The sequence below is a fragment of the Humulus lupulus genome, chromosome 5, assembly GCF_963169125.1.
Source record: "Humulus lupulus chromosome 5, drHumLupu1.1, whole genome shotgun sequence".
NCBI classification, from domain to species: Eukaryota; Viridiplantae; Streptophyta; class Magnoliopsida; order Rosales; family Cannabaceae; genus Humulus; species Humulus lupulus.
In genome coordinates this window covers 97,367,308-97,439,396 of record NC_084797.1, presented here as the reverse complement: position 1 = coordinate 97,439,396, position 72,089 = coordinate 97,367,308, and the positions used below count along the sequence as shown (strand labels likewise).

General features: G+C 37.3%; 3 protein-coding genes across 5 annotated transcripts; 2 read left to right on the top strand and 1 right to left on the bottom strand.

Annotated features, from left to right (window-relative positions):
• The first annotated feature begins 28,306 nt into the window (after nucleotides 1-28,306).
• LOC133777537 (uncharacterized) lies at nucleotides 28,307-44,114 on the top strand. 3 transcript variants are annotated; one of them, XM_062217198.1, is made up of 12 exons: nucleotides 28,307-28,487; nucleotides 28,598-28,684; nucleotides 29,067-29,200; nucleotides 29,395-29,453; nucleotides 29,529-29,583; nucleotides 29,666-29,716; nucleotides 30,291-30,330; nucleotides 42,413-42,453; nucleotides 42,530-42,634; nucleotides 42,733-42,780; nucleotides 43,027-43,162; nucleotides 43,660-43,871. In XM_062217198.1, the coding sequence occupies exons 1-11, from the start codon at nucleotides 28,439-28,441 to the stop codon at nucleotides 43,159-43,161; spliced, it is 804 nt and encodes a 267-aa protein (XP_062073182.1). In that variant the 5' UTR covers nucleotides 28,307-28,438; the 3' UTR covers nucleotide 43,162; nucleotides 43,660-43,871. The 3 variants fall into 3 exon arrangements, with proteins under 3 accessions (XP_062073182.1, XP_062073181.1, XP_062073180.1); XM_062217196.1 differs by having other exon boundaries at nucleotides 28,311-28,487; nucleotides 43,027-43,146; nucleotides 43,660-44,114; XM_062217197.1 differs by lacking the exon at nucleotides 29,666-29,716 and having other exon boundaries at nucleotides 28,310-28,487; nucleotides 43,027-43,146; nucleotides 43,660-44,114.
• On the bottom strand, nucleotides 44,082-51,443 carry LOC133777536 (sucrose-phosphate synthase 4). The gene is made up of 9 exons (XM_062217195.1): nucleotides 50,937-51,443; nucleotides 49,860-49,949; nucleotides 48,109-49,389; nucleotides 47,837-48,013; nucleotides 47,674-47,727; nucleotides 47,499-47,561; nucleotides 46,555-47,412; nucleotides 46,191-46,318; nucleotides 44,082-44,661 (listed from the first exon to the last, which is right to left on the bottom strand). The coding sequence occupies exons 2-9, from the start codon at nucleotides 49,899-49,901 to the stop codon at nucleotides 44,388-44,390; spliced, it is 2,877 nt and encodes a 958-aa protein (XP_062073179.1). The 5' UTR covers nucleotides 49,902-49,949; nucleotides 50,937-51,443; the 3' UTR covers nucleotides 44,082-44,387.
• Nucleotides 51,444-58,429: 6,986 nt separating this feature from the next.
• LOC133779319 (secreted RxLR effector protein 161-like) lies at nucleotides 58,430-58,996 on the top strand. The gene has a single exon (XM_062219294.1). It carries the CDS (start codon nucleotides 58,430-58,432, stop codon nucleotides 58,994-58,996), a length of 567 nt encoding a protein of 188 aa, XP_062075278.1.
• The last annotated feature ends 13,093 nt before the right edge of the window (nucleotides 58,997-72,089 follow it).

Here is a 72,089-nt window from a genome sequence, read left to right as displayed (position 1 = left end):
TAACCAAACTAGTATTAGGTTCAATAGGTAATAACAAGCCAATCAAGTGAATAGTAGTAATACTCATATTTTGTCCTGTCTGCGATATGAGTACTAGTGTGTTACCAAAATAAGGGTTAAAACCGAAAGGTTTTTTTAATAGAACTCAGTCTTGAAAAGACAAGTATTTTAGGGTAACAAAATTCTGTAAGAGTTCTACTTATATAGACCTAGGGGTGGTGCCGCCCCTCATGAGAATTGGGAGTCATTCTCAAGAAAAGTCTATGAATGGAATGTGCACATGGCCATTAACGGTACAAAAGTGAGACATTGAGGTCTCAAGTGAACATAGCAAAGGTGTGTGCGTTATCACCGGTTTGTTATCAAGGGATAGTGGTTCAATGCTTCGGCAACAAAAATTTCAACAAACTTTGTGATAATTACACTAAGGTAAAATTCAAGTCGAAAGACATTTTACTTTATGCACCAATGCAAAGGTTTGTATAGAGAGTGATTAATTAATCAAGTGGAGGAATATTATATTTTAATATAATGCTTGATTGATTAAATAAGTGTTACAAAAGTGATTATTTAATCTAGTGGGGGAATGTTATATTATTTCATATAATATAATGTTAGATTAAATAATGTGACAAAATGTGATTTGTCACACAAATGTGATTTATCACACCTTGTAACATATTACTGAGAGTCACAAAATTAGACACATGTGTGTGCCCAAATGTGACATATTTTGGAGTTACAAAATCAGTTACAAATTTGTAACTCCCAAATATTATCCAACAATGTGTATATTATATGTTACACATTTGAGATTGGATTTCACAAAGTCATAATGAAATATGGCTGTTGGAGACATATTTTTAACTCTCAATAGGTGTTTGGAGGTTACAAAATCATGTGGGAAATGATTTGGGACGTTTTGGAACGTTTTGGAAAAATGACTTTTTTGTGCTGAAAATGGCCTGTGGCCGCGGCCACTGACTTTCCCTAGCCGCGGCCTGGGGACAAAGGCCAGTGACCGCGGCCAGTGAGGCTGACAGCCAACTTGGTTTTTCAGTTTTTTCCAAATTGAACAGTTCTAACATCTCAAATAACTCCCAAATCTCCATTTTAATTCCATAAACATCCAATTAAACATTGGTAATAGCCATGGGGGTTGGTGGAATTTGAAATTCAAATGGTATCTCAAACTCTATAAATAGGAGTCTAATTCTCACTTGTAAGACACACCATTTTCCATCCACAAAGCACTTGGTTGGAAAATACATCATAGATGTTTGATAATTCCAGAGTGGTATTTCCTTGAAAGATCCCTTAGTGCTTAGAGAATAGGGGGAAATACGTTTTTGGACAAAGGTTTTGAACCTTGTTCAAGTTGGTGATCCCCACTACTCTACACTTTGGTTGTGTGAGAGTTTGTTCCTTTTATTGGTTTTATTTTCCTTCTTTTGATCTTGTTGATCTTATTTACTTGTCTTATTATTGTTTTGAGTTTGTAATCTTCTTCTTCTACATCTTTCTATTTACTTGTATTTTGAGCAATTGAGTTGTAATATTTCTTTAATCAGTATTATCTTGTCTATTGTATATTTGCATAGAGTTGTATTTGGTTTTACCATTTCCATTGAGTATAAAAATATATTCTCTAATAGATATATTCTAGAGACATACTACCTAAACCGCATGTGGCATTTTTTAAATGTTGTGTCGTCTCAAAACTGTCTCCAAGACACCACTAGAATTATGGAATGGTCGTGAACTTAGTTTACGTCATTATGGAATCTGCGGGTGTTCTGCTTATGTCTTGAGGAAAGAGGTAGGAAAACTAGAAAAGCAAACTGAGATTTGCTTGTTTGTTGGTTGTCCTAAAGGTACCCAGGTTGGTATGTTTTATAGTCTAGTAGACAAGAGTGTGTTTGGCTCTACAAACGCTACTTTTCTAGATAACGACTACATAATGAATTTCAAGCCTTGTAACAAAATAGTATTAGATAGAAAAATGATAAACTATTGTTCCATCCTCACCGGCGTAAGTCGATGAAAACAAGGTAGATTTAGAAACCACTAATCCAAGTTAGGAGCTTACGGTGCCTCGTCATAGTGGGAGGGTTTCTCGGAACCTGGTACCTATGAGATGGATAGTGAAACCCACAAGATGGTTGGAGACACAAGTAATAATGATCTGTTGGCCTTTAAACAGACAATGGGTAAATTTGAAAGGGATCTTTGACTCGAAGCCAAGTACCAGGAAATAGAGTCTAAATACTCTAAATTTATCTGTGAGCTTGTAGATGCGCCATTGGACTTCAAGCCCATGGGGTGCAAGTGGATCTATAAGAAGAAGAGGGGAGCTAATGGAAAGGCCGAGACATTTAAGGCTCAACTCATGGAAGAGAGAGAAAGTTGACTTAGAGAAAAAAATTCTCTGATAGTCATGTTAAAATTCATTTAGTATACTCTTATCCATAGCCACAACTCTTGATTAAGAGATAAGGCAAATGGACATCAAAGAAGCATTTTTAATGGCTAACTTGATGAGACCATTTGTTAGGAAAACTTATACAGGATCTTTATTTATTCTCATGTATATCTAATATTAAAAAAATTAATATGAGACAACCTAGAACATGTTTCTAAAATTTAATTCAAAGAGAAACAAAGATAAGAATATACGCAGCGGAATGAAAGAATCCTTCCTTCAGATTCTCTAACTCTTGTATTCTTTCTGTCACAGAGTATTATCAAGAAACTGAACCGTTCTTCTAATTTCTTCACAGTCTTCCATTGTATCCTTAGAATCACCTAGACTAGTGTGGGCAATTCTCAACACATGAGATAGATACAGAGAGAAGAAGAGAAAATAACAAAGAGGCTTAGAAAATGACTTGTGTTTAGAGAGAATCTAAAACCTATCAGAAAATCTGACTTGTGACTTGTCAAACTTGTGTTTTGACTTCTCTCTAAGCACTCCTTTTATAGACTTAATTAGACTATATAATTTAATTAAAAAAATCAATAAAATAATAGTCAATTAACAGCCCTAGGTTGAAATTATCATGGGCTTTAGGCCCGTGAAATTTCCCATTTGATTTTAAGCCCATTGGACTTAAAATCAAAGCCTGCATTATTTTCTATTTATTTAATTAATTAAATAATTATTTAAATCATTTATCAAATTAATTATTTATATTTGAACCTTGATTTAAACTTATTTATTAATTTAGATACCAAATTATCTTAATTAACAAATCTGCCCTAATTTCTCTTTTCTTCTCAAAATTACATAACTCTGTGAAGCTATCCAAAATTGACCTAGTTAACTTTGATAATTCTAATTGATAATTAAATCAATTAATTGAGACTATCTAGATGATTTTATCCAAGGTACAATGGGGACCATGGGCCTATGAAATCAAGCTCCAATAAGTTATCATAAATCTAACAAATAAATATACTAACTTATTAATTCCTCGTGACTCCACTATAGACTCGGAATTTCACTCTTGAATTCATAGAACGCTCTATAACAAATATAGATATGCTATTAATTATCTATTGTTACAACCACAATTGTCACTCAATCCTCTATAGATGATCTACAATGAGATAGGACTAAAATACCGTTTTACCCCTCATTATATTTTATCCTTAAAACACTTAGTTACTTGTAAATGATATTTCAGTAAACTAATTTAATTACTGAAATGAGATCTCTATCATTTAACACCTTGAACCAAACTAAAAGGAAATCATCATTTCACTTCTTCATCAGGAGCTATAGATGTTCATATCTATGATTAACACTCCCACTCAATTGTACTACCGAGTTCCCAAGATGTAAGTATGGGCTAGTCCGTAGGGTAAGCTGGTAACGAACAAGTCAAAGAACTAAAATAATACAATCATTTAGAATACTAACCACTTAGAATTGAGATTGAATTGACCTATGGTCAACTATATGATATGACTAGAATAGATAATAACAGTATGCTTACTTATCTTATCAACTGTCAATATCGGTCTAGTTCGATGTAACAAATACATCCGATCTTATCTACTTTGCTAATTTTCTGGAAAGAACATAACATTGTAATGTGTAAGTAGATCATATCGTAGATTGGCAAGTCAGTGTAAATCATGTGCACTGACTAATCTTATGACTAACTTATTTTGAACATATAATCATATTTATATTCCACTGTGATTACGTCACTATAAATAAGATTAGTTATATGCTCGGGATTTAATAGAAGTTTATATTAAACAAATAATCACGAAAATAAAACATGTGAGCAAAGTGATTGACCAAGTCAAAAAATGATTTCTATTCTTTTATTGATAATAAAATGAGATTACAAAGAAATTGGGTTTTAATTAGGGAATAAAACCTCAACACCATTAACATGGATTAATTAAAAGGATTTAAAGTAGTTGGACAAGAAAGTTAGCAAGCTGAGTAGGTCAATCTATGGACTTAAACAAGCTTCGTGCTCCTGGAACTTAAGGTTAAATGGAAGCATTAAGACTTGTGGTTTTGAACAAAATGTAGCTGACCCTTGAGTTTAACCAACTCAGAAAAAAAAGACATTGTGGTGTTCTTAATACTTTATGTGGATGATATCTTACTCATCGGAAACAATGTCAAGAAATTATCAGACATAAAGAACTAGCTGGAAACAAAATTCTAGATTTCATTATAGCAAGTCGTGTTCTTGGTATCCAGATCATCATGGTTAGAAATAATTGAATTTTGGATCTAACTCAAGCAACCTACTTAGGAGAGGTGCTTGGGTGTTACTCTGTAATAAATTATGAGAAAGGATGTTTAGTGTAACAACCCAAAATTACTAATAAGGCTTAAGGGCCTTGATTAGTATGACGGGAGAGAATAACTGGATTACGTGTGATTTAAATGATTAAATGCATGCTTATATGATTATTTGGATATATGTGATGCATGACTATGTGTACTAGTATGCATGTAGGCCCTGACTAGGCTATAAGGGTATATTCGTAATTTTGGCCCGTTGAGGGCATAAATGTAAATATTTGTGATAAATTGTTGAGACCGCATTATTATGTGGATATATATTTGTAGCTTGTGACTCAAGGCGATCCTAGTGAGCGGTTTAGTAGAAAAGTCACGGCGGGGATTTATACCTGGCTCGGGGTGAGTCTGGGGGTAATTCTGGGAATTTAGGAAATATATTGGATTCTATTTGATATTGATAAATATAATTGGTGATTAGTTAGGTGTCGGGAAGTAAGCGGTAAATATTAGAGACATTTGAGGAATTAGCGGGAATTGGGAGCAAATGACCAAAATGCCCCTAGATTGATTTAAAGGCTTAGGAATTATGGGAGGGCAAATTGGTCATTTTGTTTAAAAATCAGAGATAAGTATTACTTTTTCTTTATTGCTTTAGTGGAATGTGTAGAAAACTTTAGAAGTCTGAAGGAAGGAAAGAGACGAAAGGGAAAGAAAAGGAAAGAAGGAAAAATAGAAGTCTTGCTTTCTCTCTCACCGTTTAGGTTTCTCTTACCCTTTATGCTGGAATTTGAGACTGAAATTCTGAGGAACTTTAGGCTAAGACTTCACACTTGGCCCCTTGATTTTTCTTGAGGAGTTAGCAAGAGTAATTCAGTCCATTTGAGGTAAGTTTCAAAGTGTTTTTCAGTTCTGGTTTTTGGTGTTGAAATGGTTGTTCTAAGTTAAGTTTTGATGGGAATTCTAGGGAGTTAAGCCTGAGGATTTGAGGGGTTGAAAGGTGAGGAGGTATGGAAGATAACCTGGGTCGAAATTCTCCATTGAAGGTATGAAATTCTAGCTTTAAAGTTCTGAGATTTCTGTTGTTTTGTTGAGTTTGAGCTTCAAGCTCAATCATGGCATTTTCTTCATTTTGGGGTGCGTGTGCTTAAGTTTTGTATGGTTGGGTCATATGGGGTGAGTTATATATGATGGTAGGCTTGTTTTGGTGTTTGGTTGAAGTTTGGAAGGATTTTGTAGAGGTTGGGCTCGGGCAAAATCGAAGGAAGAAAAAGCAGGGTTTGGTTGTGCTGTGACTAGCGTTGTAGTGCTAGCGTTTGGGCGCTACAACGCTAGGCCTTGTGGTCAGAGAGCTTTTTGGCTCTGTTTGTAGTGCTATAGTGCCCTCCTTATGGCGTTGTAGTGCTACCCTGTTTCCAGAAGGGGGTTTTTGGGATATTTCTTAGGGTTTTTGCCCAGGGGCTCGAGGTTTGATCCCACCACCCCATTTAGTGGAATTAGGGCTTCCCGAGGGCTTGGGATTGGTCTCGAGGCTAGGTTTTGGAATTGAAGTTTGGTGATGATTCTGATCTATGTCTGTGACTAGGTGTACACTAGGGCTCGGAAGGGATCGTGCTTGAGGGTCAGTTTCATTGATCAAAGCTAACGGAATCGAAGGTAAGAAAACTGCACCTGGTTATGTGATTGTATTGGGACTAAGAGCTCCCTAAATCTGTATGATGTCATAAATGGTATTATGCCATGGGACATGTGATAAACAGCCTAAGAGTGCCGGAATCAATATTTGCGCACAGGGCACAACTCGGCCACTGGTAGCTGAGGACAACTTGATATTCACTGGGCTCGGTTTAAGCGGGTCGGAGTCAGTGGGATAAATAGGGGGTGCGACCTAAGGGCGTCGACCCTGGTTATTATATGTGAATTGGTTATTAATGTTAATTGATAAGCTTAGTATGCTGAATGCCTAATTATATGGATGTTCTGGACTGTTGAGTATATTGATATACTGTATGAATTATCTGATTGTTTGATTGATGATTGTGCTCAATTATTGCGCTTTCTTGCTGGGCCTTGGCTCACGGGTGCTACGTGGTGTAGGTAAAGGCAAGGGTAAAGTGGACCAGTCCTGAGTGGGAGAGCTTTGAGGCTGAATGTACATAGTCAGCTGATCGGCCGCCACGGCCGAGGAGTGGTACAGGACGGGAAAAGCCTAAATGTCTGTTTTGCCCTTAGAGTGGCTAATAGCTGTACTTTTATCCTGAAATTTTGTAAACTGTCTTTCAACGTTATTACTTTTGGGATCCCATGCATAGAAAAATGTTTGATTATATGAAATGTAACTTTTGTGACCGAAATCTTTTAACCCTAGTTCAATTATAGCTTCAGTAACACAGTTCTAACTAAATGACTTGATTAGCAAGTCTTGCACCTTTATAAACACACAATGTAACGGCCTTGGCTATCCAAGGCATTACATTTAGAGTCTTGACATGGAATTTATTTTTCTAAGTAGCAGTCTCCACAAACTCCTTAAGAGAAAGAAAAGATGTAACAAATTCCTTATGCATTTGTAATTAGAAGTCTAATGCATGCTATGTTGTGTGTTGTGACTAGAGATCTACTATGTAGTGGTAGTGGTAAGTAAGTGTCAGTAAAACCTTGGAAATGAACAATAGATAGCGGTCAGTATCTTTGATGGACTAGAGACAATATGTTAGTCTTTTCACATGGATCTTTGAATCTGTTAGGCTACAAAGATTCAAATTTTAGATTGATGTTGATGACAGGAAGTCTACTTTTGAAAAAGGTGTTTGCTCTTGGGGGTGGAGCTATGATTTGGGGAAGCGATAAGTTGTCTGCCATCTTAGTAGCTGTGATCTAGAGAAGCGTTAGGCTATCTACCATTTCAGATTACACCTTGGAGGCTGAGTACATAGTTGCGTCTATGGCAGCTAAGGAAATAGTATGGTTGAAGAATTTCTACACGAATCTCGGTGTTATTCCAAGAATGGATAAACCACTCATATTGTAATGGGGCTATAACGAATTCAAAAGAACCTCGAAGTCATAAAAGAGCAAAGCACATAGAGAGAAAGTACCACATTATCGAGGATGTGTGGCGAAGGCGTAAAGTGAAGGTGATAAAGATAGCATTGGAAGGCAATCTTTCGTATCCCTTTACAAAGATATAAGCAGACAGCATAATCCCGAAGCATGTAGAATGAATGATTTTTGAGAAACATGTCTGTAACGTCCCAAAATTTCCTAATAAGGCTTAGGGCCTTGATTAGGGGGCCAAGATGGTAATATATGAAATTATATGTTTATTTGATATATTTGATTGTGAGTATGTGAGTTATATGATAATATAACTAGTTATGCATGTTTAGGAGTATTAAATATGCATGTGGGCCCGTTTCTTATTAGAAGGACAACTTTCATAATTTGGCCCGTTATGGGCATAATTGTATATGTGTGCATATATCTGATATATGTGAGAAACCACATTATTATGTGGGTTTATTTAGGTTACTCAAAATGAGACGGTCCTAGGGAACAAGTTAGCTGGAAAGTCACAACGGGAGCCAATACCCGACTTGGGGCAAGTCAAGGGGTATTTTAGGTATTTAGCATTAAATCGAGTTATCAGGTAATGGGAATGAATAATTGAGGATATATTCGGAGTTAGTGAGTTTAGGAGGGAATACTGGGGATTTTGACCATTTTTCCCTCGGGGACGTTTTTGGTACCCCGAGCCCTGGGATTAGCTTAAGTCGTTTAAGCCTCAAGGAAACAAAACACTCAAACACCTCACACACTCAAACCGACTCTCTCTTTCTCTCTCCCTCTCTTTGTTTTTCTCTCAACTCTTTTAAGGGGAACTTTTTGAGAATTAAGGGGAAATTGTTGGCTGAAGCATGAGAGATTGAAGCCTTAAGCTTGGGATTGGATTAGTTACAACTAAGGAGATTTTAATCACAGTTGAGGTAAGCTTTGGACCTTGATTTCCATTGATTTTCCTATTTAGTTTGGCTATTCTTGAGGTGTTCTTGAGCCTTAAAGCTCAAGAGTTAAATTGCGAGTTTTGATGAGTTTTACATCTAGGTTCTAGTTGGGTTTTGTTGCTAGGAAGATATTAAAACTATTATATGGATTGAATGATTGTTTTAGGGTGAAATTGGGATAGTTTTGGTTGGATTTGGCTGATGAAAAAAGGAGGAAATCTCGGTTCGTAGGGCCAAGTCGCGACCCTGTTCTTGAGGGGCTGCGACCCAATCGAACCTAGGGCCTTGGGAGGCATGTCGCGACCCTCAAGGGGCAAGTCGCGGCCCATGTCCATTATCAAGGGAAAAGGGCCTCTGACTTGAGGGGTGCACCGTGACCCTCAAGGGCTGGTCGTGGTTCGCCTGGGCTGTTTTGACCATGGTGAGTTTTAGTGACGGGAATCTTTTCCTTAGGGCTCGAGATCGATTCTACTACCCGGTTTAGTAGAGTTCGAGGTCCTAGAGGCTAGGACTTGGTTCGGAAGCCTTTATTTGCTCATTATTGATTGAATCCTATATTATGTTTGTGACTAGGTTATTGCTAGGGGCTCGGAATCGGGATCATGCTCGAGGGTCGTTCTTATTTTACGCTATACTCAGACTTGAGGTAACAAAACTGCACCCAATACGTGTTATATGTGATCAGGTCTTGGCCCGGCTCGGAACCAGGGACCGTTACGGTGTGCCTTGTAAACAGTGCTAAACTCGCTAATCGAGTCATTTAACCAAAATCGTGTAACTAAGTATGATTAGCGGTTTAGGGATTAAACATTTTGGTTAAGATGAACGTTTCATTAGAACGTTTACTGTATACATTGGGATCCCAAAAATATAATTTAAGAGTCTATTACAAGAAAATATTTACAACTGGCCGATCTAAGCGGCAAAACAGGGTTTAGCCCTAGTTCATCTCCTTCAAACCTCGGCCGTGGCGGTCGAGCAGGTGCATATGTACACATCGTCACCTAAGCTCTCCAACTCAAGGATGGTCTAGATTTCTTTTGCCTTTACCTGCACCACATAGCACCCGTGAGCCGAAGCCTAGCAAGAAAACTCAATGTGCTCATGAACAGTCATATCATGATATCAAATCATATCTGGCATGCCTAGCAAACATAGCCTTATTCAAGCATGCAAATCAATTCAAACAATGCTGGGGAATCGAGGATCAGAAATCCTGCCTTCCTGATTGGATGACTATCAAGTCAATCCTAATCAGATGAGTGATTTAACACTAGAGGTTCTGGTAAACCATACTGAGTGACCGACAAACAAGTCACTACGGGGCTCAGCTCCCAAAGCCATGCAAATGATGATCAGAATGATTATACAGAGCTTATAGCTCTGAACAGATGAGTGAATATCACTTTGAGGTTCTGTTAACCATACTGAGTGACTGACAAGCAAGTCACTATGGGGCTCGGTGCCCATAGCCGTGTAACGAAACCGTTACCTGGGCTTTCCTGCAATGGCTCTAAACAGATGAGTGACTAATGGGTAGTCACTAGCTTAACAGATGAGAGACTGATGGGTAAGTCTCACGGGCTCAACACCCACAACCATGTGACTAAATAGTCATTGTAGCTCTAAGTGACTAGCCTTTGGCTAGACAAGCGCTTATAATATTCATCGAACTTGAGGTCAGTCCGGCATTAATGCTCTTTTGAGTCATTCAATGCAGATGTCGATTAGATCTAATCTTTATTGGCTTGCGCTGAACACGCTAAGGCCGTTCCTGACTTTTGAGTTAGCACTGTGTGACCAGTGCCCAGTACCACTGCCGAACTTGACTAATGAGTCACAGCTTCACAGTTGATACTGACACCTTTGCCAATTCTGACTAATTAGTCAGTACCATGCACAAATAAGCATTGCTATCAGTATATCATATGTCAAATATCCAAGAATAGGGCATTCAGCACGCTTACTTAACAATTGCTAGCATAATTATGATCGTGCACAAACACAGAGACTCAAGCTCTGATCAGTCTCATACTCAATATTCATGGCATGCCCTAAATACATGTTTCTCGTGCATCACATATGTCACAGCTAAACATCCAACATGCATCAAGAATAACCATGCATGTCACATATGGGGTGCAGTTTTCTTACCTCTGGTTCGAGCGAGAATTAGAACAAGAACGACCCTTGAGAACGATCGATCCTTTAATCCTTTAGCGGTCACCTAGTCATAACCAAACATAACCTCCGATTAATGAAAATCAACAAAGATAGGGTCTTGATCTAAACCCCACTCTCAGGACCTCGAAACATGCCCACACGGTGAGTAGATTCGATCCCGGGCCTTAAGGATTGAAACCCCGAGCCAAAAATCCTTAAAAACACTTAAAACGGGGTTCTGAAGAAACAAGGTAGTGCTACAACGCTACCCTCCTAGCACCCCAGTGCTTTTCTCAGAACCAAACCGCCCCAGCAGAAATCCTGGGCGCTGTAGCGCTACCCCCAGACAGATGCTCCCCTGAAATATCTTCCTTCGACTCCTTCAATTCCAACTCGATTCCAATGCTTCCAAACCCCATTTTTAATGCCAAATGAACCCAAAAACCATCCTCACATGCCCCCAAGCATCATAACCCCAAGAACCCTAGCCAAAACTCCAACCGATTCCCAACTTTCCAACTCAAAAACCAGTTGAAACTTAACTAAGAAAACATAGCAAAAGCAAGAGTTCTAACGGCTAAAAACTCACCTCAATCTCAGCAACACACCCTCTTCAATGGTGGACCATAACCCTAGCTTATCCCAGCTTGGTTCCTTGGCTTGATTCCTCAAAAAGAGCTTGAAAATTCAGAGAGAAATGGAGGAAAAATGATGTACGGGAGAAGGTGATTTTGGTGCTCTGTTTTGAGAAGGTTTCTACATCTTTCTAAGCTTAAATGGTTGAACAAATCCTTTAGGGTGAAAAGACCTAAATGCCCTCAAGTCTAAAATAAACCTTAACAGCCACCAAGGGCAAAACCGTCCTTTTGCACCTATTTCGTTAATCATAATTAACACCCTCCAATTCCCGCTATTCTCAATATTCTCACATACCAATAAATCATATCTCATTACCCTTTAATTCCCAGTAATGTTCTAATCATTAAAATCACCCTGAGACTCACCCCGAGCCCCGAACTTAATCCCGTTATGACCAGACCGAACACTTGCATTTCATGATCGTCTCATGCCGAAAGGCTCGAACAAATCCACATATAATGTGGTACCATTCATAACTCACCCACATGCACAAAAATATACAATTACGCCCTCAACGGGCCAAATTACCAAAATACCCTTATAATTATAAATACACCCATATGCATGTATTTATTATCATATAATAATATAATTCACATAAACATGCATATAATCATTTAATATCATAATAAATCAATTATGGCATTCCCGGCCTCCTAATCAAGGTCCTAAACCTTACTAGGAATTTTGGGGCATTACAATCATGTTGCTTGCTTGTTTTATTACATGATTATTGAAATAATACAAACATTTATAAAATCCTAAACATATGGATAATTACAATTATAGTAACTTGGTCATAGTGGATTATAGTTATAATTATATGTTCAAAAGAATGAGTCATAAGATTAGATCAATGCATTGGATTTTCATTAATTAGGTAATCTATGATATGATCTACTTACACATTTGGGGTGTGATGTATTTTCCAAGGCATTGACCAAGTAGATAAGATCAGATGTATTTGGTTACATCGGACTAAGACATATATTGATTATTGATAGATAAATAAGTATCGTTGTTATCGAATCTAATCAATGTCACAATGTTGACCATAGGTCAAGTCGATCTTAATTCTGAGTGATAATATTATGCTAATTATATTATTTAAATATTTTGACTTGTTTGTTACTAGCGTACCCTACGGTCTAGCCCATACTTACATCTTGGAGATTTAGTAGTGTAATTGAGTGAGAGTATTATTCATAGATATGAAATCTATAACTTCTATATGAGAAGTGAAAATATGGTTTTCTTAATTGTTTTGTTCAAAAGGTTAAATGATTGAGATCTCATTCTGTGATTAAGTTCACAGAAATATCATTTATAAGGAACTTAGTGGGAGTTAATGATAAAATACTAATGAGGGGTAAAACGGTAATTTGCAACTAGCTCATTAGTAAGTCATCGATAGAGGATTGAATGACTGTAATAGTTATAACAATGAATAATGTATTTATGGTTTGGAAAATACTTTCTATGAATTCAAGAGTTCAATTCCGAGTCTATAGTCGAGTCATGAGGAATTAATAAAGCAGTGAAATTATTCGTAAATACATTCACGGTAACTTATTGGAGCTTGATTTCATGGATCCCTGGTCCCCGCATTACCTTTGAGTAAATCATCTAGAATGTCTCAATTAATTGATTTAATTATCAATAAGAATTTTTAAAGTTAACTAGGTCAATTTTGAAAAATTTACAATGATATGAGATTTAAAGAATAAAAGAGAATCTTTGGGTAAGTTTATTAATATTGATAAATTGGTGTCGATCTAAATAAATAATATTAACTCAACTTTCAAATTATAATTAGTTAATTTGAATAAGGATTTAATTAATTAATTAAAAAAATTAATAAAAAAGTTTTCAATTTAGGCACAATTGGGATTTAAATTCAAAACAAAGAGATTGGGTTCAAGTCAGCCCAAGGCTTTTATCTTTTTGTTTATTATTTTAATTAATTTAAATAAAGCCCATTAAGTTGCCTATATAAGGAATATGATATTTAGACTTTTCACAGGTTAGTCTCAGTTGATTCATTGGGTAAGTGAAAACCTAGACAATCTAATCCTTTCTTGGCCATTCACTTTCTTCTTATTCTCTTCTAGATCTCTATCTCATGTGATGAGAACCAGCTCACACTAGTTCTAGGTTGATCAAAGGCTTGGTGAGGAAGACTGTGTTGCTAATCTAGTTCAATCTCTTGATAATACTCTAATATAGAAAGGAATCAAGGGTTAGAGAGATTGAAGGAAAGAGTTGTTCCCGTTCCGCTGCGTCATGTAAGTTTTTACTTTACTTTGTATTTGTATCAATTTCATAGGAGCATGTTCTAGGAAATTGCATGTGTTTTTTTTTTTTTTATAATATGTAAATTGTATGAAAATAAACAAAGATCATGTAAGATGTATTTCCTACAAATAACATCACTCTCCATATCTGTAACGCCCTGGATAGCCAAGACCGTTACACTGTGTGTTTATAAAAGTGTCAGACTTGCTAATCAAGTCATTTAATTAAAAACGTGTTACTGAAACTATAATAGAACTAGGGTTAAAAGATTTTGGTCTCAAAAGTCGCATTTCTTATAAATAAACATTTTCTGTTTACACGGGATCCCAAAAATATAACGATTAAAGTCATTTACAAAGATCCAAGATTTAAATACAGTAATTAGCCACTCTAAGGCAAAACAGACTGATCCACTCCTGTCTTGATCTTTGTAAATGATCCACTCTAAGGCATTCCTTGTCCTGATCCACTCCTCAGCCATGGCGGCCGAACAGCTGACTATGTACATTCAGCCCCACACCTCTCCATCTCAGGATTGGTCCAGCTTGCCTTTGTCTTTACCTGCACCACGTAGCACCCGCGAGCCAAGGCCTAGCAAGAAAACACAATAACAGAGCATAAACAATCAACAGACAATCTAATATCTCATATCACATAAACATGTTCTCAACAGTTTAAGCATTCATTATAACCAAGTATTCAACATACCAAACATATCATCTCATATCAATAACCAATTCACAAATGATAACTAGGGTTAGCGCCCTTAGGCCGCACCCTCTGTTTATCCCACTGACTCCGGCCCGCTTAAACCGAGCTCAGTGAATATTAAGCTGTCCTCGACTACCAGTGGCCAAGCCGTGCCCTGTGCGCAAATATTGTATACGGCACCCTTAGGCCGTTTATCACATGTACCATGGCATAATACCATCATTGACATTATACAGATATCGGGAGCACTTAGTCCCGTCACAAACATATAACCGGGTGTAGTTTTCTTACCTTTAAACTCGCTAGCTTCGTTCACTTTGATCCCTGAGCACGATCCCTCTTGAGCCCTAGCGCACACCTAGTCACAACCATAGGTCAGAATCATCACCAACCCTCAAGTCCAAAACCTAACCTCGGGACTAATCCCGAGCCCTCGGGAAGCTCTAATTCCACCAAACGGGGTGGTGGAATCGAACCCCCGGGCAAAAACCCTTGAAAATAACTCAAAAACTCCTTTCTGGAAACAGGGTAGCGCTACAGCGCACTAAGGAGGGCGCTACAGCGCTACAAGCAAAGCCCAAACTCGCCCAAAACACTTGGCCTAGCGCTACAGCGCCCAAAGGCTAGCGCTGTAGCACTAGTCACAGAACAGCAAATGCTGTTTTTCCCTCCTTCGACTTCCCCCGAGCCAAACCTTATCAAAACTTCTCCAAACTTCCACCAAACCTAGAATCAAGCTTACTAACATGTCTAACTCATCCCTAGCATCCCAACCACATAAAACTTTAACACATGCACTCTCAATCTCAAAATTCACCATGGTTGAACCTCAAACTCAAAAACTTCAGCACAACAATCAAAACCTCATAATTTAGAGCTTAGAATTTCATACCTTCAATGGGGATTCGACCTTAAGTCAGCCTCTACACCTCCTTGGCTTACTTCTCCTCAAACCCTTGGCTTGAATTCCCTACAATTCCCATCAAATTCAACTTAGACATCATAGTTCAACACCAAAACCAGAAACTGAAGAAAGCTTCAAAGTCTTACCTCAACTGAATGAGTTGCTCTGCCAATTCCTCAAGCTAGAACAGGGATCCTAGCCTCTAGCCCTTGCCCAAACTCTTCCTGAGTTTCTGCTCCAAAAGACCTCAAGAGCTGATGGAGAAAAAGCCTAAATCGACCTTGATAAAATACCTTGTTTTCCTTTCCCTCTTTCCTTCTCTTCTTTTCTTTCTCTCCTTTCCTTTCTCTCCTTTCCTTTCTTTCTTCAGACTTCTATTTCTTTCTACAAATTCCACTAAACATAAAGCCTCATTTATGCCTATCCTTTATAAGCCCAAATGACCACAATACCCTCCCCTTTAATTCTAACTCCTTTAATCCACCTAGGGGTATTTTGGTCATTTCACCCAATTCCCGCTAATTCCTCGAGTGTCTCTAATATTTTCTGCTTACTTCCCAATACCTAATTAATCACCAATTATATTCCTCAATATCAAAATAACCCCAATATATTCTCTAAATTCTTATTTATACCCCTAGGCTCGCCCCGAGCAGGGTATAAATCCCCGTCGTGACTTTTTTGCTAACTTGCTCACTAGGATCGTCTCGAATCACAGATCACAAATATATCCACATAATAATGTGGTCTCAACAGTTATCACATATACATACAGTTATGCCCTCAACGGGCCAAAATTACAATTATGTCATTTCTAACCTAATCAGGGCCTGCATGCATACTAATACACATAGTCATGCATCTCAGATATTCAAATAGTCATATAGCATACTTTTAATCATTAAATCACATATATTCCAATTATGCCCTCTCGACACACTAATCAAGGCCCTTAAGCCTTATTAGTAAATTTGGGTCGTTACAACTATCCCTTCCTAATGAGAATTTCGTCCTCGAAATTTACCTGAATAACTCGGGATACTGATCCCGCACCGCTGTTTCAAGCTCCCAGGTCGTCTCCTCGACCTTACTATTCCTCCACAACACTTTAACAAGAGGAACCGTCTTATTCCGCAATACTTTATCTTTTCGATCCAAGATATGAACCAGTTGCTCTTCATAAGCCAAATCTGTTTGTAACTCCAAATCTTCATACCTCAATACATGAGTTACATCCGAGACGTCTCCGAAACATAGAAACATGGAATATGTCATGGACTCCTGACAATGATGGCGGTAAGGCTAACCTGTAAGCCACCTGATCAATCCTTTCCAGGATCTCAAATGGTCCAATGAATCTAGGGCTTAGCTTGCCCTTCTTTCCAAACCTCCTCACTCCCCGCAATGGCGAAACTCGGAGAAACACATGGTCCCCAACCTGGAATTCCACGTCCCTACGCTTAGGATCAGCGTAGCTTTTCTGTCTGCTCTGAGAGGCGAGCATCCTAGCTCAGATCTTTTCTATAGCTTCACTTGTTCTCTGAACCATGTCTGGTCCCAAATACTTCCTCTCACCCATCTCATCCAATGAATGGGTGATCTACACTTCCTCCCATACAACATCTCATAAGGAGCCACTCCAATTGTTGACTGGTAACTATTGTTATACGAGAATTCAATCAACAGAAGATACTTACTCCATGAACCCTCAAAGTCAATCACACACGCTCTGAGCATATCCTCCAACACCTGAATCGTCCTCTCAGACTGTCTGTCAGTCTGAGGATGAAAGGCTGTACTGAACTTCAGCTGAGTCCCCAAAGTTTTCTGCAAACCACTCCAAAACGTGGAAGTGAAGATAGGATCCCGGTCTGACACTATAGACTTAGGAACCCCATGGAGACGTACGATCTCCCTCACATATAACTTAGCATATTGATCCACAGTATATGTCGATCTTACTGGAAGAAAATGGGCTGACTTGGTGTATCTGTCCACTATCACCCAAACCGAGTCATGAAGCCCCACTGTTCTGGGTAAACCTCCCAAAAAATCCATAGTAATGTCCTCCCATTTCCACTCGGGAATACCCAAAGGCTGAAGCAACCCAGCTGGTCGCTGATGCTCAGCTTTCACCTGTTGACAGGTTAAGCATCTGGCTACGTACTCCACCACATCCTTTTTCATCCCGGGCCACCAATATAACATTCGTAGATCCTGGTACACCTTCATGGTACCCGGATGAAGTGAGTACGGCGTCGTATGAGACTCATCTATTTTCTCTCATCTGATCCCTTCATCAACTGAAACACATATTCATCCCTGATACCAAAGCAAACCAACCTCAGATATAGAATAGTCCTTAGCAACTCCCGCTAAGACATTCTCTCTAATCCCTTGTAACTGAGCGTCTGCCAACTGTCCTTCTCTGACCTGCTCTAGCAGGGTCGACTGCAGAGTAATATTGGCCAACCGGCCTACCACCAAATCTATCCACGCTCTGACCATCTCATCAGCTAACTCCCTTGAGATCTGAATGGAACTGTATAACTGACCTGGGCCTCTCCAGCTCAATGCATCTGCCACCACATTGGCTTTCCCCGGATGGTAAAGAATATCACAATCATAGTCCTTTACCAACTCAAGCCAACGCCTCTGTCTCATGTTCAGGTCCTTCTGTGTAAAGAAATACTTCAGACTCTTATGGTCAGTGTATACCTCGCACTTCTCCCCATATAGATAATGTCGCCAAATCTTCAATGCGAATACCACTGCTGCTAACTCCAAGTCATGGGTAGGATACCGCTGTTCATATTCCTTCAGCTGTCGTGATGCATAAGCTATAACCTTCACATTTTGCATCAACACACAGCCTAAACCCAACCTCGATGCATCGCAGTAAACAACAAACTTCCCTTCCTCCGAAGGAAGACTCAACACAGGCGCTGTAATAGTCGTCGCTTCAACTCTTGAAAACTGCCTTCGCACTTGTCTGACCGGATAAACTTCAAATTCTTCCGTGTCAATTCTGTCATCGGTGCCGCTATCTTTGAGAAGCCCTCTACAACCCGTCTGTATTAACCTGCCAAACCAAGAAAACTCTGCACCTCCGAGGCATTCCTTGGCCTCGCCCAATCCCTAACCGCCTCTACCTTAGATGGATCCACCTTAATCCCATCTGCACCCACGATATGTCCAAGGAATGTCACTTCTGGTATCCAAAATTCACATTTCTTAAACTTGACATACAACTGATGCTCCCTCAACCTCTGAAGAACCTGTCGAAGATGAAGCTCGTGCTCTGCCTCTGAACCGAAATACACTAAGATGTCGTCGATGAAGACAATAACGAACTGATCCAGAAATTTTTTGAACACCCTGTTCATTATATCCATAAAGGTTGCTGGGGCATTGGTCAAACCAAATGACATGACCAGAAACTCATAGTGCATGTACCGCATTCGGAAGGCCGTCTTCGGTATGTCCTCATCCTTGATCCTCAGCTGGTGATAACCAGATCGAAGATCAATCTTTGAGAACACCGTCTTACCCTGTAGCTGATCGAACAAGTCATCAATCCTTGGTAGGGGATACTTATTCTTGATAGTCAACTTGTTCAATTCCTGGTAATCTATACACATTCTCAAAGTCCCATCCTTCTTCTTCACAAATAAGACTGGAGCACCCCATGGCAAGTAACTAGGCCTGATAAACCCCAAATCCAGAAGCTCTTGCAGCTGTATCTTCAATTCTTTCAGTTCCACCGGTGCCATCCTATATGGTGCCCTCGACACTGGCTCTGTCCCTGGCGCCAACTCAATAACAAACTGAATTTCTCTACGTGGCAGCAACCCTGGCAAGTCCTCAGGAAACACATCTAAGAACTCGCAAACCAATCTGGTCTCCTTCGGTCCTACTGGTGAAACCTTGGTGGTATCCACCACACTAGCTAGAAAGCCTATGCATCCACCCTGTAACAAGTCTCTGGCTCTCAACGCCGATATCCTGGGTACGCGGGGTCCATGCACCACTCCCACAAAAACAAAGGGATCCTCACCCTCTGGCTCAAAAGTCACCATCTTCTTCCTGCAGTCAATGGTAGCTCCATATCTAACCAACCAATCCATACCTAGAATCATATCAAAGTCCTCCATACTCAACTCAATTAAGTCTACTGATAACTCCCTACCATCAACTATCACTGGCAGTGCTCTAATCCACTTCCTAGATACTACCAGTTCCCCTGTAGGCAAAATAGTCCCAAACCCTGAAACACAATACTCACTAGGTCTACACAGTCTATCAATCACCTTACTAGAAACAAACGAGTGTGTAGCACCAAAGTCAATCAATACAGTAAAAGGAGTGCCAGCACTAGAAAGATGACTTGTCACTACCGAGGGACTAGCCTCAGCCTCTGCTTGTGTCAGGGTGAACACTCGAGCTGGAGTCAAGCTGTCCACCTTCCCCGTATCTCCCTTCTTCACTGTCGGGCAATCTTTCTTGAGGTGTCCCACCACCCCACACACATAACAGGCCTTAGCCCAACACTCGCCCGGATGGCGTCTTCTGCACCTTGTACACTCAGGATAAGTCCTCCATGCATCACCGCCTCCCTGACGGCCACCCTGAGTACCCCGACCTCTCCTATCAAGACCAGGAGCGATCGAAGCATCAGGGGTCTTCCTCTTCAAATCACTGGGGCCTCCGCCCCTACCAGAACCAGCATATGGAGGCACCTCCCTGTGGCCCTCCCATCTCATTGCACTATCTCTCCAAATCTTATTCTCCGCTTCCTCAGCGGTAAGAGCCTTTTCTACAGCCTGGGCATAAGTTGTCCCTCCAGGAACTGTCGTAATCCTCACATCTCGGGCAATCATAGCATTAAGCCCTCTAATGAATCTGTCCTGCCTAACTGCATCAGTAGGCACAAGATCTGGTGCGAACTTTGCAAGTCTGTCAAACTTTAGAGCATACTCTGTAACTGTCATACTGCCCTGAACTAGCCCCATGAACTCATTTACTTTCGCTGCCCTGATGGCAACATTATAGTACTTTTGACTGAATAGGTCCTTAAATCCTTCCCAAGTCAAAGCAGTAACATATCTGTTCTGTGATGCCACCTCCCACCAGATTCAGGCATCCTCTCTCAGCATATATGTGGCACAGGCCACTCTGTCATGTCCCTCTACCCTCATAAAATCAAGAATAGTAGTAATCATAGTCATCCACTATTCAGCCTTCAGTGGATTAGGTCCTCCCTCAAAGATCGAGGGCTGTTGCTTCCTGAACCGTTCATACAACGGTTCCCACTTGTTCCCAACCTCAGCTAGCTGCACAACAGGTACCACTGCAGGTGGCACAATGGGGGCAACACTCCCAGATGGAGCCTGCTGCCGCAAAATTCGGATCTGTTCATCTTGGCTCTGTAGCCGAGCCTGCATGTCTGCCATCAGTTGCTGCCAGTTCTCAGGGACTGGCGGAGGGGTTTGGTATTGATCATCATCTCTAGTCCCGGACCTGCCGACTAGTCGCGTAGATTTTCTTGGACGCATAATTATCCAAGTCAATCTGCAATCAACGACTCAGCAATCAGACTATGATGACAGGGTAATAATCCTTTCATGATCCATCACTGGAACTCCAATCATTCACAAGCAATCAATTTCATAGCAATTTATCCAAATATTCATTCACATGCATAACATTGCTGATAAGCACGCCTCAATATCATCATGCAATAGTCAAAGGCCATGCCCTATAAATATCTCATGCTCCCTATTAACCAAACAGATATCAACAGTCATATCTCATCCAAATCATTTAAGCACATAATCATGTGTACACAATTACCAAACCCTGAGTCGAGCATGTCTTTCACGGCGAATGTACATGTCCAGCCAGTCTTCAGGAACCCATAAACCTAGGACGCTCTAATACTAAGTTGTAACGCCCTGGATAGCCAAGACCGTTACACTGTGTGTTTATAAAAGTGATAGACTTGCTAATCAAGTCATTTAATTAAAAATGTGTTACTGAAACTATAATGGAACTAGGGTTAAAATATTTTGGTCTCAAAAGCCGCATTTCTTATAAATAAACATTTTCTGTTTACACAGGATCCCAAAAATATAACGATTAAAGTCATTTACAAAGATCCAAGATTTAAATACAGTAATTAGCCACTCTAAGGCAAAACAGACTGATAGGCATTCCTTGTCCTGATCCACTCCTTAGCCATGGCGGTCGAACAACTGACTATGTACATTTAGCCCCGCAGCTCTCCATCTAAGGATTGGTCCAGCTTGCCTTTGCCTTTACCTGCACCACGTAGCACCCGTGAGCCAAGGCCCAGCAAGAAAACACAATAACAGAGCATAAACAATCAACAGACAATCCAATATCTCATATCACATAAACATGTTCTCAACAGTTTAAGCATTCATGATAACTAAGTATTCAGCATACCAAACATATCATCTCATATCAATAACCAATTCACAAATGATAACTAGGGTTAGAGCCCTTAGGCCGCACCCTCTGTTTATCCCACTGACTCCGGCCTGCTTAAACCGAGCTCAGTGAATATTAAGCTATCCTCGGCTACCAGTGGCCAAGCCGCGCCCTGTGCGCAAATATTGTATACGACACCCTTAGGTCGTTTATCACATGTCCCATAGCATAAAACCATCATTGGCATTATACAGATATCAGGAGCACTTAGTCCCGTCACAAACATATAACCGGGTGCAGTTTTCTTACCTTTAAACTCGCTAGCTTCGTTCACTTTGATCCCTTAGCACGATCCCTCTTGAGCCCTAGCGCACACCTAGTCACAACCATAGGACAGAATCATCACCAAACCTCAAGTCCAAAACCTAACCTCGGGAAGCTCTAATTCCACCAAACGGGGTGGTGGAATCGAACCCCGAACCCCCAGGCAAAATCCCTTGAAAATAACTCAAAAACCCCTTTCTGGAAACAGGGTAGCGCTACAGCGCTCTAAGGAGGGCACTACAGCGCTACAAGCAAAGCCCAAACTCGCCCAGAACACTTGGCCTAGCGCTACATCGCCCAAAGGCTAGCGCTGTAGCACTAGTCACAGAACAACAAATGCTGTTTTTCCCTCCTTCGACTTCCCCCGAGCCAAACCTTATCAAAACTTCTCCAAACTTCCACCAAACCTAGAATCAAGCTTACTAACATGTCTAACTCATCCCAAGCATCCCAACAACATAAAACTTTAACACATGCACTCTCAATCTTAAAATTCACCATGGTTGAACCTCAAACTCAAAAACTTCAGCACAACAATCAAAACCTCAGAATTTAGAGCATAGAATTTCATACCTTCAATGGGGATTCGACCTTAAGTCAGCCTCTACACCTCCTTGGCTTACTCCTCCTCAAACCCTTGGATTGAATTCCCTAGAATTCCCATCAAATTCAACTTAGACATCATAGTTCAACACCAAAACTAGAAACTAAAGAAAGCTTCAAAGTCTTACCTCAACTGAATGAGTTGCTCTGCCAATTCCTCAAGCTAGAACAGGGATCCTAGCCTCTAGCCCTTGCCCAAACTCTTCCTGAGTTTCTGCTCCAAAAGACCTCAAGAGCTGATGTAGAAAAAGCCTAAATCGACCTTGATAAAATACCTTGTTTTCCTTTCCCTCTTTCCTTCTCTTCTTTTCTTTCTTTCCTTTCCTTTCTTTCTTCAGACTTCTATTTCTTTCTACAAATTCCACTAAACATAAAGCCTCAGTTATGCCTATCCTTTATAAGCCCAAATGACCACAATACCCTCCCCTTTAATTCTAACTCCTTTAATCCACCTAGGGGTATTTTGGTCATTTCACCCAATTCCCGCTAATTCCTCGAGTGTCTCTAATATTTTCCGCTTACTTCCCAATACCTAATTAATCACCAATTATATTCCTCAATATCAAAATTAATCCCAATATATTCTCTAAATTCCCATTTATACCCCTAGGCTCGCCCCGAGCCAAGTATAAATCCCCGCCGTGACTTTTTCTCTAACCTGCTCACTAGGATCGTCTCGAATCACAGATCACAAATATATCCACATAATAATGTGGTCTCAACAGTTATCACATATATATACAGTTATGCCCTCAATGGGACAAAATTACAATTATGCCATTTCTAACCTAATCAGGGCCTGCATGCATACTAATACACATAGTCATACATCTCAGATATTCAAATAGTCATATAGCATACTTTTAATCATTAAATCACATATATTCCAATTATGCCCTCTTGACACACTAATCAAGGCCCTTAAGCCTTATTAGTAAATTTGGGTCATTACAATATCGATCTACACAATTTTGTCCCTCGACAAAACATTGAAATTACTTCGAAGTCCTTCTAAATAAGTTTCTATAATAGCCTCACCTTAAATTACATCTTTCAATTTCACATCTAATTAGTAATAACAACCTTCCAATGAAAACAATGCCCATGTCAATGGAATTGATGACCTAATTCAATCACCATAGGAGGTAAGAACACATAATGTGTAATGCCCCAACTCCTGGGACCGTTGCGGTGTGCCTTGTAAACAGTGCTAAACTCGCTAATCGAGTCATTTGGCCAAAATCGTGCAACTAAGTATGATTAGCGGTTTAGGGATTAAACATTTTGGTTAGGGTGTAACGTTTCACTAGAACGTTTAGTATATACATTGGGATCCCGAAAATATAAATTTTAGAGTTTACTACAGAAAATATTTACAACAGGCCGTTCTAAGCGGCAAAACATGGTTCAACTCTAGTTCCACTTTAAACCTCGGCCGTGACGGACAAGCAGCTGCATATGTACACGTCATCACCTAAGCCCTCCAACTCAAGGATGGTCTAGCTTCCTCTTGCCTTTACCTGCACCACACAGCACCCGTGAGCCGAAGCCCAGCAAGAAAACATAACACTATACATAAGCATTATCAAATGATTATCATTATAATCACACGGAGCATAAAGCTTCCAAACCAATGAGTGAACACCATATGATTCAAGAGGGAGAGTGGCTGCTAGGTAAGCCACTAGCCTCCAAGCACTTATTTCATTCATTGACCCTCGAGGTCGGTCTAGCATTAATGCTCCTTGAGTCATTCAATGCTGATGGTCGATTAGATCTAATCTCCGTTGGCTTGCGTGAACCACGCTAAAACCGTTCTGACTAATCAGTCAGCGCTATGTGACCAGTGTCCAGTATCACCGCCGAACTGGACTAATAAGTCACAGCTTCACAGCTGATACTAACACCTTTGCCAATTCTGACTATTTAGTCAGTGCAACGTGACCAGTGCCCGGTACCACTGCCGAACCTGACTAATAAGTCACAACTTCACAGTTGATCCCAGCACCTTTGCCAAATCTGATTAATTAGTCAGTACCATGCACAAGTAAGCAATGCTATCAATATGTATCATATGCCAATTATCCAAGAATAGGGCATTCAACATGCTTACTAAATAGTTGCCAGCATAATCATGATCATGCACAAACTCAGAGACTCAAGCTCTGGCCAATCTCATATTCATCACTCATGGCATGCCCTAATCATATGTTTCTCGTGCATCTCATGCATCACACTTAATCATCCAGCATGCCTCAACAATAATCATATGCAAATGGGAAAGCTTGCCAAGCATTCATTATGCTAACAATGTTTACATTTAAACATCCAACATGCATCAATCATAGCCATGCATGTCATACTCAATAGCCAACCAACATGCATCATAATAGCCATGCATGTCATGCTCAATAATCAAACAACATGCATCCATAATAGCCATGCATGTCACATATACACAGGGTGCAATTTTCTTACCTTGGGTCCAAGCGAGAATTAATAAAAGAAACAACCTTTGAGAACAATCAGCTTTTAGTCCCTTAACGGTCACCTAGTCATAACCAATTAGAAACCATTAATAAAACAAATCAATGAATGGTTTACAAACTATACCACACTACCGGGACCAATCCCCCACTCTCGGGACTCTCAAACTACTCAAAAGGAGCAAAGGAACTAACCCCCAAGCCTTAAAAACCATCCCAAACCCTAAAATCAACACCTCCTGAAACTGGCCTAGCGCCTAGGCGCCACCCACCAGCGCTGGGGCGCTGTCCTAGAAACAGAGAGGGCTGCTCTCTGCCCTGAGTAGCGCTGGGGCGCTAGGGCTGGTGCTGGGGCGCCAGCTTCAGACCAGCAGCTGCACTGAAACTCCATTCTTGCGATTCCTCTTGAAACCAACCTTCCAAACACATCCCAAACCTTACCAAAACATCCAATTCAACCCCTAAACCTCACCTACATCACCTCCTCACCAAAACCCAATCACACACACACCAAAAACTCCCCTTGATTCCAACTTCCCACATCAAATTCTAGAGCTGAAAACTATAAGAAAAACAGAGTATCTGAACCAGCAATTAATGGTTGAAGCTTACCTCAAACACGATTTGAATCCACTTTAATGGCTGAACTCAAGCTAAACCTCCCCAAGCTTGACTCCCTAGCTAGCTTCCTCAAGATAGGCTCTCAAAACCTAAAGAAGAGGGTGAAGGAGAACTTGTACGGGAAGGAAGGGAGAAAGAAGGGATAGGCTCTGTTTTAACTCTGTTTTAATCTACCACTTTCCACAGCCAGCAGCCTTTAAATCACATATATCCAAAACCCAAAATGACCAAAATACCCCTAAGCCAATAAAAGCCTCTAAACCATTTCAAGGGTAAAATTGGTACTTTCCACCTATCTCATCAATCATAATTAACGCTTCCCAATTCCCACTAATCTCCATATTTTCAATTACCAATAAATCACATCCCATTATCCTTTAATTCCCGGTAATGCTCTAATCAATAAATTTCACCCCGAGACTCACCCCGAGCCCCGAACTTAAACCCGTTATGACTAGACCGAACACTTACACCTCATGATCGTCTCATGTCGAAAAGCTCGAACCAACCCACCCTATAATGTGGCTATATTAATTATAATTCACCCATATGCATAAAATTACACAATCACGCCCCCAACGACCAAATTACCAAAATGCCCTTGCATTTAAAATATGAGCCCATATGCATGCATTCACCATCATATAATAATATAATTCACATAAACATGCATATAATCATTAAATATCATAATAAATCATTTATGGCCCTCCCGGCCTCCTAATCAAGGTCCTAAACCTTATTAGGAAATTTGGGGCATTACATAATGAATCAATATAACAAAACTAATAAACAAAATTCACATAAATTGTTCAAAATAATAAGTAAGTCTTATCAAAACTATCCACCCCTACCAACAAATACTTCATATCAATCTAATTGTTCTTCCTCAAAAAATTCCAATCAAACGAATTCAGTAAAATAATTGCCCATTCGGTACAAATTCAAACCATAACCACTCCTTCCAAACATGAAATAGATCATACAATAAAGTTAACTACCCAAAAAATATCAGGTTTTCAATTCCCTACAACACAAAATAAAACCCCAAATTTTGACACGAAAACAAAAACTAAAATATTAGACAAGTTCAAAAAAATTACCAGAGTTCTACAACCACTAGAACACTTGTCGAACACTCGTCGTCCACCTGCACAATATTTAAGTTCCCACAAGCATAATCCTTCATTTTAACAGCCGAAAAATCTATTCCTCTTTATCACTCCACTCCAGCCATAACATCCATAACAAGGGTTTTCGACTAGATTTTGAGATTTTCAAATTTTCTTTCAAAAACATTTAAAATAATATTAGATAGGAGCATGTGTTTCTTTAACTGGGAACACGTGTTCATTTTTAAGTATACTTAAAATTCAAGTTAAACATAAAAAAAATATTAAAAAGAGATATTTGCAACAAAAATACCTAATGTTTATAGAATGTAGTATTTAAATACCCAAACAGTTTTTTATGGGAAAAGTACCCAAAATTGTTAAAATGTCGCATTTAAATACCCAAACTATATTTTTGCCGCAAAAAATACCCAAAGTTACTAAAACGTTATACCTTTACTACTAAATAATTAAAAAAATTATACAAATGTATTTTAAATTATAAAAATCATTAAAATTATATAAAAATATACAAAATAACATAAATTAGTTCCAAAATTAAAAAAATAATTTATTTAATAAAAAAAATATTTTGATTGAAAATGATTAAAAGAAAAATCAATAACTAAAATACATTTAAAAGAGGAAAAAATTATTAAATAATGTTAATGTAATAAAAAAAATATTTATTCACTATTATCATTAAAGAAAACTATTCTTTAAATTTTGAATTAATTTAGGATAATTTTTATATTTTTATATAATTATAATGATTTTTTATAATTTAAAATATATTTGCATTAATTTTTTTTAATTGCTTAGGTAGTAAAAGTGCAACGTTTTATCAATTTTATGTATTTTTATCTTTAAAAAAAGAGTTTGGATATTTAAATGCTACATTTTAATAACTTTAGATATTTTTTCATAAAATAAAGTATTTAAATGCTACTATATGTAAACATGTAATGATATGTAAAATAAAATTATCCACCGAAATATATACCAACTGAAATATGACAGGTTTTTTAACTAATAACATTCATTTCGGATTGTATCACACTTTAAAAAAAAAACACTCTTACATCTCAGTTAGTTTAATATTTTGATATTTTGTGCATAATTTTGTTACATATGATTATTATTCTGTAAATATTATTAATTTACATCTACGGGGGTATTGACCACGTGTTACAGGGAGATTAAAAGTAATAATAATGAAAAAAATATATGGAGAAAATCGCACAGCTGCGGCGTTCCGTACGGCCGCATTGCAGATTTCTCCTATATCTGTTTCCCTCTAAAAGCTTCTCTCCGTCTTCGTAGATTTCTCAGTTCTGCAAATTGAATTAGAAATGGAGGAGTACTTGCAGTATATGAAGACCTTGCGCTCTCAAATGAACGGTCTCTCTCTCTCTCTCTCTCAATTGCATTTTCACTATTGGAGATGGAGAAATTCAATTTTTGACTTTTTTTTCCCTCTTTCGTTTGGTATTGAAATGTGAAAACTACAGATGTGGAAGATCAGGCAGCAGAGGTCTCAGTGGAAGAACAAACGCAATTGACGACAATTCACACCTTCGAGAACGATCTTATTTCTGGTGTTCTTTCTTTTTTCTTTCTTGCATTATACATTTGATTGATCACATCGTCAAAGAATTTGACTCGAACATTCAAACATAAATGCATTCAGATTTGTGCTAATCAAATATACAGTTTATTTAATTTCTTCCAAGAAATATATGAATGCGAATGGAGAAGGTAACTGCAATTGAATCGGTTGCAGTATACTCTAAATTTGCCTTGAATATTTTAAATCTAATACTTATGATGCTTCCAGTATCAAATATCATTCTAGTAATTTTAATTTTGTTTTCTTAATTCCTTTTTAATGAAATAAGTGAAATATGCATGGTCACTTTGATAACAATTCATGTAACCATCATCATCGTCTTCAATCGACTGTCCTGAATGATTTTGCAGCAAAATCACAAGTAGATCAACTCAATAAGGATAATGAAGCAATGGTGAAGACAAAGGGAGAAATATGCTCTAAAATATTGGAAAATCGTAGGAAGATATCTTCTTTAGAGTCCGATTCTACCACTATTTCTCAGGTAGACAATGAAAATGATATATGTTGATGACTCAGCACAACTGATTCTATTCTTCTAGTTAGTTTAGTTTCTAATTTGAAAATGATAAACTTATTATTTTTTTAATTTTTCGAAATTTTTATAAGCAACATCAATAACAATATATTTTGGTGATTCTTCCTTTGTTTCTCTCTCCAAATTTATTCGACAAGTAGAGTTTGGAGCTTATTCAACAAGAAAGAATTGGCTTTTCTGCCAAGCTGACGGAGAAAAGGTAATGTAGCTTGCAAACTAGAATTATTCAAGTCCTCCAAACCAAATATTATAGTGTAAGGTTTTACCTTGACAGGACTTATTACCTCAAGGTTACAGAAGACATAAATGTCAGGTTACAGGAACAAATGGTTACTACCTGAACTGAATTCCCTTGTGTATGTTTATGTTACAATGTTTTATACTAAGGATGTCTCCTTTAAATTTGGTTAGGACTCCTTCAATTCTCTCATGACTGGCATAGAAACAAGAAATCAGGGAACGGTACTTTGTTGTCACTTCTTTTTTATCTTTTCTTTGTTTGCATGGGGGTATTTTTCCTTGCTATCTAATTACCAAGAATCTAAAACAGCGTTCTTCGAATTTTCTTTTTTCTTTTCTTGCTTGAAATATTCCTCTTTTTCATGATTCAACAACATCATTATACACTATCACATCTTTGATACTTGCTATGTTTTTATTAAGAAAGACAAAAAGAAACTATTCTGTCACTTTTCAGAGAGTAATGAGAGTGAAGTGTGTGTTTATGTCTGTGGTTCCCAAATAACTCATTTTGTTAGTTCACTACTCAAAATTTTAATTTCATTAGCAGCTCCTCTGGATCACTTTATCCATCACCTACATTCTACCTTAGTCATGTCACTGCAGCATCATTTTGTATTTCAACTGGACTGCTCGAAAAGGGAAATTATTAAGAAGATAAATTTGATGTGATCTTTTACACTTGTCCATTTTTTTCGTTCTATGTTACGGTTGATTATGATAAGCTGTATGAGAGTCGTTAAAGTCATTTAGATAGGGATTACTATGTCACCCTACTAAAAATGAATTTATGTAGGTGATGGATAAATTGGATAAACAAATGCATAAATCTGAAGGTATTGCTGTTTAGAATTTTATTTCATATTTCAATTAATATCATTTTTGTATTTGTTTCTTTATGTTCTTTGTAAGTTGTTTGTCAAACACTGCACTATAGCAAAACTGTTTTCTTATATGTTGGTTGGCTTGAGATTATGTGTACCCTATAATGCTTTCAAACACTATAGTTTTTTGTGAATAATACTTCTAATCTAATTTTATTGATGAATAGTATGGCCTATATAATAGGCTGAATAGTTGGCTAGACAAAATATGAGGAAAAAATACATCCTAAACTTAGTTGTCAATTACAACCTAAAAATAGTTGTACATAATGTATTTACAATGATATTTCTACACTCCCCCTCAAGCTGAGTTGTATATGTTATACAAACCCAGCTTGGAATTAAATTCTTCAAAACTTGTTTTTGGTAGGACCTTTGTTAGGATGTCGGCAATCTATTTCTTTGTAGGAATGTAGTTGAGCTCAATGATCTTTGAATTCACCTTCTCAGAAATGAAGTGTGTTTATTTCAACATGTTTAGTTCTATTGTGGTGAACCAGATTTTTAGCAATGCTAATTGCTGCTTGACTATCACTGTACATTTTAAAGGACTTGGGAGAGTCAAACTTCAATTCATTCATGAGCCTTTTGATCCACATCCCTTCACAAATACCTAAGGCTAAAACACGATATTTTGACTCTGCACTACTCCTTAAGACCACAGACTGCTTTTTACTACGCCAAGTAATTAAATTACCCCGTACATAGGTGCAATAACCACTAGTTGATCGTCTGTTGGTCAGCTCTCCAGCTCAACTAGAGTCTGTGTAAACTTCCAAGTCTCGGTTGTTGTATTTTTTTGAAGTGCAAACCAAGACTTGGTATCATTTTCAGATACCTTAGAATACGATACACTGCTTCCAAGTGCTCCTCACAAGGACTGTGCATATGATGACTAACAACGCTGATAGGGAAGGCGATATCAGGTCTGGTATGAGAGAAATAATTTAGTTTTCCTACTATTCTTTGATAGCTCCCCCTCTCTACTGGAGTTGAATCCTCTCTTCGATTAACTTTCAAGTTTGGATCCATGGGAGTGTCAACCAGCTTGCTCCAAATCATTTCAGTTTCCTTTAGAAGATCTAGGATATACTTTCGTTGTGATATAACAATTCATTCTTTCGATCGGGCTACTTCCATACCAAGAAAGTATTTGAGGGTTCCTAGATCTTTGATTTCAAATTTGGAGGCAAGAAGTCTTTTGAGTTCGAAATTTCTCCTAAGTCATCTCCAGTTAAGATTATGTCATCTACATAGACAATGAAATTGCTAGCTTCCCTGTTGAAGAGAACTTGAAAAATAGAGTATGATCAGTCTGCCTTTGAGTATATCCATGTTTGACAACTAACTTTGCAAATTTGTCAAACTATGCCTGAGGTGACTGATTCAAGCCATAAAGAGATTTGAGAAGTTTGCACACTACTCGACCACTGAAGTGTTTCTTCATCTCTGGTGGAATTTTCATATGGACTTCTTCTTCGAGATCTCCATTCAAAAAAACATTTTTCACATCCAACTATATAAAGGTCAGTCACAATTTACAGCAAGTGATAATAAAACTCTTAATGTATAAAGTTTGGCGATGGGAGCAAAGGTCTCCTGATAGTCAACACCATATGATTGAGTGAATCCCTTGGCAACTAATCGAGCCTTGAATCTGTTGATACTCCCACATGAATTATATTTGACGGTGAAAATCCACTTGCAACCAACTGTTCGCTTTCCTTGAGGTAACTCAGTGAGAACCCAAGTACCATTTTTCTCAAGAGCATTCATTTCTTCATTGACTGCAGTCTTCCATTTAGTATCTTTCAAGGCTTCATAAATATCTGTGGGAATCTGAATAAGATCAAGAGAAGAGACAAAAGCTCGGTACATAGGTGTTAGTTTCCCACAAGCAACATACTTTTTAATGGGGTGATTGGTACAAGTTCTAACACCCTTCCGATGAGCAATAGGTAGGTCGAGATCATAAATAGTAGGAGAAACTAACTCATAAGTCACAGAATCCTTACCTTCATGATTTTCGAGGTTGAGAGGGCTTTGAATAGTGTTTGAGCTGTTCTTGTCTTGTATGTTGACCTATATATTTCCAACTTTTCTTCTGCTATAAACATGAAGTTCTTTGTTACCTGTATCAAATTGTGCTTGAGTTTGAGGTGGTGGTAAGTTTGAAGGAGTGTTTGGATTTTCTGGGAGGAAGGTGAGGTCGGATTGACTATAGAGAAGGACGGGTTGGGTGTGTTTTTTGGACTGATATCTGGTTGGATAGGAAAAGAAGGCAAGGGAGGACCAGTTGATTGATCTGTTTGGATAGGAAAAGAAAGTAATGAAGGACCAGTTGATTGATCTGGCTGGATAGGCAAAGAGGGCAAAGACTGAGCACTTTGATGTTTGTGTGTCACAACATTGGGTTGAGGAAATGCAGCTTGATGATCCTGAAGAGTTTCCCAATGTTGATATTCCTATGAATGCTCCCCCTGAATACCAGATTTGGGAAAGAAGATTGATGTTCAAAAAAGTGACATCCATAGTGTTATAGATCCTTTTTGTAATTGGGGAGTAACATTTGTACCCTTTTTGAGTGTTGGATTTCCCGAACGAAGAGACACTTGTGAGACTTTGGATCAAGTTTTGTTCTTTTGTGATCATAAACATGGACAAAAGCTGTACATCCGAAGACTTTAAATGGAAGATCAGAGGAGAAGGCTGAGATATGAGGGAATGTTGCAAGTAACAGATTTCTGGGAGCTTTGAATTGTAGTACACAGCTAGGCATACAATTGATGAGATAGGTGGATGTGAGTAAGGCTTCCCCCAAAACTGTTTAGGAACATTTTTGACTGTGTTTTCACCCAAGAACACGTGATCTCTCGAGTAAGACACGTGCCTCTTTTATGAGGCAACGCTCAAAGGATATGTTCTTGGGAGGTCAGTCCCACAGTTGGAGGTCGTCCTCCTCGGGTAATGAGAAGGCGTCGACATCTCTCCTGGGCCATGTCCCGAGAGCCGTGGATGTCTTCATAAGGTAACCTCTGGGGATGCTTGGTAGTCCACGTCTTTCCTTGCCCTCAGCTATATTCCAGGTCGATGACCTAGTCCTCGGAATCTTGGGGATAGGCCAGGTGTCAGCCAATGCGGATTAGCTGCCTTAGAGGAAGACTTGACAACCTTTTTTGGGCGATCTGCTTACAGTGTTATCGATGGTACGACTCGACAACTCGCACTCCTACTACACCGTCTGACACGGAAGTACGTACAACATGCCCTGACAGTCTCAAGGGCATTTTCCCCGTAAAGTGGTTACCTTTCTGCAGTTGGCCTTACAAATCTCGCTTGGGCCGTGGTCTCTATTCAATGCACCCCAATGCATTGAAGTGTATTAATTCCTCAATTATGGGAAGAATGTATATTAATTACTTATGATTAACATTAATGACCCCAGCCTATATAAATAGGGCTTGTTGTCTCATTGTAAAAGGTTCGGTTTTAGAGGACACCGCCAGGCAGTCAGCGCCGGTGGAGCTCAGGGTGTACTGCCCCAACGTGCCCATACAGACTGCGCGAGGCCTGGAGCTGGTGTCCCTATGGGGCCTAACCAGTCCCACAGGAATAACCGCCTGAGGAACACCCCACAAAATCGAGAACGAGGCATCAATATCTCGGCAAACAAAAACGAGTCCGATGGAAAGACCGAAGTGGCTCGTCCAGGAGATAAATGTGCGTTCTAAGGACAAGCCGACCTGCGAGACAACCTCAATGCTCGGAGGTGTAATAAGGCAGGAGTACGTGAGCCTGCTGGAAGAGGCTCGTCAGATCTCTGAGATAATCTCAATGCTTGGAGAAGAGATTGCTCGGCCCAGAGTATCAACTGGGATCGCGACTCGCTCTGAGCAGAATTAGAAAGTCTGAAGCGAATAATGCTCAGAATGGCCAGGTGACAAGGCCACGAGTCTGACTCAGAAGATGAAGAGGTAGAGTCATGTGCTCACCTTGTTGAGGCCCCGCTATCTCTAGGATTCGAAATGTCCTCCATACTAGCTTATGATGGTGGTTGGGATCCCATGAACCATCAGTCAAAGTTCAACAGGTTAATGTCGGTGTATCGTGTCTCCGACGATTCCAAATGTCACGTGTTCCCGCTCACCCTGACAGGACCAGCAAATGAATGGTTTAAGAAATTCCGACCAGGGTCCATTCAGACGTGACAACAGTTATCGTCCGCCTTCCAAATACAATTCATAGGGGTGTGGAAGTTAAGCTTTGAGGTCAATACCTTGGCTAACATCAAGCAAGGACCATTCGAGACCTTCAAAGCCTACATCAAACGCTTCAAAGAAGAAGCGGCGAGAACCAAGAGGGTCGACGATAGCCAACAACTGATGGCGTTGCAGGCCGGCATACGCACAGGATCCCCACTATGGGATGATCTCCAACAAAGGGGATGCCGACGTCTCAACGACTTTATTCGTCGAGTACAAGATTAAATCAGCTGGGAGAACGCCCAGATCGAGTCATTCGGAACATCCGCCTTTTTCCCAGCCTCGGTTGCACCTGGCCCCGTGGCCTCGGGGATCCAATACTCCTCCTATTTTCACATCCAGCAGGGTTTGTTGGGAGCCCAACCTAGCTAGAGCGCCACCTCTTCCGGTTACAACGCCATGTTTGCTCCTGGATTTGGCATGGCTCTGGCAAGTTTCGGGGTAGCGCCCATTGGATACAGCGCTTTTTAGCCTGCATTCGGTTCTGGAGTTGTCGCCCCATCCCAGCCGGCTGAATCCAGTCAATCTCCCAATGGCACAAGACGCGGAGGGAAGGGTAAGGGCCGCAAACCTAGTGGGAGCGGAGCCACAGCTCGAGAGGAGAGTCACGTCAGGCAAGAAGTACGTCTCGTAGTATTCAGAGTATACTGACCTGGTGGACTCTCGAGAGAACATCTTCGTGGTCACGACACAACACGTGCACTACAGGAAGCCACAACCCATCCGAAGAGACAGGGATAGGCGGGACCCTGGAAAATTCTGTCGTTTCCACAACGACAAAGGGAATCACACCAATGAGTGCCATCAACTCAAGGATGAGATTGAGAATCTTATCAAGTTGGGACACCTCTATCAATATGTTAAAGGTGGAGTGTGACAAGCACAACCTCTCGTGGCAGGACCGGTGGTCCCACCTACCGCATTACAGGCCCCGGCAGTGGCTCCTGTAGTTCCCCAGCACCCAGTGGCCGAAGGACCTCCTCCAGTGAATGGGTGGGTAGGAACCATTTCAGGAGGACATCACAGGCCCCGGCAGTGGCTCCTGTAGTTCCCCAGCACCCAGTGGCCGAAGGACCTCCTCCAGTGAATGGGCGGGTAGGAACCATTTCAGGAGGACATCACTTGGGGGCACCTAATGGAGCTCGCAGAACAGGTATGCACGAGCTCTGAACCACTATGATGAGGTAATTACTTTGACCCAACTACCTGCCCAAATGCAGAATGATTGACCAAGTCATAACATTCTCCGAAGAAGATGCTCGGAGGAGAGTGCATTTCCCGCATCACGATCCGTTGGTTATTGAGAGCCAAATCTTCAACAAGATGGCGCGGATTCTTGTAGACAACGAGAGTTTGATGAATATCCTTTTTATGTTAGCCTTCGAAAAGATAGGGTTGACTATAGCAGACTTGTCCCCGTGCGCTTCGACACTCTATGGGTTCTCAGGAGAAGCCCTCATCTCGATGGGGCAGATAAAGCTCCCCGTGACGCTTGGAGATGTACCTCGCCAAGCCTTTAAAAACTGCATATTCGTAGTAGTGGATTGCCCTACAACGCCATTTTGGGACGGCCAGCACTAGTAGAGTTTGGGGCAGTCACCTCAATCCGTTTTCTGTGCATGAAATTCCCCACGGATACAGGTATCAGCACAGTCCGTGGTGACCAAAAAAAGGCGAGACAGTGCTACAATGTCTAATTCAAGGCTCCCGTGATGACGGTAAGGGAGGAAGGCTTCGAGAACTTCGAGAACTTCGAGATCCTGATAGAGGTCCATTGAACCAATAGAGGAGGTGGAGGAGGTAGTCCTTGATACTTCCACCCCCGACAAGAAAGTAAAAGTCGGGGGAAGCTTGAAAACGAAGATCCGCGAGGCGTTAGTGGTCTTCCTTCGAGAAAACCAAGACGTGCTCGTGTGGTCACATTCCGACATGACTGGCATTGATCCGAATATCATATGCCACGCCTTGAATGTCGACTCTAGCTTTGCTCCCGTCCAGCAGAAGCAACAGACGTTTGACCAAACTCTGAAAGAGGTTCTCTCCAATAGGTTTATCCGAGAAGCTCAATATCCTAGGTGGATATCCCGTCCTCATACCAAAGCTGAATGACACTTGGAGGACATGCATCGATTTTTCTAACCTTAACAAGGCATGTCCGAAAGACTGTTTTCCACTCCCCAAGATAGACCAGATAGTCGACGCCACCTCTGGTTACGAGTTGCTGTCGTTTATGGACGCATACTTGGGATATAACTAAATATATATGCACGTTGCTGATCAGGAGCAAACTAGCTTTCGAATTGACAAATGTGTCTATTGTTACATCGTGATACCTTTCGGATTGAAGAATGCTTGCGCCACTTACCAAAGGCTGGTTAACAGAATGTTTAAAAACCAGGCAGGGCGAAACATGGAGGTCTATATGGATGATATGTTTGTTAAGTCCCGGACCGCCCCAGATCATGTAGGCGACCTAACTGAGGTCTTCACGGTGCTTCGCCGGTTCTGGATGAAGCTCAACTCCCAAAAGTGCACATTTGGGGTGGCCTCCGGCAAGTTCCTAGGCTTCATTGTGAGCGCTCGGGAGATTGAAGCGAACCTCGAAAAAATCAAGGTTCTAATTGAAATGCCTTCTCCCCGGAAGCATAAAGATGTTCAAAGTCTGACAAGAAGGATCGCGGCTTTGAGCCGTTTTGTCTGTAAGGCAACGGACAAGTGCATCCTCTTCTTCAATGTCCTCCGAGGGAGTCAGAGATTTGAATGGACAGAAGAGTTCGAACAGGCGTTCCAACAGCTCAAGGCGCACATGGCAAACCCTCCGCTCCTGTCCAAGCCAGTAGACGGAGAACCCCTTCTACTCTACATGGCTATTTTGGAAGATGCCATCAGTGCCGCGTTGGTAAGGGATGAAAGCTGTGTTTAACATCCCGTCTATTACATCAGCAAGAGACTCATCGGGGCAGAATCTAGGTATTCGCTGATGGAGAAGTTAACCTGTTGCTTGATGGTTGCCTCTCAGAAGCTAAGACTCTACTTCAAGGCGCATCCAATTAAGGTTCTCACGAACCACCCACTCAGACAACTCCTTCAGAAGCCTGAGTCGTCGGGAAGGCTCTTGAAGTGGTCAGTTTGACATCACCTACCACCTGAGGACTGCCATAAAAGGTTAAGCACTTGTTGATTTATTAACCGAATGCACTGGGAGTCAGGAGAGAACCAAGTGATCCCAGCAGTCGGACCAACATGGAAGTTGTTTGTGGATGGGTCTTCAAACGAGAATAGTGTCGGGGCGGGACTTATTTTGGTTTCCTCTAGGGGCATAGGGTGCAGAGTGCTCTCCGCTTCGGGTTTAGCGCCTCTAATAACGTAGCAGAGTATGAAGCCTTAATTGCTAGGCTTTGCGTGGCACTGGAGCTCAAGGCCGAAGGACTTGAGATTTTCAGTGACTCCCAACTAGTGGTGAACCAAGTTCTCGGAGAATACCAGGCACGGGGAACAGAGATTGCAACATACTTGTCAAAGGCTCAAGAAATGCTGCACAATGATAGACCACCATTGACGTACATGTACGCTAGAAGGAAAGGAAAGAGTATATCGGGTGCCAAGTCAGCTGAGGGTAGTACTGGAATTAGTGTTTAGAAAGTAGTTATGTGAGTTATTGTAGCCTAAGGGCAGGTGCAGTAGGAGTGAGCATCGGTCGGTTTGGGCGGTTTTTTCACAAAAACAAATCCAGAATTCGGTTTTTGGTTCGGATTGGTGCAATCCAAAAACCGACCGAACCAAACCAGTTTAAAAAAAAACCGACCGTTTTGGACCGCGGTTTGGTCGGTTAAACCGACCAAACCGAATTGATTATTTATTTTTTATTTATTTTTTGAAAGTTTTAGTTAAAAAATTAAAAATTTTGGATTGTTAGAATCCATTTTTGTGTGTTTTTAAAACATAAATATATAGAACATAATTACATTTACAAGTGCCCTAAGTTTTTTTTTTTTTTTTTATTAAAAATTTTAATAATTAAAAATTATATAATATTATATTATTATTTTATTGTGTTCGGTCGGTTTCGGTTTTTTTGGTCGGTTCACCCAAAATTTCCAAACCGACCGAACAGTGGCGGTTTGCACCGTCGGCGGTTTTTTCGGTTTTCGGTTTAAACGGTTTCGGTTTTTTCGGTGTTCGGTAGGTCGGTGTACACGGTTTTTTCGGTTTTTCGGATTTTATGCTCAGCCCTAAGATGCAGGGGTGCATGAGTGTACCTAGTAGTAGGAGAATAATAGGGGACTGTAAGGGAATGAGTGTATTGTGAATTATCTGAGAAAACTTGTATTTGGAGAGACACAGGCTCTCTAATTCCTGTTAGTTCAATGAAAAGCTGCACTGAATTTCTATTTTAGCTCTACTAGTTTCTGTACCTGTAATATTGAGTTGGCAGGAAATACCTATCACACAACTTCCGAAGTTTCACTATTTGGCAAGTGCCGCGGGAGCAAAATTCTAATGCGGACACCTTGGCAAAGCTGACCACGACCAAAGACGCCGAATTAATCAATGTGGTCCCCATTAACTACTTGGACTCTCCAAGTATCTCAGCTCCAGACGAGGTGGATTCAGTACAATCCCCAGATGGGTGGATGAAGCCAATAGTTAAATACCTCGTCTCCGGGGAGTTGTCCCAAGACAAAAAAGCAGCTCGGAAGTTGCTGTACCAAGTGCCGAGGTACATAATTATGGATAACATACTTTACAGACGAGGCTATTCTTTGCCCTTGCGTGTCCAAGCAAGAAGCCAGTATAATGCAGTCCAATGCATTGATGTGTATTAATTCCCCAATTATGGGAAGAATGTATATTAATTACTTATGATTAACATTAATAACCCCAGCCTCTATAAAATAGGGCTGGGAGTCTCATTGTAAAGGGTTCAGTTTTTAGAGGAAAAACTACTTGTACTCGTAGCAATCTAAACGCTGCCTGAGAATACACTATTGAAGCTTGCAACCACAAAGCTCACAATCATCTTAATATCAGAGATTTTTGGACTAGGGTTCTCTTATAACCTGAACCACATAAAAATTATTGTATTCTTACAGTTCATTTCTTTAATTTCACTTATTAAGGTTGATAGCGAAAAAAGCAATCAACAAACATGATTTGAAAACATGATAGATCTAGAAACTTCAAGAAGATGTCTGTTTTTCCGCTCAGCCACTCCATTTTGTTGCGGAGTATCAACACATGAACTAATGTGAACAATACCTTGATCTAACAAGTATGGACCAAGAATGGAGTTAAAATATTCATTTCCATTATTAGTTTTCAAGATTTGGATCTTTAAGTGAAATTGATTTTGAATCATGGAATGGAAAATTTTAAAAAAAGAAGCAATTTCAGATTTTTCTTTCATAAGGAATGTCCATGTTGTCCTAGTATGATCATCAGTATAGGATACAAATCATCTAGATTCATTAATATTTGTTATTCGTGAGGGTCCCCAAATCTCACTATGTATCATTGAAAAAAGTTGTGAAAGTTTGTAAGGAAGATTGGGATAAGAGTTTCGAGTATGTTTAGCAAGTTGACATACTTCACAATGAAAGCATTTTGGTCTTTTGTGGACAAATAACTGAGGAAACAAGATAACCAAAATTTGGATGTCCTAGTCGAAAATGCCACAACATGACAAGATTTTCATTCGAAACAGACACAGAATTGAAAAGAGAATCTAAATTGGAATGGTTACCACAGCTGGATTTGTGAACTTGTTTACTTTTAGGAGAATCCTTGAGAATATAGAGCCCATCATGCATTTCAGCACTGCCAATCACCTTCTCCGAGCCCTCAACCTGAAATTCACAAAGATTTGGATAGAATTTAGTTACACAATTTAGATCTCGAGTAAGTTTGCTTATTGAAAGAAGATTGTAATTTAGTTTAGGGACAAATAGAACAGATGAAAGGAGAATGTTATCTGATAATGTTACAGAGCCATTCCCTATCACTTTAGAGAGAGAACCATCGACATTTCTGACAGTGTGGGATTCATCACATGGGTTGAAGGTGCTGAAGACTTGTAAATCACCTGTCATGTGGTCGGAAGCCCTTGAATCAACAATCCAAGTACCTTTGTTGGAGGTTGCAGTAAATGTGTGAGACGTAGAACCTTGGTGACACATTATGCTGACATTTGCCTCGGTTGAAGATGGGTTTGGCTGCTGCATACGCTGCCCAAGAGGTGTTGGAGTTGCATCGATTTTGTCCTTTGAGAAGTGGCTGACTTCCAAGTCTTGAAAATGGATGACTTGTGAGAGGAATTAGTGACAAGAGCAGCTGATTGAGAAGTGGGCTTGGTTGATTGGAGAAGTTGAGGAGCAGCCATTGATTTGAGAAGCTGATATTTTTGAGATTGACTTTTAGATGAAGAGGAGTTCGCTGGAATAGCCATTGATAAGAACTTTAGAGTGAAAAAAAAATTGGACTGGAATAAGCTTATGAGGGGTTGGAACAAAATATATTATTCAGTAAAGATAGAGAGGCTAGGGCTAATAAAAATTCCTGGATTGAAATTTTGTGATGAAATCGTGAAAGCACATGGGAAATGCAGCAAGGAGTGCCGAGGAGGACGTCGCTGGAAAAAGCTCACCGTTAAGGTGCTGCATGCGCCACGCGCGTGGGAGAGGGGCCGGAGATGGAGGCGGTGCGTGAGGCTCATGCGCGGCTCTGCTGGGTGCCGAACTTCAGGCTTTTGCCGACCGGAGGCGCAGGAAGCTTCCTGTGTAGGAGGTGAGAGTAGAAGATTGCGTTAAAATAATTTTCTAAGGTTGAGCTCAAGAGTGCAAAACCCTAATTTTTTTTACTGAAAAAATGGTAGAAAAAATTGGAAAGATTTTCCAATTTTTAGACTACTAATGCTCTGTACCATGTAGTTTTTTGTGATTAATACTTCTAGTCTAATTTTATTGATGAATAGTATGACCTATATATAGGCTGAATACAAAAAAATACAACCTAAACTTAGCTATCAATTACAATCTAAATTAGCTGTACAAAATATATTTACAATGATATTTATACAAACACCAGTTGGGATCTATTTTATATTATTCTATGTTTAAAAGATTGTACGCTGTTGATTCTTTAAACAAAACGAGAGATTTTTTTTCCTTTTCTTTTTTTTGGATTTTTTGTGGAAAACACAAGGAAAGAGTTTAATGACAGGTTCTACTAAATTGGATCCCAACTCAAGTTTGCAAAAGAAACAAACTAATTTGTAGTTGTTACACAACTGATAGTATGTCAAATGCACATGTAGAACTAGTAAACTACCATTCAGTTTGATTTTTAAATATATATATATCTAAAGTTTAATTTTATTTAGGGTATAAGATAGTTTGCTTGATTTATTTCCGAGTATTGAATTTTACCTTTTATTTCCAAAATCTCTTCTTCTATAAGAGCATTCATTGGGAAAAAAAATCATAGGTGAACATCACTGGATTTTAGAGATAAGGGACTCATCATAACCTGTATGTACTATGTAGGCAGTTTATAAAAGAAATGGTAAAAAAATAAAAAGCTGCACCTTTTCGTGGACAAACCCTTCATAGGTTCTGAACGATGTGGTCTAAGTTTCAGCATTGCGCATCCTTGTTGGCAGAATATTTGTTACAATTGAGAAACATTGTAACGCAAGTCCAAGTCTCCGATGCAAAATGTGGTGCCTAAACATATGACATATGCTTTTATGTCTTGTTCTTGTTTTCTCTGTGCAGGGGAGTATAGCTTTAACAACCTGCTCAAGGCCGACCATCTGGTGAAAGACTTTTTATTATACATTTGTGTACATAAAGTTGTAGTTGTTTTCTTTTTTAAATAACTCTGAATAACAGGAAAATGATTCAATGAAAAATTCAAATGCCAAGTTGGAATTGGTTAAGGCCAAGCTTTCAGAAATATCAGAAATGGAATTGAAACTTGTTATGAAAAACAGAAAGGTAACATAACTTGATGTGGTTCCTTTTGTCGCACCATAAATATTTATAGTGATGATGGCATGTGCATTTTAAGTCTGAATCCCACTTCTGTCTTTCAGATGAAACAGGCCATTGACCAAGCCAACTGTAGAGCAAATGATTTTCAGGTTAGATGTTTTCTCTGGAAATTGATGTGTATGCATTTGACGTGTTTCTAGCTATTCCTCCTGCCCTTCCAATCAGATTTAATACTGGAATTGTATATGCACTTCTTTTGAGAATTCTAATTCATTCACATAGATTAAATGGTTGGAATGGCATCACATTATTTGGTTGGATTTTACAGTTTCTGATCTAGTTTGTTTGTAGTAGTCCTCTGACTATACTGTCTCCCTTTTTCATTGCGACTTAAGCCTGATTTAAGGGCAATGGATATAAAGACTCTAGAAGAGGAATACAATGCTCTTTTATCTGATGAAGCAGGAGAGACTGAGTACCTGCAGTCTCTACAGGAACGAGTTGAGAAACTCAAGGTAAATGATTACTAAGGTAGTTTTTTTTTCTTTCCAAAACACAATAAAGCATGACTGCAAGTTGAAATGAAATGGTTTTGATATCAATATAAAAATTCATGTGGTTCAATATAAACTTGGGTCAAAGATCAATGTTAGGACCCTAGGTTTCTAATGTTAGGATCAAGAAGGAAGAAGAAGATAGAAGAAGAAACTTAAGCAAAAAGTAATGGTTTTTCTCTTGTATTGATTCTTGAAGTAGGTAGGTACAGACCTTTCCAACTCTCCCCATTTACTAAGCCCTAAACCTCACTCAAATTCTGCCTACCTCTATCCGTGGGTCTCTTCTCAATATATTGTCCTCTCCCTAACCAATAATTACCCACCTTATTGAATAATAAGAATAAGGTAAATACAAAAAATAAAGTAACTACCATTAGTCTACTTTTTTTTTACTGCTACTAATGGCTAGGCCTATCACAGGCACCAATAATCTTTAAGAACTTGACTCATTTTCTGAATTTTTTTCCCTAGGGAATTTCTCATGTTGTTAAATGCTCTTGCGGAGAGGAGTATAGAGTTCATACAGACCTACGTGCATAACAAAATGGAAAGCATGGATGCCTGAACTCGGGTAACTGATGAAAAGGCTGAGAAATGAAAAATGCTGAACTACAATATATGACTTGATGTCTACGAAAACATAGACCAAGTGCTAATCGAAGCGTAAGAAGAATTTTATATCATGTACGTGGCAATGCTTTCATATCAGAAGAAGTTAAGCTTGATACACTAGGTGATGGGCTACATATACCATTTTTTAACATACTGAACAATTTGTTCAGATGAAATGCTGAAAATGGATTCAAAAGAACAACATTAGTCTTATATTAGCTCTCTAATTTTGCAAGTCATATTCATGAATTAACATTCTGTGATTAAATTTGGTAGTAAAATCACTCAAATAAAACAAATATATTTCTTATGAATGTCTAATTGAAGACATTAACAATACAGGAGCCTTTCATCTGTGTGTATATAAATATATGTATATATATTACAGAAACATCACTGGAAAATATAAATTCCACGAGTTTATATGTGAATTATTACGAAATTGACAGCAGTTACAACTTATAGGTAAAATAAATATAGATATGTGGCTTCCTTAGTATGTGGTGTTCATATATTTTGCTTGCACTGCCAAGTATATATGAAGATGTATTCAATCAAGATAAAATAGTAGAGGAATAAATCTAAAATCACTGGATTCCAAGAGCTTCTAGAGCTTGTGTGATATGATGTGCCTCATAACTCTCTGAAATGGCAATATTAGGGCTATTTTGTGGGACAATATCTTCTCTTTTGTAACTGTCTGTGCTTCGAAGAAACTTTTCGCTGCCATACTCGACAGAGCCTATTAATATTATGTTCTTCTGAAGGCCAGCCAGCAAGTCTTCGGTATCAGTGTCCCCTCTTTCTCCACTGAAGACGACCATTTTAGAGAGTTCAATACCCCACCGAACGGAAAGATACCTACGTAGCAATGACAGTGATGAGTCCAGTTTAATACAATAAGGGTTGAGTCCAGTTTAATACAATAAGGGATAGGAGAAATTATAGGAAATGACCCAAATTAATTAAAGCCATCAAGAAGTTAATGTGCTAATTTTTTAAATTGTAGATAAATGACCCTTTTACATTGTTGATTACCTAATTGTCATTTTTTATAATTTATTTAGGACTGTATGACTTTAATATAGTGGTATATGTATATTAGTTTTGTTTAATTAGTTTTTATTTTAAAGTTATATTGATTTTTTAATTTTTTTATAGGTTGTTGGTATATTATTTTCCAATTAGTGTATATGTTTTTTGTGGTGTGGTATATAATTTTTTTTTTGTGATATTTAATTTCTATTTTATTATACATAGTTGTAGTATATAATTTTGTATCATGATATATACATTTTAATGGTAGTATATAACTTTGTTAGCATAGTATATTCATTTTTGAGTAATAATTTTGTAAGTTTTGATAGTATATTATTTTTCAACTCAGTATATATATTTTGTGGTATGATATATTATTCAACAACCCATAAAAAACGAAAAAAAATCAAAATAACTTTAAAATAAAAACTAATTAAACAAAACTAATATACATATACTATAATATTAAAATATTTAAAATAAAATAGTAAATTGTTAAAGGGTGTATTTGGTAATATGTGATATTAAATAGATGATTAGGCTATTTTACTACAAAATTAAAAACATAGACATTTACTTACTTTCACACAACATTAAGGGTCATTTTACATCATGTCCCGCATCCGATCCAATCTTTTTGTACTAATTCAATCCAATTCAATTAAAAGTTGAAATTTGAAAATCATCCAATCTAATCCAATTAAACATCAAAATCCAATCCAATTTAATTAAAAGTTGAATTTTGAAAATCATCCAATTTAATCCAATTAAGCATCAAAATCCAATCCAATTAGTAATTGGATTAGTTCGGTTTTGTAATTAGATAGATTTCGAGTTGGAACCTGGTTTTTTTTTAAACTGAGTTGGAACTTGAGTTTTAATATTAACTTAAAAATATACAAAAAAAAATCACTTAAAAACTAAACAATACTATTTATTTAGGTTCAAAATACATAAAATTATCAATCTTTACAATTTTAATTTAACTAAAAGCTTGAAGTAGTATTGAAAATGAGAGAATAAAGAAATAGATGCGTATTTTTAGTGTTTTCTTCTCTAATTAGGTGTGAAATTGTGTAAGAGAAGACTAATAGTTAGCCAATAATAATATATTAAAAGAAATATAAATATTGTTTTAAATATATATTATATGTAATTGAATTCAATCGTTTGTTGGATTTTAATATATATTTTAACAATGTTGTCTCTCATCCGATCCAATTCAATTATTTAAATCCAATCTAATTTTTTGTAATTGAATTGAATTATATTGGTTCGTTGTAATTAAATTGATTTGGATGTTGCCCAGATACTACACTACAGTTATTGTTATTGAATGAAGGGAGCCTAACCTTAGAGCTTGTGCTCTTGAAGCGTACAATGGCACCACATTCAACCTGGATGCAGCTCGTGTAAAGAAGAGGTTGCATCGGAAGCCTCTCATCCTCAGCCTTTGCCTGAGATCATCGACCTTTCGAATCTGCCATTTTCAGTTTTCAGAGCTAAAAAAATGTATATATTATAGCACTATGATGATCTACATGATAATTAATTTTCGAATTTTTTTAAATAATTTAAGATGTAAAAATAAAAATCCCCTACCGATAGGCCCTACCAAATAATTTTCCAATAAAAGGGTGCGTGTTTTATTTTTGCTACTGAGATCAATTTTTGATGTGGTTAATTTATCACTAAATAAAATGTCACTTAGCTCACCTTGGCTCCAGGTTTGAGTGTGTAAGAATAACACTTCGTGCGGCTAGCTCCTACAAAGTCCTGAATGTCATCCTCAACCGTGCCTTCAACCCTAGCAAGCCTTGCCCCCATGGAACGCACATTCTCACCACCCCATCTATACTCGATATGGGACTCGTAGTCTCCATCGGCTACCATATCCGTCCAGGGGTAATACATCTCACTTCCACTCGAGCACACCAGCACGTCCAACTCTTGAACATTGATTTGGCATCTTTTTAATGCTTCCACTGTCTCTCCTAAGCTTGAGCCAGTCACCAGCACAAAGCCTGTCCGGCCTCCCAAGCCTGCAGCTTTCATCACATTCTTCAAGATAGGCTGCAACAAACTTTCGGCAAAATCTCCATTGCCTTCGTTGTAACAATCGATGGCTATAACAAATAGCCTCTGCCTTCGGCCAGGGCAGTAGGCAGTAGTTCCGGCATTTCCATTGGAGGAAGCCTTGCTTCGGCTTCTTGTAATGGCTTCGATTAGTTCCTTCTGCCTGGTGGCAGGATCCAAGTTTTCCGAGGCATTGAAGTCTACTGTAGCTTCCACAGAGAATCTCAAAGAAAGGTCTTGTACGTCCTTGAGAGAGTCACTCATGGGCTCTTCTGGAACTGGCATGATCTCAAGGCGGCTGGTGGGGTGGCGGTTACGGCAGTGCTCCACATGGGAGAGGTAGTTCCGGCAATGCTCTATCCACGAAAACTTGTGAATGTTCTTTAGCCCATTCTTTCGGCAATCCAGCCAGAGGTTTTTGTCCGCCACCAGCTTTAGCAGTGCATCTTCTATGGCTTTATGGTCATGTGGATCGACTAAGACTCCATTATTTAGTGCCTGCACTAGAATAATATTTTGTATTAACGAGGACAAATGCAATACATCTTCTTTTATAAGGTAGCTTATTTTACTGAAATTATTACCTTCAAAATGTCAACAGGCCCTCCATTTTTGGTGGCGACCACAGGTAAGCCATAAGCAGCAGCCTGCAAAATTAACATGTACAGTTGCTAAATTTTGAATAAAAATTACATATGAATCAACATGTTGACTCTTCTTTCTGTGGAGTACTAAGTACCATATGTATAAAGCGCTCACCTCTATAATTGTGAGACCAAAAGGTTCCACTAGAGCTGGGTTGATGAATACTCCCTACAACAAAAGACAATCGAAGAAAGTGATATTCATGTTAGTTATTTCAGTATTGCAAATAATTTCTTTCTTTTTTTTTGGAGTGACTATCAAGTGATACATGTACTACCTTTGTCTTCGCAGCAAGACGATATATTTCGGGGACATCATGCTGCTTGTGATGCTTGGGATAGGCCACTTGACCATACAAATCGTACCTGTCGATGAGCTTGAGCACTGTCGTAAGCACAACGGAGCTGCTATTATGCATTTCTTCAATGTCATCCCTATTGCCAAGTATCAACGTCTGCATCCACGTACGAAATATATACTATACGAGTTAACGTATATTAATCGTAAATTATAAGTAGTGATGTTTATGTACTAATTTTATATTATTACCAAGTTGGCAAGTTCCCGAAGGGCTTGGCACTCCCCATAGGCCTTGAGCAACGTAGTGACATTTTTCTTGGGGTCAGGACGTGACAGAGCGAGAATGATGGGCTTGTGAGGGTTGGTGAAAAATCGCATAATCTCAGACCATATAGGAGGTAGATTGGCTTTGGGTTGACCTCTACCAGAGTTTATTAATGATTTAAGATCAGCAGTGTCTGATTCAGTAATATCGGTTGTAGTAGTAAGGTTGGAGAAGTCCATCCCGGGCGGTATAACCACCATTCTGGGCATATAACGGCCAAGACAACTCACACCGCGGCGTCTTCTCACCCTCAGCTTTCTCTCCAACTTGAGATCAAACCCATCATACAGTCCCCACTGCTCATCAATCTCTTGACGAGTACTGGTCACCACCATTTCGGCCGCATCAATGGCCAGCTCCTCGGCCTCAATCCTTCTCATGATCCTGTACGTGGCGTTGATATCCTCCTTCGAGAACCTCCCCTGTTTCAGCAACTGCTCGAACTTGTTCCGCCCCAGCGAGTGCCCCGTCATCACCATCGGCACGTTCAGCGCTGCCGAAAGCCGTGCCGCGGCCTCTCCACCGTCGGCGTAGTGGCCGTGGATCACGTAAGGCCACGTAGGCTTTCCTGCATTGACTTGGTCTCCTAAGACTCTAGCCATGTTGACTACGTGAGCCAATGCCCCATCCACGAACTCCTGTATATGTGGCCAGAGAGACTCCTTGGGGATGTACTCGTTGCGCGGCCCGCAAGGGAGGCGGACTATGTAAGCCCCACAGCTACCTGCAGCGTCGGTGGGGCAACAGAGCATCTCGTTGGGCTCACCGTAGGATGAGTCAACATCAGTGGAGGTGATCTGCCGAGTGAGAAGGTCGACGCGGTAGACTCCATTGGTGTTGGCTAGAGCTCTTGCAAGTTCCACCACGTACTTTACCTGACCACCAGTGTCGGAGTCTCTGCCGAGCTCCATATTTTGTCCGCGGACCAAGCCATGCATACTGATTAAGACAATGTATAGGTTCCTAGAAGAAGATGACTTAATACTGTCATCGTGATCATGGTCTGGCCATATTTGAATCTCGGAGTTGATTCGAGTGATGACATTGTGATCAAATGTAGTAGAACTAGCATCTTTATGGTCCCCTTTATAACTAATGTCCTTTTCACCTTCGGAGAGCTCAGAGAGGTCCTCTGCTGCGTCATGCCGGCCCTGTTCCCTCTCTATACGCCTTTTTGCCAGCCTTTGGGCGTCATCCCATGCAATCTTCAGCCCGCAGAGTTAAGAAAATTGCTAATTAAATATTAACCCGAAATTTCTTATTGGGAGTTGATAATTAAAGACAAACTTTAAATATGAATAGATAAATAATATATACGATGCGGATGCCACATAACTGTTCTATTATTACCTTTTCGTTAATTATTAAAACATCACACTAATTAATACATTAAGTCTCACAACATCAAATTCACACCCTTTTTCTAAGCTGTTTTGTACATAGTAGTAGTGATGCTGAGCGCCATATATAGAAAACTTCTTTTAATCAAAATATATAGTATTCGTGTTTAACTCTGCAGTAGGACCTAATGAGAGTGCTTGTCATAGGTAACTTAATAGTACTACAATAAAGCTTCCACCCCCACAATGTAAAATAAAAAAAAGAGTGCTAGTTGAATATTTAAAAATATTTGAATAAAAGAAGTGAACATGTATATATATATATAAAAAAAAACCTGTTTCTTCTTGCGGGCCAGATGCCAAATGCGCCAGCACATATTCTCCAGTCTATTGCTGCGTTCACGGGTATTTCTTGTGGCTATGACCTGCGAACCATCACCATATATATATTAGTGTTATGTTTATTCAGATTTAATGTAATCTCGTTCAGTAATTGTATATATCAAACTGAATGACTTTCTTATTCTTCTTATATTATTTTCGAGCATTTCAGCGTCCATGATTTGTTTTCTTCTTCTTTTGTTTCCACAGTGTACATAGTAACACTTGGTAAAAAGGTGCGTGTTATAAACCTACATATAAAAAAAAACTCTTTTGGTTTCTTTTCCGATTGTGCAGTGTACTCCAGATCATCATGGGCCCAACTAATGTGGTCCGCGACAAATAAGCCAAAATGATTGGTGGGGCCGTACCAGAAAACACCGCCACACAATCTTCCCATCCTTTTGTTTTTGGTGCCAAAATTTTGTTTAGACCGCTGCCTATCATAGAATGCCAATCTTTCTTGCTTTTTAACAAATTTTACAAACTAAGAAAGACCCACCAAACTGTTACTGTGACAATGAACTAGTATATATTATTATATGATAAATATGCATACACAATATATATATATGTATCTTTAATATCAGCCATTTACTGGAGGCAGTAATTTAAAATTGTATATATAGTTATAAATAATACACATATGAGTATATTTAATTTGTGAGTGTCCAGACAATACTCATAAATAATACATAGGTAATTTAAAATTGTATATATAGTCAGAGAATGCTAATTTTTGTGTAAAGCGAAGACAAATATCCATAAACACATATGTCGAGGATGATGATGTTGGAGTTGTTACTTGTGACGTACGTGAGAGGGAGATAAATGAATACAAAAATAATTTAGGCGACAAAACTTAATTGCGAACTACATGATATTGCTTGAATAATTGATACGATCAAGCTCTTTATCTAATATATTAATATTATTTCCTAGGTACGTAGCTGGTACTTTAACTTATATAAACAATATTAAATGAGAATTGAAAAGAGGAGAGTTTAACATAAATAATTATTGAGGCAAACCTAAATCCAAGTCCTGTGGAGGTCAGACTCATCGAAGCTATTGACAACTTCTTCGACAAAGTATTTAGTGGGACTAAACAACTTCTCCTGATGATCTTTCTCTTTGACTTCAAACTTGGCAATATTGTTCAGCTTCCCATCACTCTTTTTCCCCATATCTAAGATTGCCTCCAAATACCCATTTATCCATTCGTTTCTCGCCATTGAACACCCTATATTATACTTATTAATATATATTTATATGACACTTTGAACTGAGAAAACTGTCCATCGATCAGCTATATATACATATTTATATATATGAGAGTAATAGAGAGAAAAGAGAGACAGAATATGGCTTTGAACTTTAAGACTTAAGCTAGCTAGGGATATTAAGACTTGAGCTTTAAAAAAGTTGCGAGAGATGAGAAGAGAGAGATATTAGTCTTTGAATGGACTTGACACTTAGAAATCGAGTTGATGGAAGGATGAGGATCCCTAAAAAGGCTCCAGGTTTCAATAAGTATACTCTTTTTTTTTTAAATGAATTTGTCAATATGCATCGGGTGGCTTTGGTTCTCTCTATTGCAATCTTATTCTTTTTCAGGGTATATTACTCTAACATCCTTATCCTTTCTACACTTTTTATTATATTCTCCACCATACACCCCAAAACTCAATTCCAAATCTATATGCAACTATGTATATTTACTTTTTCTTTATTATTATTATTTGAGGGATGGGGACTTTTTATTTATTATTCAAATTATACATCATTTATATATATATATATATAAATGTAATCACAATAAATATCTTAATAATATAGATTGAAAAAATATTACATTTCAGTACGTGCTGTATAAGTGTTCCAGATAGGCTTTATTCTTTTAGCATCGATACTGCACTTTTTGAATAACATAGAAAAATAAAAAACAAAGCTCAAGAAATATTATTTATTGAAGAGACTAAAAAGAGATAATCTGGTATATTAGGTAAAATTTGGAAACTATCAAAGCTGTTCAAGTACAAAGAAAATAGAGAAAATATCATATACAACTGGTATATAATATTTTTATATTTTATTTAATGTAAATGACAATAAAAGTGCTCTGCCCTTTTGTCTTTTATTTTCATTTTTTATTAATAATTTCACGGGAGTTGTGGTGGAGTTTAAAGTTTATATACCTATGTATTATTATATATTGTACAAAAATAAAACTAAAAGCTTAACGTGTGAATAGATTTATTGTTGTAATATTGCTTAAAGAAAGGGGTTCTTGTAAAGTGTTCATATTTTGTTGGATTGGATGAATGGTTTGGGTTCTGATCATGATCTATTTATTTTGTTTGCATGAGGATGGTATGGAAGAGCCACGCTCTTTAAAATCCTTATTTGTCCTAACCCCAAAGGACACACATATAATATTGTTTCATTTGTCATGGCGTGTTCATTCGGTACTCAAAATTAATTCTCTCCAAAATTGTTTTGCAGACGATCTCAGCCCTCTATTTTCCTGACCATTTACACCTAGCCTTATGATCACGAACTGTCATTATTCATTATAATGTTTTGCTTGAAGATCATGATCTGCCTTGAACAAAAACATATATATATAAATAATTAAGTAAATTAAAATAAGATATTTTTAGATATTTTACAATAATAAATAATTAAACAATTTAAAATATGATATTTTTGGGATATTTTATTTAAAAATAATAAAATCATACCTTTTATAACTTAAATAAAATTTAATTAAATTTAAATCCAATAATATTATATTAAACATATAATATAATCTACTGTGAATTAACAAAAAAATATTAAAAAAAAAAAACTAGCAAGAAACTTAAATTTAAAATCAACGTATAATATTTAATATTACATTAAACATATAATATATAATGTATTGTTGTCATTCCTAAATTCAAAAACTAGAACAAACATAAACTTAAACAAAAATAAATAAATAAATAAATTAAAATAGAATATTTATTCAAAATTTATATAACATTAATATAAATATAATAAAAATAATTAATAAATTTTATAAATAAAAATATTACTTGTATCTAGTATATATATATATTCTTCTTATATGTATTCAAAAGGTAGAATATATGTAGCTATTTTTTTAGACTTAGGCCCAATGCATAGTACGTATACATATGGTACATGATCTATAAACCAAATTTCACGGGCATATAAATTTATATAAATGATATAAATATTTATAATATATTAAGAACGCTTATTTGTGGTTTTTTTTTTTAATTATTCAGAATGCTTTTTACATAGTGAAAGCGAGAACATAACCACATAAAGAAAATGTATGCTGAAGCAGATGCTAGCTCAGCTTATGCCACCGGAATCAATTGTGGAACCCATTATTTTAGAGAAGGTCTTTTTCTTTGGCTGAACTTAGCTAGGAAAGATTCTTCAATGGAGTTGCTTTCGGTAATTCCCTTTCGGAACGAATAATTCAACAAATTAATTGATGGAATTGTCCAAAAAAAATTAAATTAAATTTGTATTTATATATATATTTAATTCGAGCATCTGAGTATTAAAGAAGTTATTTAGTTTCTTCTTCAGCACATCATAAAGTTCTATTTATACTTTTTTATTTTACTAATTGTACCTAAAGAACTAAGAATAGTAAAAAATAAATTTTTTTTTTTTAATAAGGCAATATATCATTTTGCTTACAATCCTTTTGTTTTGTGAATATTAAAACACAGTTCTATATGAGTATTGGTGAAAAAAGACACATTATCATTTTGCAAAATGACATTTTTTAATAATTTTTTTTTTCCGTGTATTGAGAACTTTTGATAGGGTATCAAGTATGTCAAGCAAGGTGTTGACACTGTTATACTTTTATTTGGGCTTACAATAATATTTTAATGTTTTATAAAATATTGGTTGATAAATAGTCCTTTGCTGATCTAGCCCATTTAATTTTAGTGATATTTTGTTGATGGACTTAGTATCTATAGTAGTCTAGTTGAAGCAGAAGTGTGAACTTTCTAGTTAACTGAAACTTTTGATGAGGAGGCCTAGTCCGACTAAGTTAATATAAGCTAAGTCCCCTCCCTAACTTTATATATACATATAGTCTCATCGCTATTGTGTAATCTGATAATCTGCTTCAGAAATAGAGGTCCTAGGGAGGAAGTCTTAGTTGGTTAGTATTGCACTAACAATTCACGTTTTCTCCATGGCTGAATCAAATATGTTTTCTATATTATTTAATTGTTTATAGTGTTCTAAGTTGTATGCAAAATTATTGATAAAATGTTGTATGAATATCTAACATGTGGTATCAGATTGCCAATTGTATACAATTTAGGACCTATAATTTTTTGTTTAACCTAAATTGAGAATAACCATTGATAAACCCTAAGTAATTTTCGTTATTATTTTATGTCACAATTTTTATAGTTAGATCCTAAAATATTAGAGCTTTTGTTTATCTCGAAATTACCTTTTTGTTCATATATTTTATGTTTAATTTCGTTACATAATGATGAAGAATTTTGTATTTAAAATTTTAGGGTTTTTTTTCTTCATAAAATTCAAAAATGCAAAGTTGCTCTATCTCAATTTAATGGTTATTTTTCCGAATTAAATTATTGTATGTATTCATTATTGTTTGTGGAAGATATACCATGCTTTGATTTTGTATAGATTTGGCCATTACACATTCCTTTACCCGAATTTTTTGAAGAACTTTTTTTCGAATATAACCCCTTAGATCAATACTTAGTTTCTTGTTTTTTACTCGATATAAACTCCATAAATCAATTGTACATGATCCTCCGATGAAAACCCCTTATTAAACGCTTGAAAAATGCTCTTTTTCTGGCCAGAAAGCAGACGGACCCGACCGGGTCAAAATTCGGGTCGCACGACTTGTTTACCTGGTGCTGGAGGTTGAAGACAACCTATTCCGATGACGCCCACTCGCGGTAGGCGGCGCGTACAGTGTCTCTCGATGTCGTTTTTTGACGTTTCTTTTTTCCAAAATTTATAGAATTTAATTTATGAATTTTCTATGATTTTTATTAATTTTTTGAAATCTTAAAATAATTATTACGGAATTAATATCATTTATGCTCCCATAAAAAAATTAATAAATAATTTATAATGTTTTTTAAAAAATTTTGCATCACAGAAAATTATTTGAATATTTGTTCGTTCATTTGAACATACTCACTCTCTAGAACATCCATTTTTTTTTCTCTTATACTCTCCACTCAAACAATAGGAATTAATTTTCTTAAAAAAAAATCATATATTCCTTGTTGTTCTAAAGTGACAAACTTGATTTTTTGATGACTAAATAATGTGTTATGGTGGGACACGTTGTTTTGATCATTCATAAATTTAACGAGCAATAATTTTTATTTTTTATGTTTGGGAATTTGGTTGAAAATATTATAATTATTATCATCAAAGTGATTTATATATATTTTCAGCCACATGATCCTATCAGCCACGTGGAAGCCACCTACCCGGAGCTGCTGTTACGAGTCTCTACCTCTTTAGCTCGAGGTAGCCAAAGGTTTAGTAAGAATACTCGAAGGCATCGGGTCAGCAGTGTGGGCACCACGAGCTAGAACTACATCAAGCTCGAGGTACGACCTAGAGCTGACACCTCCGACCCTTTATAAAGTCAACCACGCAATGTAAACGTGCGCATATCAGATATCAAGTGTCTACTCCATTCCTGAATTCTCGGACACGCAGCATAAACGTGCGTGTTCAGGCACCCCACAACTGGTTTGGGCCATGCGGCCCATTATCCCCCTTCCCTATTGATAAGACAACACCTCATTGTCAGGTTTTAGGAATTAATCATAAGTGTCACAGAAGTGACATGATGGGTAAGAAAGTCACGGGATGACCCCCTTTGCCAACACCCAGGTGTCCTCTCCCTATAAATATGGAGACCCTGGGCATTGCAAAGGGTTGGCGTCTAGTTTGTAAAGAAACCCCCTATAAGGAATACGAGAGCAATATCAATAATATTGGCTGGTGGACTAGAGGGATTTTAACCTTCGAACCACCTAAAAAAGTAAACGAGTTATAACCTTCCCTTGAGATTATTTACATATTATGGTTCATCATTTAGCACTAATCCATCTCTTTATTCATATAATTATCTGTTGCCGAAGAACCGCGTCAACACTTCCGCTTTTGGATAAACAAGGATATTCGTTTCTTTTTGCAAATTATAAAGTTGACATTATGTTTGACTCCAAAGTTATTGGAAATTATTTTTATTCTAATGGTCTCTACAAATTATCTTTGACTCCTTTGGTTTCCTCTTTTAATGTTGAGAATACTGTGGCTAAGAGATCTCATATAAAGGAACATTCTTTACTTTTCTGGCACAAACGGTTATGTCATATTTCAAAAGAACGAGTTGATAGATTGATTAAAGCTGATATTCTTCCTCCTCTTGATGCTTCTGATTTGGACAATTGTGTTGATTGTGCTCGAGGGAAGTTAATCAAAACTCGTAAGAAAAGTGCCACCCACAGTCAGAATCTATTAGATATTATACACACGGATATCAGTGGGTCTTATTCTACTACTCTTTGTAGGAAGAAATATTTTCTCACTTTTATTGATGACTTTTCTCGATACGACTTTACTTATTTGATTAAAGAAAAATCTGATGCCCTTGATAAATTCAAAGTATTTCGGATTGAGGTTGAGAAACAATTAGGAAAAGTTATCAAGATTGCGCGTTCGGATTGTGGAAATGAATGTTGTGGCAAGTACACTGAGACTGGACAAAATATGTGGCCTTTTGCAAGTACTTACAAGATAGTGGTATAATTGCAGAATGCACTATGCCTGGTACTCCTGAACAAAATGGAGTTACTGAAAGATGAAATTGTACTCTTATGGATATGACTAGAAGCATGATGAGTAGATCTAATATGCCAGAGTTCTTATGGGGTGAAGCTATTTTAATCGCTACTTATATCCTGAATTGAGTTCCAAGTAAATCTGTACCAAAAACTCCTTTTGAGTTATGGACTGGTAGAAAACCTAGTTTGAACCATTTTCGTGTATGGGGTTGTCTAGCTGAAGTGAAGATTTATGATCCTAACTTGAAAAAGTTAGACCCCAGAATAGTTCACTGTTTTTTTATTGGTTATCCAGATCATTCAAAAGGTTATAGATTTTACTGTCCTACTTGCGGTACTAGAATTGTTGAATCTTAGACTGCCAAATTTCTGGAATTTGATATTGCTGAGAAAGTTTCTACTCCATCTCTTGAAACAGGGGAGCCATCTGGTGGAATTTTCATTCCTTTATCTCTTTCAAGAGATGATATAATACAGACAGATGATACTCATAATGATCCCATCCCTACTCTTGTTGATTGTCCTATTGCTGACGGGCATTTTCCTCCCATTATGGATGAGGCTCCTGTCTTTGAAGAAGTTCCCGCTGCTGAAGATGTCATTCAAGATGGCGTTCAACAACAAGCAGTGATTCTAGAAATAATTCCTCTAAGAATATCTCAGAGGGAAAAAAGGTCAGCAATTTCTAATGATTTTTTGGTTTATCTTGGAAAAGGAGAATATGATATTGGTCATGTTGTTGATCCTGTGACTTATAGTGAAGCTCTTAATAGTACATAGTCTTCTAAATGGATGGAAGCCATGAAATGTGAAATTGAATCCACGAAGAATAATGATGTGTGGGAATTGGTTGAGTTACCTGTTGGTTTTAAACCAATAGGATGTAAATGAATTTTCAAAACCAAAAAGGATAATAAGGGTAAAATTGAAAGATACAAAGGACGTCTAGTGGCAAAGGACTTTACTAAAAGAGAATGTATTGATTACACTGAAACCTTCTCACCTGTTTCTACAAAAGATTTGTTCATGATTATTATGGCCTTAGTTGCACATTTTGATTTAGAGTTGCATCAAACGGATGTAAAGACTGCTTTTTCTGAATGGGGAGTTGGATGAGCAGGTTTATATGTCTCAGCCTGAAGGTTTCAAGGAAAGTGGAAAGGAGAACTTGGTCTGCAAATTGAAAAGGTCTATTTACGGTCTCAAACAAGCATCTTGTCAATGGTACTTGAAGTTTGATAAAGTTGTGACATCGTTTGGTTTCATAGAGAACACGTTTGATCAATGCATTTATATGAAGTTCAGTGGGAGTCGTTATATTTTTATTGTTCTTTATGTGGACGATGTTTTACTAGCGAGTAGTGATTTGGGACTACTAAATGAGACCAAACTTTTCATGTCTACAAATTTTGATATGAAGGATCTTGGAGAAGCATATTTTATTTTGGGGATTGAGATTCATCATGACAGGAATCAAAAAGTTCTTGGTTTATCTCAAGAAGCTTATATCCATCGTGTGCTGAAAATGTTTAACATGGATCTATGTAAAAATGGTTTTGTCCCTGTTTTGAAAGGGGACACATTTAGAGCAACAATGTCCTAAGGACAACTTAGAGAGAGAAGAAATGTCAAACGTCCCTTATGCAAGTGTGGTAGGGAGTTTGATGTATGCTCAGGTTTGCACTAGACCTGATATTGCTTTTGTGGTAAATGTTCTTGGACGATATTTGTCTGATCCTGGGCGTGATCATTGGGTTGCTGCAAAGAAAGTTTTAAGATATTTACAGAGAACCAAGAATTTTATGCTTGTTTATAAGCAAGTTGAGAATCTCCGTGCTGTTGGTTATTCAGATTCTGATTTTGGTGGTTATGTGGGTGATTTAAAGTCAACTTCTGGATATATTTTCACTTTGGTTGGCGCAACTATTTATTGTAAAAGTGTAAAACAGACTTTGATTACTTCTTCTACTATGTATGCTAAGTTTGTATCTTGTTATGGGGCATCTTTGCAAGCTGTGTGGCTAAAGAATCTGATTACAGAGATACAAGTAGTTGATTATATTTCCTTACCTATGCTGATCTATTGTGATATTAGTGCTGTCGTTTTCTTTGCTAAAAATAATAAGATCAGTGGTGCTTCAAAGCATATGGAGATGAAGTATCTTACTGTCAGAGACCTAGTCAAGAAATGATATGTTATTATAGAGAATTGCAAGACATAATTGATGTTGGCAGATCCTCTAACCAAAGGATTAAGTGTGTCATTATTTAATAAACATGTTGTTGATATGGGCATTTTAGAATCCTTTGATCTTTTTGGTTAGTGGGAGTTTTCTTTTTCTGTTTTCTTTTATCCACCACGAATTATGATTATTTGTATTTTCTTTATTGAACTTATGAACTACAAAGTTTGTTTTTGGTTTCATTTTTTTGATCAATGATTAGTTATGCTTTCATTTATGTTTTGTTATATTCTCGAGAATGTTGAGTTGTAAGCATGTAGTTCATAATATTATTGTTATCATCATTTAAGTTTATATGCTTAATGGCGTGGATATCATACTGTCTTATGCACATTTAATGATATAACACTGACTTATTTATTAAGCAGTGCTTTGGTTATTTCACTGGCTTATTTATTAAGCATCGCGGTATCAGTGAAATGAGGATTGATAAAGAGATTATGTTATATAACTGATCACATGTTGGACATAATCTCTTACCACACTACTAGAATTATTGACCATGTCGATTTAATACTTTGGTATTTGTGATTATGAGTGTTTTTTGTTAATTGGAAAGCAAAGTGATAGTCATAGTTCAATATCAAGGATTAAATTGGACCAGTTGTTTTAGATACTATCAAAGAACTATTGATTTTAAAAGTGGCCACAATATTTTTCTTGTTACTCAACCCATGGGTCGTTTTTAAATAAAATTATTTTAATATATATATATGTATTATAAAAATCAATGTAGCCTAAGTGGGAGAATGTTAGACTTTTATTTGGGCTTACATTAATATTTTAATGTTTTATAAAATATGGGTTGATAAATAGTTCTTTGCTGATCTAACCCATTTAATTTTAGTGATCTCTTGTTGATGGGCTTAGTGTAACGCCTTGGATAGCCAAGACCGTTACACTGTGTGTTTATAAAGGTGCAAGACTTGCTAATCAAGTCATTTAGTTAGAAACTGTTGGTTTTTATTGATCAAATAAGAGATTATACGCAGCGGAACAACAATCAAATTGTTAATTTAATCCCATAAGATTTCTAGATCTACTTCTTCACATGCATGTATATATTGAATCTAAGACATGAATAGAAAAAAATACCTCAGGTCCTTCCTTGCTGCTATCTTTTTGTATGGCAAAATCCTTGAGATCTCACACCAAGATCTTCCAAAATGTTCTCAGCACACAAAGAACGAGGGTGGGCTCGCTATACAAATAATAGGAAAAATCTATTTATCAGATGTTCTCAACACATGAGATCTGATAAAGTTTGGACCTAGGTTTTGTGAAGAACAGTGACTTTTGTATGTATCACTGTTCTCTTTCTCTGAGAGAGAATTCAAGATATTTTTCTATCCCTGAAAAGTTACGTTCTGAAAAACTGATATCCTATATTTAATATATCCAATATATTAAAATAAAATCTTAGTTATTTTAAATAATTTGAAAATCACTAATCAGTTATCATATTTTTGTTTAAATAATAATATTTTAATCATATTACAATATCTCATTATTTATTTAATATTTAAATAACTAAAATTGTGGAACCAAGAAACTGTTCCGAGTCTCTTATGCATGTAGCACAGTGACTGTGCACTGTGCTACACGTGTACCACATGCCAGTGATGGCATGCGATTTTTCTCAATTTTTATTATTATTTAAATACCAAAAATCCCAAAAATAAATTAATTCAAAATTAATTATATTTTTGTTAAATCAAATAATTAATTAATTAATTACACATAATTATACAATAATTATGTTGGATACATAGAAAAATATTTTATTTATCAAATAAGTCATTTTTGCCTATTTTTGTATTTATCTTTGTCAGTGTTTGTTTGAGCTATTTCAGGGACCATGGACCTATAACATTAAGCTCCAATAAATTGAAACTAAATAATTAAACTCTTTAATTATAATAGTTAATTTATTAATTCTGATATTTCTCCACTATAAATTCAGAATTGTACTCTTTATGTTATAGATATACTTTTAGAGAAATCTTATCTTAAGTCGTCCATTGATATAACCATCTTACAATAGTTCAACCCTCTAATTAATTAGTTGATAAATTAGAATGGAAGAATTACCATTTTACCTTTCTAATGTACTTCTTATTCCTTAAGTACCATTAATTCACTAGTGAATAATTAATCTATAATCTAATTATAGATTTGAGCTCAAAATCATTCAGTTCCAGAATTAACCCTTAAGGGAACTAATATACGATCCGTTAGGAAAGATTAGATTCTGTATTGTTGATACATGTTCCCAGCCATCCATGATATTAAATCTCCAAAAAAAAAGTCATTAGCCTCATTCTTTGAAGAGACCTTAACGAATGAATCAAAAGATTTAATAAACATGAACATGAGTTTATGAACACTCAGGATTTAGGTAGATCTATAAATGATCATCAGTTATGATATGAATTATAAGTCTTTATTGTTAAATGGTTTTTGGATAAAGACTTTAATTCATATCTGTCCATGTCATATATAATCATATTATATAAAGCACCTTTACCGAGATGTCTTACCACATCAATAATCTGAATCTAGATTATTTGTATCATTATGATACTCAGTAAGCTGTACTTACAACTCCAATTAAAGAATTCTCTAACTTTAATTTGTTGTTGTTGACTATTTTTATTCATTCATGTGATCTTAATTCTCTCGTACTAATACAAGATCATATCCTCAATAATGAATATGGAAATTTTCTAATATTTACAAAATTATTCAAACAATAATTTAACAATCTAAATATAACAATAATAATAAACCATTGTATTTATTTATTCACATAAAAAACAAATGTCTTTTACATGCTTTTAGGACACACTCCTAACAATCTCCCACTTGTACTTAAAGCAAGTGAGACATTTCTCTCAATCCCATATTACGTACATGACCCTCAAATTGCTTTGCTGAAGCGTCTTTGTGAATGGGTCTGCCAGGTTGTGTTCTGATGCGATTTTCAGAATGGACACGTCTCCTCTTTATACGATTTCTCTGACTAAGTGGTATTTGCGCTCTATATGCTTTCCCCTCTTGTGGCTTCTTGTTTCTTTAGAATTAGCCACTGCTCCACTGTTGTCACAGTAAAGAACAAGTGGTTTCTCCACTTCTAGAACTACTTCCAAATCTGTGTAGAACTTTTTCAGCCAAACTGCTTCCTTAGCTGCTTCACAAGCTGCTATGTATTCAGCTTCCATGGTTGAATCAGCTATACTGGATTGCTTAATGCTTCTCCAGACAGATGCTCCACCACCAAGAGTGAATACTGACCCAGAAGTAGACTTTCTACTATCCTTGTCAGATTGAAAATCTGAGTTAGTGTATCCAGTAGGTTTGAGGTCACTACCCGAATATACTAGCATATAGTCTCTCGTTCTCCTGAGATACTTGAGAATATGTTTCACCGAAATCCAGTGTTCCAAACCTGGATTTGATTGATAACGACTAACAATCCCTACTGCATAACATATGTCAGGTCTAGTACATAACATTGCATACATTAGGCTCCCTACAACTGATGCATAGGGATACTTTCTCATATCCTCTTGCTCTTGTGGTGTCTTTGGACACTAATCTTTGCAAAGAGTAATTCCATGTCTGGTCGGCAATTGACCCTTTTTGGAATTCTCCATAGAGAATCTTTAAAGCACTTTATCAATATAATTTGCTTGTGAAAGTGCTAGGAGCTTGTTCTTTCTATCTCTTAGAATTTTAATGCCTAGAACATAGCTTGCTTCTCCCAAATCTTTCATTTGGAATTTGTTAGCCAACCATTTCTTTACATTTGATAATGTCTCTACATCATTCCCAATGAGTAGGATATCATCAACATAAAGAACTAAGAAAACCACAATTTTTCCTTTGATGTATTTATAAACACATGCTTCGTCAACATTTTGTTCGAAACCATATGTTTTAATAGTTTCATCAAATGTTAAGTTCCAAGATCTTGATGCTTGTTTCAATCCATATATGGATTTCAATAACTTGCATACCTTTTGATCTTGATCCTTCTTTATAAACCCTTTTGGTTGTTCCATATAAATGGTTTCATCAAGGTGGCCATTCAGAAAGGCTGTCTTGATGTCCATTTGCCATATCTCGTAATCATAGATGGCAACTATGGATAAAAGTATGCGAATGGACTTAAGCATGGCCACAGGAGAAAATGTTTCTTCATAGTCCACACCCTTTCTCTGTGTGTAGCCTTTGGCCACAAGCCTTGCTTTATAGGTCTCTACCTTTCCATCTGCACCCCTTTTCTTCTTATAGATCCATTTGCATCCAATGACATTAACATTGTCAGGCAGATCTATAAGTTCCCAGACTGAATTGGAATACATTGATTCATGGCATCTTGCCACTTATCAACATCAGGGTCTTCCATTGCTTCTTTAAAATTCAATGGATCGTCCTTTTCAGTATCTGATACAAGAACGTGTGCCTCATGTTCGTAGCAAATAGGTTGTCTCACAATCCTCCCACTACGACGTTGCACTGGTTTTTCCTTTTCAGAAATTGTGGTTTCTTTGGTTGTTTTATCATTAACTGATGAAGAAGATGGAGATGAAATTTTATCTATCATTAGTTCCTCTAAAACTACTTTGCTCCGAGGTCTAAAATCATTCATATAGTCGTGTTCTAAAAAGGTTTCATTTGTTGAAACAAATACCTTTTGATCACCTGGGCTATAGAAATATCCATCTCTTGTTTCTGGAGCATAGCCCACAAATATACACACTTCAGACCTAGAATCCATTTTTCCAGATTTAGGTCTTAGCACATGGGCAGGACAACCCCAAATACGGAAATGTCGTAAACTAGGTTTACTTCCATTCCATAGTTCTAAAGGTGTCTTTGTCACAACTTTGGACGGAACTATATTCAAAATGTAGTTAGCTGTTTGAAGTGCATATCCCCAAAACGATAAGGGAAGTGAAGAGTAGCTTAACATAGACCTGACCATGTCCAACAGGGTTCGGTTTCTTCTTTCTGAAACTCCATTTTGTTGTGGTGTTCCAGGTGTTGTGAGTTGGGATAGAATTCCATGCTCCAGCAAGAAATCTTTGAATTCAGAATCCAAATATTCACCACCACGATCAGATCAGAGTGTTTTTAAAGATTTACCTAATTGCTTCTCAGCTAAGGCTTTGAAGTCTTTAAACCTATCAAAAGTTTATGACTTCTTAAGCATTAAGTAAACATGACCGTATCTAGAATAGTCGTTAGTAAATGTGACAAAATATTCATAACCACCCCGAGCTTGAATGTTAATTGGACCACATACATCACTATGTATTAGCTCTAGTGGTTCTCTGGCTCTATTTCCCTTCGAAGTGAAAGGTCATTTAGTCAATTTTCCTTCTAAACAGGATTCACAAACCGGTAGGGTTCCAACTGTTAGTTCCCTTAAAGGTCCATCTTTAGTTAACCGGTTTATCCTATCAAGACTAATATGACCTAATCTTAAGTGCCATAGATACGTGTCATTTTCTTTAGAAACCTTTTGTCTTTTGTTACTTTGTGGAACAACTACTTTAAATAATTCAGAATTATTGAGCGATTTTTTTATTGGATTAAGCATGTACAATCCGTCCTTTTGTTTTGCATGACAAATATTGTTCCCATTCCTTGAAATAAAAATCATATTATTATTAAAAGAAATGCCAAATTTTTGTTCATGTAACAAAGATAAAGAAATAATATTTCTAGTAATTTCAGGAATAAATAGCACATTATTCAAAACTAGAAAATTGTTCTTAAAATTTAAACGGACTGTTCCACATGCTTTAGCTGAAACAAGCGCTCCACTTCCCACTCTCATAGTCATCTCTCCTTGCTCCAACTGCTTTGCGGACTCAAGCATCTGCAAACAAGAACAAACATGGTTAGTGGAACCAGAATCAACTATCCATGATAATTTATCTTGTTCCACCATACAAGCTTTGAGTACAAGTAAATCTGATTTACCTTTCTTTTTCTCTTTTAGTGAGGCGAGATACTTTGGACAGTTTCTCTTCCAATGACCATCGACATTACAATGGAAACACTTTCCTTTGGGTGCCTTTTGTTTGGGGTCATTGTTTTTTTTGTTCTCGGGTTCCTTGGATGACTTCTTTGCCTTTTTCGGATTGTCCTTTATAGGTTTGCAGTCATTGCTTTTCCTTTTCTTCTTAGAAGAAGATGGTTTTGCTTCAGCAACATTTGCTTCAGCCTGACTTGAGATGGTCTTATTCAAAGACTCAAAAGTTTTTAATTCATTCAGCAATTGTGTCATGTTAAATTCCAATTTGTTCATGACATAATTAGTTGTGAATGTAGAAAAAGCAGGAGTTAAAGACTCAAGTATAATGCTTACTTGTGTCTTTTCATCCATGACTACTCCATGTGTCTCAGCTTCATGAAGTACACTGATCATGTTCAAAACATGCTCATGCACAGATTGACCTTTCTTCATCTTAGCATTCATGTAGGTTCTAGTAGCCTAATGACGACTTTGATCAGATGGGCGCCCAAACATTTCCTTAAGAGATTCTAGTATCTCAAAAGTAGTTTTCATGGATTCATGCTTTGTTCGTAAGACATCACTCATGCTTACAAGCATATAGCACTTAGCTTTGTTATTGGATTGAATCCATGCATCAAATTTTTCCCGAACATGTTTCGGGGCATTGACGCCAGGTTCTTTAGGACATTCCTCATTTAGGAAAAACTTGTGGTTTTCGCTAACCAACAACAGATTCATATTTGATTTCCATTTTATGAAGTTATCACCAGTTAATTTTTCTTGTGCGATCAAAGCAGTGATGGGATTTCTAGAGATAGACATATACTGAATAAAATAAAAAATACAAATATTATTATTATATTTAGAAAAATAAATATCAAAGTTTCAGAAATTAAACGTGATGCATGAGCACAATTAAAACACATAAAATAAAGATTAATTTCCACGATAAAATTTTCCAACAATTAAAGTGTCGCCTTAGGGTTGGTCAAATTAATTTTAGAGAATTTATAAGGCATTCTTATCTTTATTGTTTAAAACTTAAAATAACCCTTTATTTTCTCTTTTAAACATCAAAGTACCGCTTAGTTTGGTCAAGTTATGATTATCCACTGCAAAAGCTTAATCGTAGCTTTGTGAGTGTAACCCATTATTTCAGAGTTCATGACTTAACTTAGGACATGCCGCCTTAGGGTCGGTCAAGCCTAAAATACATCATTAGTTCCTATCTTTGTAAGAAATACAAACCTTGCTATTGATATGTCCAGACACCTTCCTTAGAGGGACGAAAACAAAGATGTCGCGATGCGCTATTCATATCTCACAGTGTTATATTAATAATGGAGACTATGGGTTATGTTTGAGATATCAACCCTCTCTCACTCACTATTTTGAAATAAGTGTTTTTAACCTAATTAATTCAAAATTAATTATAACATCTCTTAAACCTTATGAACATAATTAAAATTGGAAAGAAAGCGAGTTTCAAGGTCCATATCCAATTTTAAATTACCAATCATGTTCATCTGAACTTTACTAAAAAAAAATACTTTTAAAAATAAAGTTGGTTTAAAGAAAATTAAGTCATAAAGACTTAAAAAAATGGTGTGATATTTTACCAAGTTTTCAAAAATAAAACTAAGTAAATTACATGCAATTGATTTCGCAAAACAATTCATATAAACATATAGGACAATCCTAATAATCATGTTTCTATTAATGAGATGCATGATTATGACTGTGTGGGTTTTTATGTATGGCATAAAATACATGAACATGTTATCAATCACATTAATCAAATGAAAATAATTATTTAAATAAACAAACAATAAATGTTGAACCGGGTGCTTTTCGGTATTTCTAATTTTACAACCACTTTATAAAATTAAAAAAATAAAATAAAATCGCATTGATCTCCATCGGGCTTCTTTACTTTACTGTCGGTAGGATATGTGTCATTATTGGTCCAGAATAATAATACGAAAACAATTTTCTAATTATTTTGATTAATTAAAACAAACTTTTAAATAATCATTATTTTTATTTTTCTTTTTAATTAAAACAACTTTTAATTAAAATTAGAAACTGAAATAATTAAATAAAATCTGTTATTTTTTAAAATTAAATTTTGAAATAAGATTAAAAAAAAAAAGTTTGTTAGGATAAAAAAATTACCAAATTATTTAAATATAAAATTTCTAATAAATAAGATATTTAACATTTTAAAATAAAAAAAACAGAATAATTTGAGAAAAATAAAAAAAATTCTGGACTAGCAGGACGGGGACACATGGCGTCAAATGGGGTTGCTGGGGCCGGGATGTATGGAACTGTACGGATCCGTACAGACCCGTCCGTACGACGTACCGGCAGCGACTCGAAGGGCGGCCTCAGAGGAGCGGTGGCCGAATTCTGAATCCCGGGCTCCATTCTTACTTTTGTGTGACCGGAATTACAATTTTATGGTGTAAAAAACCAAATAAAATTACATAAATCCTATGCCCTTTAATGGCTTACACAATGATCTAATCATAAACAAATCCTAACCCAAAAACACCATACAATTAACGATTCAACATTCCCATGCATTCAATCATATTAAGTCATCCATTTATTCATCAAAATAAATAAATGCATAAAGGTAAACCCACACAGATTCAATATATATATATATGTGTGTGTGTGTGAAGATGGCTCTGGTACCATTTGTTAGTTTTTATTGATCAAATCAGAGATTATACGCAGTGGAACAACAATCAAATTGTTAATTTAATCCCATAAGATTTCTAGATCTACTTCTTCACAAGCATGTATATATTGAATCCAAGACATGAATAGAAAAAAATATCTCAGGTCCTTCATTGCTGCTATCTTTTTGTATGACAAAATCCTTGAGATCTCACACTAAGATCTTCCAAAATATTCTCAGCACACAAAGAACGAGTGTGGGCTCGCTATACAAATAATAGGCAAAATCTATTTATCAGATGTTCTCAACACATGAGATCTGATAAAGTTTGGACCTAGGTTTTGTGAAGAACAATGACTTTTGTATGTATCACTGTTCTCTTTCTCTGAGAGAGATTTCAAGATATTTTTCTATCCCTGAAAAGTTACGTTCTCAAAAAAATGATATCCTATATTTAATATATCCAATATATTAAAATAAAATCTTAGTTATTTTAAACAATTTGAAAATCACTAATCAGTTATCAGATTTTTGTTTAAATAATAATATTTTAATCATATTACATTATCTCATTATTTATTTAATATTTAAATAACTAAAATTGTGGAACCAAAAAACTGTTATGAGTCTCTTATGCGTGTAGCACAGTGACTGTGCACTGTGCTACACGTGTACCACATGCCAGTGATGACATGTGATTTTTTCCAATTTTTATTATTATTTAAATACCAAAAATCCCAAAAACAAATTAATTCAAAATTAATGATATTTTTGTTAAATAAAATAATTAATTAATTCTTAATTAATTAATTATACATAATTATACAATAATTATGTTTGATACATAGAAAAATATTTTACTTGTCAAATAAGTCCTTTTTGCCTATTTTTGTATTTATCTTTGTCAATGTTTGTTTGAGCTATTTTGGGGACCATGGACCTATGACATTAAGCTCCAATAAATTGAAACTAAATAATTAAACTCTTTAATTATAATAGTTAATTTATTAATTCTGATATTACTCCACTATAAATTCAGAATTGCACTATTTATGTTATAGATATACTTTTACAGAAATCTTATCTTAAGTCGTCCATTGATATAACCATCTTACAATAGTTCAACCCTCTAATTAATTAGTTGATAAATTAGAATGGAAGAATTACCATTTTACCTTTCTAATTTAATTCTTATTCCTTAAGTACCATTAATTCACCAGTGAATAATTAATCTATAATCTAATTATAGATTTGAGCTCAAAATCATTCAGTTCCAAAATTAACCTTTAAGGGAACTAATATACGATCCGTTAGGAAATATTAGATTCCGTATTGTTGATACATGTTCCCAGCCATCCATGATATTAAATCTCCAAAACAAAAGTCATTAGCCCCATTCTTTGAAGAGACCATAACGAATGAATCAAAAGATTTAATAAACATAAACAATCAGGATTTTTGGTAGATCTATAAATGATCATCAGTTATGATATGAATTATAAGTCTTTATTGTTAAATGGTTTTTGGATAAAGACTTTAATTCATATCTGTCCATGTCATATATAATCATATTATATAAAGCACCTTTACCGAGATGTCTTACCACATCAATAATCTGAATCTAGATTATTTGTATCATTCTGATACTCAGTAAACCGTACTTACAACTCCAATTAAAGAATTCCATAACTTTAATTTGTTGTTGTTGACTATTTTTATTCATTCATGTGATCTTAATTCTCTCATACTAATACAAGATCACATCCTCAATAATGAATATGGAATTTTTCTGATATTTACAAAATTATTCAAACAATAATTTAACAATCTAAATATAAAAATAATAATAAACCATTGTACTTATTTATTCACAGAAAAAACAAATGTCTTTTACATGCTTTTAGGACACACTCCTAACAGAAACGTGTTACTGAAACTGTAGTAGAACTAGGGTTAAAAGATTTTGGTCTCAAAAGCTTCATCTCTTATAAATAAACATTTTCTTTTTACATGGGATCCCAAAAGTAATAAGTTTAAGACCATTACAAAAGATTTAAGATTTAAATACAGTTGCTAGCCATTCTAAGGAAAAACAGACAAATAGGCTTTTCTTGTTCTATTCCACTCCTCGGCCGTGGCTGCCGATCAGCTGACTATGTACATTCAGCCCCGCAGCTCGCAACCTCAGGATTGGTCCAACTTGCCTTTGCCCTTACCTGCACCACGTAGCACCCGTGAGCCAAGGCCCAGCAAGAAAACACAATAATAGAGCATAATCATTCAACATACAATCAGATAACTCATACCGCATAACCATGTACTCAATAGTCTAAGCATTCATGTTAATCAAGTATTCAACATACCAAGTATATCATTTCATATCAATAATCAATTCACATATGATAACTAGGGTTAACGCCCTTAGGACGCACCCTCTGTTTATCCCACTAACTCCGGCCCGCTTAAACCGAGCTCAATGAATATTAAACTGTCCTCTGCTGCCATTGGTAGAGCCGCGCCCTGTGCGCAAGTATTATTTACGGCATCCTTAAGCCGTTTATCACATGTCCCATGGCATAATACCATCTATGACATTGTACAGATATAGGGAGCTCTTAGTCCCATCACAAACACATAACCAGGTGCAGTTTTCTTACCTTTAGATTCGCTAGCTTTGTTCAATTTGATCCTCCAGCATGATTGTAACGCCCTACTTCCTTAGAGCCGTTACTAAGTGATTTTTAAGACAAAACAGTGTGCAATGAACTCGCTAACCGAGGTTTTGAGACAAAAGTGTGACTAATTAAAATTTAAGGCTGTAATCTTAGAAAATGCGTCGTTTCATTTAAAACTGCTAGTATTAAACATTTGGGATCCCAAAATAAGGTTTGAAAACTATTTACATCTTGAAATAAGTTTACAGTTGATAAATCATAAAATCATAGATTATTACAGCCATTTTCAAATAAACCCCCAACCAAAGCAGTCGGGCAGGCCAAACATGTACGCGTCGCTTCACGCTCTCCGTACTCATGGTTGGTTGACTCAGCCATTGCCCTTACCTGCAACACAGAGCACCCGTGAGCCGAAGCCCAGCAAGAAAACTCATGCCGAACATAACATATGCAAATAATAATATCACTGGCATAATTCACTGATAAATAGGAAAACCATCATAATAAACAAGTACGGCCGTGCCGCCCCCGAGGCCTTACCAAAGCTTGGGGTTTCGGTTCTCACCGCGAGGATAAATCATGTATCCCTTGGGTCCCACCCTGAATATAAGCATCCCATGTGCTGTGTGTTACTTTCGGCCCCACGGCCGTACCCGGCCTACGCTGCACTCGGCCCTTGCCGTTCATTTCATCATAATCATACATAGCATAAATCAAGCAACATTCAAACAAATGCTAATTCAATTAAATCTGCACCCCAACATGTAATGCAGTATAGGGCCATGCCCGGCAATCATCTCATCATGCAACATGCAATATAGGGCCGTGCCCCACAATCACAATATGGGCCCACGCCCCATCCTACGGGTGTTATAGTTTTCTTACCTGACAATTCGATAGTTAAAATCACCTGACTCCTTGAGCACGATCCCACATGAGCCTCAGCGCACACCTAGGCACAAACATAGGTCAAAGTCAACACCGAACCCCAAGTCCAAAAACCTAGCCTCGGGACCAATCCCGAGCCCCCCGGGAAGTCCTAGATCCACAAAACAAGGTGGCGGAGTCGAACCCCGAACCCTAGGTCAAAATCCCTTACAAATAGCCCAAAAACCCCATTCTGGGCGCAGGGTAGCGCTACAGCGCTCAAAAGAGAGCGCTATAGCGCTACAAGCAGAATCAGCACCTCCCCAGAAAGAAGGCCTAGTGCTACAACGCCCAAAGACTAGCGCTGTAGCGCTAGTTGCAGGCAGCCAAAACCAAAAATCGCTTCTTGCGATTTTCTTCTCTCATTTCAACTCCAAACTTGTCCAAGTCTTTCCCAAGCCCAAAAACAAACTTATACACACCTCACACTCATCCCAAGCATCCCAAGAACTCAATCCCAAGCTCAAGAAACCCAACAACTCAAAATCTACCATGAACAACCCTAAACCAGAAATTCATGTAAACCACAAAGATAGAGTCTTAGAAATCATACCATTAATGCAATTTCGACCTTGATTCAACCCTAGGCCTCCTTAGCTTGATCATCATCAAAGCTTGACCTGCTTTTCCCCAAAAGTCCCATCCATTTAGCTCAAAACCAGTAAAGCCCTAAAACTGAAATCCTCAAGAACTTACCTCAAGTTTCAGATGTTCTTGCTA

Coding starts and splice junctions, on each gene's coding strand:
- LOC133779319 (XM_062219294.1), top strand. CDS start 58,430: ATGTCAAACGTCCCTTATGCAAGTGTGGTAGGGAGTTTGATGTATGCT.
- LOC133777537 (XM_062217196.1), top strand. CDS start 28,439: ATGGAGGAGTACTTGCAGTATATGAAGACCTTGCGCTCTCAAATGAAC. Junction 29,201..29,394: donor ATTCTACCACTATTTCTCAG/GTAGACAATGAA, acceptor TTCGACAAGTAG/AGTTTGGAGCTTATTCAACA. Junction 42,454..42,529: donor TGCTCAAGGCCGACCATCTG/GTGAAAGACTTT, acceptor TCTGAATAACAG/GAAAATGATTCAATGAAAAA.
- LOC133777536 (XM_062217195.1), bottom strand. CDS start 49,901: ATGTGCTGGCGCATTTGGCATCTGGCCCGCAAGAAGAAACAG. Junction 47,728..47,836: donor GTCTTGCTGCGAAGACAAAG/GTAGTACATGTA, acceptor CTTTTGTTGTAG/GGAGTATTCATCAACCCAGC. Junction 47,413..47,498: donor GGCCTGTTGACATTTTGAAG/GTAATAATTTCA, acceptor ATTCTAGTGCAG/GCACTAAATAATGGAGTCTT.